Source organism: Alternaria hordeiaustralica (genome assembly GCF_023758085.1).
Source record: "Alternaria hordeiaustralica strain BMP 2776 chromosome Unknown scaffold_60, whole genome shotgun sequence".
Lineage (NCBI taxonomy): Eukaryota > Fungi > Ascomycota > Dothideomycetes > Pleosporales > Pleosporaceae > Alternaria > Alternaria hordeiaustralica.
In genome coordinates this window covers 1-57,299 of record NW_026056832.1, presented here as the reverse complement: position 1 = coordinate 57,299, position 57,299 = coordinate 1, and the positions used below count along the sequence as shown (strand labels likewise).

At 42.6% G+C, this 57,299-nt stretch overlaps 4 protein-coding genes across 4 annotated transcripts; 1 reads left to right on the top strand and 3 right to left on the bottom strand.

The window, feature by feature from the left end:
• Nucleotides 1-24,359: 24,359 nt before the first annotated feature.
• On the top strand, nt 24,360-24,657 carry J4E84_011114 (uncharacterized protein; the record flags this gene model as incomplete). The annotated part of the gene is made up of 1 exon (XM_049393668.1): nt 24,360-24,657. A coding segment is annotated over one exon (298 nt), but the record flags the coding sequence as incomplete, so codon positions are not given.
• Nucleotides 24,658-26,769: 2,112 nt separating this feature from the next.
• J4E84_011113 (uncharacterized protein) lies at nt 26,770-27,410 on the bottom strand (the record flags this gene model as incomplete). The annotated part of the gene is made up of 2 exons (XM_049393667.1): nt 26,770-26,835; nt 26,934-27,410. 2 exons carry the CDS (start codon nt 27,408-27,410, stop codon nt 26,770-26,772), a joined length of 543 nt encoding a protein of 180 aa, XP_049238618.1.
• Nucleotides 27,411-27,615: 205 nt separating this feature from the next.
• On the bottom strand, nt 27,616-28,353 carry J4E84_011112 (uncharacterized protein; the record flags this gene model as incomplete). Its single annotated transcript, XM_049393666.1, has 1 exon — nt 27,616-28,353. The coding sequence occupies one exon, from the start codon at nt 28,351-28,353 to the stop codon at nt 27,616-27,618; it is 738 nt and encodes a 245-aa protein (XP_049238617.1).
• A 20,258-nt stretch (nt 28,354-48,611) lies between these two features.
• Nucleotides 48,612-51,168, bottom strand: J4E84_011111 (uncharacterized protein; the record flags this gene model as incomplete). The annotated part of the gene is made up of 3 exons (XM_049393665.1): nt 48,612-48,841; nt 49,289-50,624; nt 50,707-51,168. The coding sequence occupies 3 exons, from the start codon at nt 51,166-51,168 to the stop codon at nt 48,612-48,614; spliced, it is 2,028 nt and encodes a 675-aa protein (XP_049238616.1).
• Nucleotides 51,169-57,299: the final 6,131 nt, after the last annotated feature.

The following is a 57,299-nucleotide window of genomic DNA, read 5'->3' as shown; positions in this document are numbered from 1 at the left end:
CCCTAACCCTAACCCTAACCCTAACCCTAACCCTAACCCTAACCCTAACCCTAACCCTAACCCCCTAAACCCTAACCCTACTTACGGGTTACGGGTCCACATAGGGTGGGGGCTACACGGGTCGACAGGTCACAAGAGGCATATACAAAGAGTAGTTTCAAAATTGCTAGGTTTTAGAGTTACTACTACGTTTAGGTAAGTAACACTAGTAGAAAACTAGAGTATATATACAAAGAGTAGTTCTAGAATTATAACCTTTTTATAACGCTATTAATATAGTAATTTATATATTAATAAACTACACGTAGAGAGTACTAAAGAGTAATTTTAAAATTATAATATTTCTATAGAGTAACTAGAATAAGCAAATTATATTATAGAGTAAAGGTGTATTATATATATTAATATAAAACAATACTATACATAGAGACTCTAAGAAAAGAACTAGAGTTTCTCTTTACTATAGAATAAGCAGCTAGAATAAGTAAAAGAAAGTAGTAGAACTATATTAAAGAAGCTTATAGAAGAAAGAGAAGCCTTACTATTAAACTATAACTATAGTGTAGAGATAGTAATAATAATTCTACACTTATAGTTGTTAACATAAATACTCTTGCGTAAAATATAACTCTAAGTAGCTATAGTTAGGTTAGTAGAGCTAATATAAATCTAAGTAAAGTATAACCTATCTACGTAATATCTATAGGCATATAGTAGCTTCTAGTGTAATAATATACTCTAATAAAGTAGCTCTAGTTAATAGATACATACTCGTAGATAAGCTGCTAACTACTAGTAACGTTCGCGAAGAAAGAAGTAGCTTCTAGTAGTAATACTAGCGTTACTAGTATAGATAGAGCGCCTACTAGAGTAGTATACATAGACGTAAGTGTTAACACACTACGCTAATAGCTAACTAGAGAGTAGATAACTACTAGTAGCTACGTAAAGTTACTATAATAAAGTTAAAGTTAAAGAGTTAATTAATAATCTAGTATAGTTAAGTTCTAAGTACACTAGATTAGTAAAGTCTAGACTTTAAATAGTATATATAAGACTAAACAGTCTATCTATAGTTATGCCTTTAATAGAATAAGAACTAGCTCTATTAGTAATTAGCTACGCGCTATAATTACCTCTTTATATAGTAGTTTAACTTATAGTAAGTATATAAAGCTAAGTTATTAAGTAGATATATCTAAATACGTAGCTAAACTAGCTATAACTTTATATAGTAGACTTTATTATTCTAGAAAGTGTTATAACGCGTGTAAGAATATAGTTAGTTATATACTTATAGTTAGAGCTAGTAAGCGTAGAAGATCTACCTATATAACAGCGTTTTCGAGTACGTATAGCTTTACTCTAAACTAGCGCTCTCTCTATTTCTAGAGCGTTAGATTAGTAGAGGTTACTATAATGCGTACTAAGTCTTTGCCTAAAAGAAGTATAAACTTAGTATAGTTACGTTAATAGCCTTGCATACGTATAACGTAGTGCTTAATATTTATAAAAGTTAAACTAATAGAAGGTTCTATAATATAGCACTACCTTGCGTTAATAGAAATAACACTAGACTAGAGCTACGTGTTATTCTACACTATTAAAGACAACACTACTATATATAGCTCTACTGCGCTTATAAGCTTACTAAGACGCACATAGCTTATATAGTAACTACTAGTATATATTAAAGATACATAATATATAGTAAAAGTATTAATAGAAGTATTATTCTATATAAGATTAATAATAACGCTATAATATAGATGCGCTAGTAACTTGTTATCTACTATAATAATAATATTATTACTCTTACTAGTAAGGTCTAGTACATTAATAACCTAAGTAGTTCTAGTAGGCATAATAGTGTTAAAAGGTAGTGCTCTAGAGACAAATGTAGTTATTAGAGCTAGTAAGTAGTAGTTAAGTTAAAATAGAGAATAGGTATAGCTATAACTATAGTAATGCCTTTACTCTAGACTAGGTAATTTTAAGCACTAGACTGCGCATACTCTATATTAGTACTACTAGTAGTTACGTTATTAATATTAAGCTACTGTAATATTATTTATAACGTTTGCTAAATAGTACTATAGTCTAAAGAGTATATATAGAATTATAAGGTTTACTAAAAGCTTATAATTTTATAATTAGTTATAGTGTAGTTTTAATATTACTATACTTATTAATATCTAGCTACTATAATATCTATAGAAAAAGGTAGTATATAGAATAGTAGCGCAAAGAGTATATAGAAAATTAATAGATTTCTTAAATACTTATAATTCTAGAATTAGATATAGCATAAAGTTAGAGAGTATACGTATTAAACTAGTTTATAGCTTACGTCTTATTCTACTATTATATTCTTGCGCTATATCTAATAATAACACTTACTATTAACATAGACTACTTACCTTGTACCTTCTTACTCTACTAGTTATCTAAGAGATAAAGGCGCACTTTCTCTAAAGCCTTTTCTAATAAATTCTTTCTAGTATACTTACTATCTCTCTCTACTATAGTTTTCGCACTATAGCTAATACTCTATACTCTATCTTTATAAGAAGCCTTATATAGTAGTCTCTTTCTAGTAGATAAGAGCTTATTAGTAAGCTCTAGAGCCTAAGTAGAATTATAGAACTTATAGAGGTTGCTCTTAACTATAATATTCTAAGTAACTATTACTATTAGTAGTACTTATCTATATTAGATTAGTATCTCTACTAAGCTTCTACTCTTTTACGTTAAAGCTCTAAACCTAGCTACTAATCTACTTTACTTTAAATAGATTAGAGTTATTAAGAATAGCCTTACATTTCTTATAGTTACTAAACTTCTTTACTTTCTTTACTTAAAAATAGTGCTTAGTTATAGAGTAATAATTATTATCTATAACAAAGCTACTAATATATATCTAGCTAAGATAACTATATAGTCTATTCTATCTATAGAAATATAGTAGAGCTTTAGAGTTAAAGTACTTTAGCGCTATAGTGTTATAAAAGTAATATAGAGTTTATAGTAAGTAGAGAAAGGCGTATATAAGTAAAAGAGAGAGAGAGTAAGTATACTCTTTATATAGTTACTATACAGTTTATAGTGCACTATCTCTTAGTAGTAAAATAGATTAGTGCTTTTGTTTTACTATATACTTATTTCTATAGCAATTGTTTTATTATATCTTGTACTATTATCTAAACTAAAATTTGTAATATTTACTATATTAATTATATTACGTATTATATCTATAGTAACGTAAGTAGACTCTACGCTTATTATATTTACTATTTTAGTCTAGTTTTATATTTAAAATCTCTATTTCTTTACAACTCTCTATTAATTATACAGTATATTACTATTACTATTACTATAGCTAACGCTAATTCTACTTTTAAAGTTATTAGTATTACTATTAACACTCTAATTAGACTACTATTAGGCCTTACTAGTACTCTAACTAGATAATAAGGTATTACTTACTATAAGTATACGTCTACTATATTACTAGTTTATATTCGCACTTTATATGTGTATACTATAACTAACACTAATAGAAGAAGGTAATTTCTACTATCTATATTAGTATTAACTCTATACTTAGCTTATTTACTAGTATTAAGGTTATAACTTGTCTAGCTATCTAGGCTATTATTACGTACTATAATAACTTTTAACGTTTTGTTACTAACTACTATAAACGTATTAGTTTATAGTAATCTAACTAGACAGCTATAGAGTTAACTAGTTAGAACGCTGTCTATCTATCTAAGTATAACCTTGCGCTTTCTAACAATCTACTACTATCTTAACTTATTATCTATACACTAATATTAAATACTACTACTATAATATATAACTACGTCTTAGCTAATAAAATTACGCATTTTACCTATACTACGCTGCTTAGAATCTACAAGACTAAACTATTTTATATTATAGTTTATACTAGAACTACTAATATTCTTAATAACTTCTAGTAACTTCTACTATAAGAGGCTATAAACACTATTATTAAATAGGCTAAGATCTACTCTATAGCTATTTACTTTAAGTTTGTCTTTAATAGTCTAAATATAACTAATACTACGCTATCTACACTTATCTATAGTATAGTTACTAATAGTCTAGCTCTATATCTATATTAGCGCGTAGAGTTAACTACGTAGTAGAATATACGTTTCGTTACTAGCAACTAGCTACTAGGTACTTCTAATAACACTTTTACGTATATAGATAGTTAATTTATAGTTAGAGTATAGTATTAAATAGGCTAGTTAACTACGCAATAGCGTTATAGTAATAGTACTAAATAGATAGAGTTTACTAATACTTAGTTATATCTCTAAATATATCTATATTATATATATACGCGTTAGTTTATATATTACTATATATAATATACTACCTTTAATATCTTAACTTATAAATATATAGTCTCTTATATTAACATACGTTAGTAATAATACTACTACATATATATATATTTAGCTAAATCTACTACATGTAAAATTATAGTCTCTTAGATATATATAGTACTATTTAAGCATAGTAGATATTGTATATAGTACTTAGTTATATTATTTCTATACGTGTATAGTATATAGAGATATCTACTTTATAAGTATAGAGCTACTTCTAAAATTATAAACTTTTTACTACTTTTATACACAAAACGTTATAATTCTATATATAGTCTATCTCTAGTATAAGTAGTAAAAAGTAGCTTAAGAAATTATAAACTTTAATAATAGATTAGTAGTAAAACCTTACAATCTTGCAAATAGTATATATAGATTTATAATAGGCATAATATAGGCAAATATTTTCTATAGTAGATAGATATCTAACTATTCTTTCTTATCTATAGAGTTAAAACCTATTACTAGTCTTACTACTATAGTATATATAATAATTTAAAGCTCTTACCTCTACAAAAATTACCTATTCTATACACTTCTATTATATCTGCGCTACCTATATAATAAAATTCTATTTACTCTATACCTACGCTACCTACGCTATCTTCTACTACTTTACTAGCTTCTTGTAATTCTTCTTCTTATAGTTCTTAAGCCTCTTAGCCTCTACTTTCTAAGCTATATAATTAACAAAGTTATTAGTAAGATTATTAACTAGGTCTAGCTTTAGCTTCTTAATAATACGCTTAGAGTTAGACTTATTAGCCTAGTTAGACTTATTAGGCTAGATATCTACAGCGCCTATAGCAACGTACTTACTAGTTAAATTCTTTTCTATATTCTTATCTTTATATATCTTAGTATCGCTATTAAATATAGTAAAGTTATTACTATCTACCTTCTTATTATCTACCTACTTATTGTTAATATCTATATTACTACTATTTTTATTTAATATATTATCTAGGTTATCTTTAGCATTAGCGGGTACAAAGCTAGTAGTAGTATTCTTAATACTCTAGAGTAGAGTTAGTAAAGATATAGAGGCGCCTTTATTAAAGTTATTACTAAGAAGTAGAGTTATTTTGCGCTAATAACCTAGAACTAGAATAGACGTATATTAGTAATTAGAATTAGCTAAGATCTTATTAAGCGTTGTCTTAGTAGTATAATATAGAAGACTTACGCCTAAAAGTAAGTAGTTACTATACTATAGCTTACTGTAGATATTATTCTAGTGCTAAAGATATACCTTCTAACTATAAGTAATTAAGAGCAGAATATAGATTAGCTTAGATTCTATTATAGTCTAGTTAGTAGGTATAAAGTACTTAATAGGCTAATAAGCGCTACGCTAAGTTTTCTAGAAGGCTAGGTAGATTATAGTTACTAGAGCACAGGTCGCTATAGTCTAAGATACTCTAATAGTTATATTACTACCTATAAGCTTACGCTTTTTACTTAGAGTACTAATAGAGGCTATAGTAGGCTCTATCTAACTATTACGCGCCTAGACCTCTTAGAAATAGGTTATATTAAATATAGTAATAAGAAAGTTATCTAGCGTTATCTCTAGTAAATTAAGGTATACTTCTAGAAAGTTGTAATTCTTCTTATTTCTTAACTTACTATTAACAAAGACCTACTTCTTTATACTACTTATACTTATAGTAATAAGTCTATCTTTATCTATTATATTCTCTTTAGTTTAATTAGTCTAGTTAAATGCCTTAGTAATATTTATAGTAGTAGCTAGCATAGACAGCGTATTATCTATAGTAGTCTATATAACGTTAACATTATATGTATTAGAGTTATATAGTTTAATAATAATATACTTATATTTCTAGCCTATATAAACTACGTAGCTAACTATCTAGATAAATATTAAATTAGAGCTAGGTAAATCTATAATAATTATATAATAGGCATAGTTCTGTATATTAAGTCTAGAGTTCTAATTCTTTAAAATACAGATTGCGTTATATAGCTAGTTATACTTAGTATCTATTAAGCTATTATACTACTTATATAGATTAGTATTAAACTTATAGAGAACTAAGGCTTTTATTACAGAATTAAGGTAAGTAAGTAGAGCTATAGATTATAAGCTAACAACATTAAGAAGAGCATTAAGAAACTTCTACTCTAATAGATTTATACAAAAAATAACTACTTTATAGCTATTCTTAATATACTATTTCTATAGTAACTTTAGAATAGTAATAATATAAGCTAAGTAAATAGTAAAGATAGTAGTAAGACTAGCTGTATTATTAATATCTAAGACCTTATTATAGAGTAGTATACTAGTAATACCTATATTCTTATAGCTAGTATCTACGTTACTAAGTAGTAAATAGAGATACTTATAGTATTGCCTAGTGTTGCTAGATTATTATAGCTGCGTAAGAAAAGAGTTACTATTTATAGCTTATATACTTAGAGTATATATAAAACCTAGATATAATAATACTAAATTTAGTATATATATAATATTACTATTTAAATTTATAACCTTTATCTTACCTATAACTATATTCTTAGAAGAGATATAAATATTCTTTAAAAGCTTAGTAGCGCGCGCGTTATAGAGGCTCTAGTTAATTGCGTTGTTTTTAATATAGAGTTAAATAGTAATATAGAGAGAAAGCTTATTTACTAAGATATTAATATACCTATCTAGATATATTATATATTTAGTATAGTATATGCGTATAAAGAGTATATTCTTAAAGATACTACGCAGAATAAAACTCTTAGTAGCTATAGTAATACTATTAACTATATATTTTTAGAAGGTAGTTATAGTTAGATAGTACTTAGCGAGGTTACTACTAGGTAGGTATAGATTACTATTAGTCTTAGTAAGAGCTATCTAAGCCTTCTTATCTAAGTTCTTATCTTAAATAAGCTTTAGTAGACCTAGATAACTATAGAAGCGCTAAGAAACTAGAGTAGCTATTATAAGAATATTAAAATAAGTATTAATTTACAAGAACACTTTTAACACTTATAAGTACTTATTACGTAGATAAGTAGCCTTATCTAATATAAGCACGCTTACTCTACTATCTAGATTACTAGTAAACTTAGAATAGACTCTATATTAATTATACTACTTCTCTACTTCTTTAAGACTTAAGCTACAATAGTTTATTATCTAGGTATTATAGGTAGAATAACTATGTTATATTAATAGAGTATTATAGATTATTAAGATTATAGTTTAGTAATTAGCGCGCTTAGAGAGATTAAGAAGTAGATTATTAATCTTTAAAAGGTTAGTAATATAGTAAATACTATATAGTAGCAAGATATTAGCGTCTGTTACGTTATAGTATATAAAGACGTAAACTATATCTATTACTCTAACTAAAGCTTTTGTAGTTTACGCAATAATAGCTAGATTAGTTTACTAGATAACTATCTATAACTATGCTAGCTCTTTTAAGCGTGCCTAGTCTTTAGCGTCTTATGTAGCTTATATCTCTATATTCTAGTTATTAAAAAACTAGAGATATTAGCATAAGTCTATATAAAGGTATATTTAAAATTATAATATTTCTATTTCTCTTACGCGTATAGTATATATTATATAAGACTATATCTAAAATTATAAGGTTTTTAAATTCTGTGCATTTAAGCTATAATCTTATATAGGTACTAGCTTTATTCTATATAAGAGTATTTCTAAAATTATAAAGTTTTAAAACCTTATAAATTCTATAGTAGCCTTATATAGTACGTAGCTAGTACCTACGTTATTAAAGCTTATTCTAAAATTATAAGGTTTTTAAACTATATAATTTTAAAATAGACCTTATTATATAATATTACGTTAGAGGTAAACTTACTTACATAATTATTATAGTAGCTCTATTAGTCTTATCTAACCTAGTAGAGTTAGCATACATATTACTCTTAGAGCTCTTTCTATACCTACGTTACTTAGTAGCTTTATTAACTATTCTTACTACTATTATTATCTATAGCTAAAGTAGAGTTTATAGTTTAGCGCTGCGTATAAGTAGATTTAACTACTACTTAATATTAAGTTAACTAAGCGCAGCCTAGTATTCTAATACTAGTATATACTTTAAGTTACGCATAGTAAGAATACACTACTACTACTACTTAAACACTTTATTCTTAGCGCTAATAGACTCTACACTATTAGTAGCGCTATCTTCTTTATTGCGTTCTTAGTCTATCTCTCTAGTAGTCTCTAACTTAGTAGCTTCTATAACGTTTAAAGTTACGTTTAGCTTAATAGCCTTACTAAAAACGTCTATATAACTAGAGCTACTAGTAAGTATATTAAGAAGTATATACTTTGCTATATAAGTCTTGTAACGCTTAGCTATATTAGATAATAAGTCTTTAACTAGACAGGCTAGCACCTAGTTCTATAGTAAGGTAGAGTTATTATTATTTTTAATTTCTATCTTCTTAGTAGGTTCTAACTATTTAGGTATTTCTTTACTAATAAGCTTATAGTACTTATAAGTCTTCTATAGAGAGGTATTATAAAGGTTTATATTTATATTATTCTTCTAATTAACTTTATAGTTAGAGAAGATACTAATAAGGTAATTAGCGCTAATAAGCTGTGCGCCTTCTTTACTCTCTACCTTATAGAACTAGTTCTTAATAGAGTTATTATTAATATTATTACTAATTAAGTTACTAAGTGCTATAGCGCCTATAAGTCTAGTAACTAGTAGTTTAGATTTATAGGTTAACTACTATAAACGCTTAGCGTTAGAGGTGCGCTTAGTTATAGCTATATTACGTGCGTAGGTAGCTATAGTAGTTAGCTTAGATTTAGCTACTGCTAGAGCCTTCTTTATTTAGATTTTACTAGGTAGAATAGTAGGTAGATCTTCTATCTCTACGCAAGATATTACCTACTTACTCTAGGTCTTTGCGCTTATAGTTAAAAGACTTACTACCTTACTAGTGCTATTATTCTCTACGTCTAGTATTAACTTATTATTACTATTATTAATTACCTTGTAGCTAAGCAGCTGCTAGCAGCCTTAAGATATCTTCTTCTTAGGTATAGACTATAAGCTGCTAGCTTACTTATTTAATCTAGGTGCTAGTATCTTAAGAATGTCTACTTTATAAAGAAGTAAGTATAGTATAAAATATTAGTCTACACGCTGTATATTAGTAAGGCCTAGATCTCTAAATAGTGTAGATATATTATTAAAAAGTGCTAAGTAAAACTAATAAATAAGCTAGACTACCTACTTAAGCTATAACTTGTTAGCTATTATTAACTCTATAATATAAATTATTATACCTTAGTCTAAGATATAGTAACTAAGTAGCTAGTAGTGCTATTAGTAATACTAGTAGAGAAACTAGAACGCTTAGCATTTAAGCAGCTCTAAACCTTAGCCTATATAATAGTCTCTATAGTATTACTAGTATTTAGAATAATATTAGATAGGCCTTAAATAAATAGAGAAATTAAGTAGTTAATAGTGCTATTAATAGTATCGCGAAATTAGGTATACTTAAAGATATTAAAGTAGAGGCCTAATGTAGTCTAAGACAACATAGTGTAACTACTAGTGTTCTTTCTATATTTATTATAGGTAGTATCTATTAATAAAAAATTAGATATATATAACTTTAGAATAAAGAGGTTAAGCGCTAGAGGCTTTGTATTTACTAACAAAGAGGTATTACTAGGCGTAGAGAGTATTATTATACTTAATAGCTCTATAACTATACTAGATAATAATAGCGCTAGAGTATATTCTATAGCTACTATCTATAATTTCTTCTATTTCTCTAGCTACGCTAAAGCTAACTAGAATAAAAGTAGCGCCTAGTTAAGAAGTAATATTAGAAGAGTTAATCTATAGTAAATAGGTAAATAGGTAATAAGACTCTAATTAGTTAAGTAATACAAAATAGTAAAACTATAACGTAAAATCTATTATTATATTAAATACTATATTAACGTTTAAGACTACAACGCTAAGTACTATAAGTTCTAACTAGACAATAGTAGGTACTATAAAGAGTATTAAGGTTAGTGCAGCAATCTCTATAGCCTAAAGTTTATTAGTAAATATACTTATTAGAGTCTATTACCTTATTATCTATAACTAAAGGTAGGTTTAAGAATTATAAGGTTTTAAAAATATAGCTAACACAGAAAGCCTTCTATTACTTATTATCTATAACTAAAGGTAGGTTTAAGAATTATAATATTTTAAAAATATAATTACTATAGAAGGTATTCTATTACTTATTAACTACACCTAAAGGCAGGTTTAAGAATTATAAGGTTTTGCTATTCTAACTATAATCTATATTTATTAATTCTCTAATATCTATATAAGGCTATGTTAAGAATTATAAGGTTTTTTTAGATTATTTTAGACTTATAAGAATTAGATTTAGATTACTTAATTAAGATAAGATAGTTAAGTAGATAGGCGCTTTAATTATAAAAAAAGAGAGAGAAGAAGTAATAGAGAAAAAGAAGAACAAGAAGTTTATATACTCTAATTATCTTAGCACACTAGCTAACTAATCTAATAACTAAGCTATTAAATCTTCTAGTTTTCTTAAAAGTACGTAATTAATATATTATTTTAACTAGTCTAGACTAAAGCTACGTACTCTATAACGTTATTAAATACTATTGCCTATACTAGCGCTTTTTCTATTATACGCCTACAAAAGATTACAATTTTAGAACTAGCCTTACTTATTATCTACACTAGTTTGTTATTAGTAGTAACTATATTATACTACTATAGAGTTATTATAGTATTAAGAAGTATTAGCGTATAAGTATAGTAAGAGCTATTTTAAAATTATAACCTTTTTAAATTATACTTATATATTATAAATAGTAAAAATATTATAATTTTAAAATTAGTCTTATATTATATAGAGCGAGATAATATAATTAAAAACGTATTTTAATTTTAGACTACATTATAAAGTAAAATACTACTTATCTAACTAAAGTTGCGCATTAGTATCTACTATAATAAGTACTTTAACTACGCTATACTCTAACTATTAGAAGAATATTTTAGTAATCTAATATATATCTAGATATATTTGCCTAGCCTTAAAATTGTTTTAGAAATTCTTTACCTAGTAGAAGTATTTACTAAACAACGTAGGTGTTTTAATCTACTTAACTCTTTAGCTTTTCTAAATATATTTAATCTAATAGTTACGTATACTTAGAAAGTTACTCTAGATATATATCTAAACGTCGCGAATAGTGTATGTATCTATATAAGACTACTTAGGCTGTATTACCTACGTAGTCTCTCTATTGCCTCTAGGCACTACCTACGTTAGATAATAGTTAAATAGTATAAGACACTACTAATAATAGCTACTACTCTATTTATTCTCTATTCTAGACTAACACTTATTAACTATATATCTAACTATATAGTTATATTACGCGTAGAAGTAGTTCTATAGCTCTATAGCTATAAGATATACTATATAGTTCTTAATCTAAAACTATTAAGTAGTAGAAAAGTTATCTAAGAATAACTATATTATCTTATTAGTTTAATAGCTCTACTACACGTAGTTAAAGATAAGTTATTATTTATTATACGCTACTTTAAAGGTAACATTAATAGAGAAGCTTAGTAGAGGTAAAAAGAAAATATTATAGTTTACTATATCTTATTAGTCTATTACTTATTATATTACTATTATATTACTTATAGAAACCTTACACTTACTTTAAAGAGAATAATAACACTATAGAAGATGTAAGTATTGTATTCTATATATAGCGTTTACAACTACTTTAGATAATAGTTATTAGCTATAGTATCTAAAACACTAGAGGTAGAACTTAGAATAACTTACTACTCTTTATAGTTAATAGTACGTAGGCTTTAGAGGTACTATCTTCTCTTATAGTTAGCCTACTCTAGCGTTAGTTAGAAGTAACTAAAGTAGTCTTAGGCTCTATAGAGAATAGAACAACGCATTTATTATATAAAGCCTCTTCTTCTTTATAATATAGGCGCTTTTTATCTCTATCTATAAACGTATTAATAATCTATTAATAACACTTTGTATTATAATAGAGTAGCTATAGAAACTTATTTACTTAGTTTTATTTAGCCTATTTTACTTTATTAAAGTACTAGTTTAGTATACTATTAGAGAGAAGAACGCAGGTAATACAAGGTAACCTATCTTATTCTTTTCTTTTGCTTGCCTATAGAAACATAATAAAGTTACTTAGCTTACTAATCTATAAGACTATATAGATATTAGAAATATAAATACCTATTATAAAAGTACTTATAGTAATTATTACTCTAAATATATTTAATATAAAAGTACTTTAGTTATATACCTAGTCTTCTACGCTTATCTAGCTATAGTAGCTATAATAATCTATCTATCTAGATAAGCTCTTTACTATAGTTGTATAGTTAATAAATATAAAAATCTTAAGTTCTATTCTTTATATGTATTAGATATAGTAGATTAGATTCTTCTTACAGCTATTATCTTGTACTTCTACTTCTTAAACCTTATATACTATATTTATACGCACTATAGGTTTCTAGTATATATAAGTATTACCTAGAACTCTAGCTAGTTATAGTACTTCTTATTAACGTACTATAGAGATAGTAGCTAATAGAAAGGTTAAGAGCGTTATATATTACGTTAGTAAGTAAAGAAATAGTAAATACAAATAGTATTTACTATTAGATAGTAATATAAAGTAGAACTTATCTACTATAATTTACTCTAGACAGCGCTAGCTTTAAAGTTAGTAGATAAATACTTAAAAGGTAAAGTTAGTAATATTCTTAGAGGTAGTAAGAATAATATATACATTCTTATTACACTAGCTCTACTTCTATACTATAGTTTTAATATCTATTACTATATATTACGCAGTAATATCTATACGTAGAGCTACTAGAAGTATAATAATAATAACCTTCTTATAGCTAGAAAAGTAAATTAGTAACTAAAAGAGTAGACTCTTACTAGCCTCTATACTAGTAATATATAGAATAATAGTAGTACCCTCTAGAATAGCTTTTAGTGCCTTTTATTAATAGCTATAGTACTTAGCCTTTAGCTCTAAGTTTTCTCTAATTAGAGCTTTATAGTTTACGTTACACCTTAATATAAGAGCCTTAGTTATTAGGTATATTACGCTATAGCTCTTCTTAATATTAGGTTTATAACTTATAAAACTAAGCGCCTTATACTACCTTACTAATATTTTATAATACGCAGTAGGTTAGTAAAACTACTAGATAAATATATTTTATAGATTAAGTACGTAGATACTATACGCTATTTTAGGTAAATACCTAGACTAGATTTTCTAAGCCTCTACATCTACTACTTTATACAGCTCTTCTACTTCTTTCTTTAATAACTCTATTAGTATTCTAGCTTTACTATTAAGTTTACGCTTAAAAGCAATAATAAGATATTATAGTATACTAATATTAATGTCTACGCCTATCTAGCGCTAGGTCGCGTAATAAATAATTCTAGTAAGATATACTTTATTACGCCTCTACTACCTATTCTTATTAGACTATAAAAGTTAGCTTATAGCTTATAGGTAATGCAAGTTAATAATATAAGAAGCAGCTTAATATAAGATTATACTATAGAATAGCTATATAAGCTAAATATACTATATAAGAAGACTACTTATATTGCGTAGAAGAAATTAGTAGATAGCTTTAATTAACTTATCTTAATTATAGCTCTTATAGTATCTTAGAACTAGTATTACTAGGCTATTATAAAGAAAGATATTACATAATCTACCTTTTGTTAAGTTCTTAAAGTAGAGGCTAGTAGCCTCTAGTCTATAAGCAGCGCCTTCTCTAGTATAATAGCTAAAAAGAAGAAGGTTCTTTAAAAAGTCTTATAGTATATTATACTATACTAGAATCTCTAGAGTATTTAAAAGTTATAAAAGAATAGATTACTAACTACGCTCTTACGCGTTAATAATATAGTTTATAATAAAGTTTTAACTATAAGTAAGTATAGAATTAGTAGGCAAGAATACGCTAAAGCTAATACTCTTATTACTAGGTTTATTATATAATTAATTCTATAGTATAGTTAGAAGCTCTACTCTAGAAGTAACGCCTATAAGTTTATAGAAGTGCTATAAGGCTTTTTTATACTTATTCTAGACTATACTTTAGTACTTAGTAAGTAATGTCTAAACGTTACGTACGCTTATAGTATTACTATTCTAGTAAATAAACGCGTTTAGATTCTCTCTATAGTAATACTAGCTAAGGTTCTGCGCTATATAGATAACCTAATTTATTAGTATTAACTCTTTAGTAGATAAGTAGTTAGAAATCTATACCTATAGTAACTTTACTATAGCGTAGTTATTAGATTCTTTTATACTTAAGCCTCTAAGATTAATCTTATAGATAAGTATCTCTACCTCTTATAAAGATATTAGGTAGTAGAGTTTATTACTACTTACTTAGTGTGTGTTAGATAATATATTCTAGAAGTATTAGAGTATAGCTATATAGATAAACTTCTTAATTACTAAGAGGTTAGTTGCAAATAGATACGCCTCTTAGAATCTATTACCTTTAGGTAATATAGTAATAAAGGCTAAAGAAATAAGTATAGATAGCTCTATATTAGTAGTACGTAACGTCTATATAATAAGAGATATCTAGAATATATAGTAATATCTCTCTAGCTTCTCTAATATAGTATAGGTATACCTAAAGTTAAATTTATACTTTTCTAATTTATTAAAGTTATAGAGATAGTTATAAATAGCTCTTTATATAGCGTACTAGTCTTCTCTTAAATATAATATTAATAGTACAAAGTAACGTTACTTAAATATATAATAGAAGAAGAGAAATATCTTTTATATTATAGTAGTATAGTAAAGGTTAAAGTTCTAGTAAGACATAAGTAGGTGTAGTAGAATATCTTAAGAATGTTCTTTTACTACGTAGATATAAGCATACTAGCTACTCTAAGCTATAATATTCTACTAGGTTTAGGCTATAGTCTTTACTACGTTATAGAGCAAGTATATCTTATAGTCTAATTTTTCTGCTAAAGGCGCAGTGTATAATACTATACGCTTCTATAATATACTCTCTAGTATAGTAAGAAATAATATATACGTAATCTATAGATTTATAGATATATTAGGTTAGATTAGAACTTATGCAAGAGATTTATTACACTTACTTATAGCCTATTACTTAGCTACCTATAGCTACTTATAAAGAGAAGATATAGTTTATAGTAGTATAGTAACCTGCGCATAGTATAATATAGTATTAGTAATTTTAAGTAGAGATTTAGGTTAAAGTAAGCTACTACTCTAGTTAATAAAAGTATTAGAAGAGAAGGTTATAATATCTACTTCTATATTACTATAGTTAGATATATTAAGTTTGTACACTTTAAAGTATTTTACAAGACTAGAGTTTTAGTAGGTAGCTAGAACGCCTATAAAGAAGCGTTAGCTAGTAACTTCTCTAATATAAGAGAAATACTAGTTAGCGCTACTAATATATTATAGTAAATTAGATCTAAACAAGGCGTATTAGTTTCGTAGATATAACTATATATTACTACTAGTGTTAGTGCCTTCTATAATAGCACTACATTAATTATATTAATAGAATTTTATATAGATAGTAAGACTATATATAATAGAAATAGCTATTAATAGAATATTAAAATTACTATACTTAGTCTTTAAATTAAGGTCTTCTTATATAGCTATAATAGCGCTAAGAATAAAGTAGCGTTTAGGCGTAGTAATATTAGTTTAATATTAGTCTTTAAAATAGAATAGAATAGTTTAAGAGAGAATAATAATACTATAGATAGAGTAAATTAGAGCTCTATGCTTATAGTTATAGATAAGTTATTTTAGAATTAATATATTAGGTAGTGTATTAGTAAAAGTAGAAAAGATAATTTAAATATAAATTTTAGATTAAAATAAGAACTGCGCTATAGTTCGCGTAGACGTAGTAGAAACTAGGCTAAGTAGTGTATCTAAAATAGAGCTATAGCTATACGCTAACTAAATAAGGCATAGACGTAGAGTTAGTAGATCTATCTTTTTAGTTTAACTATATAGAAATACTTTTCTACGTTTACTTAATACTACGCGCAATAATATAACTACTACTAGTAGATATAGTAGCTTATTCTATATTCTACGTTATTTCTAACGCTGTTATAGATAACGCGCTAGATCTACAGGTAATTAGATAAGCTATCTAGAATAGCCTTTCTAGCATAAAACTAGCTATATTTATTTATCTTCTAGATAACTTAGTTCTATACATAGCGTTTATATTACAAAATCTAATAAACGCTCTACGTTAGATATATTAAAATATTTCTAAACCTAAACTTCTTAAAGTTCTTAATTATAATTATAACTATCTACCTAGAAGCGTATAGAATAAAGATACCTATAATAAGCAACATAGTTAAAACGTAAATAATAAATATATATCTAATACGTAGCTAGAATTAAAGCGTAAGTAGAAAAAAATAACTAAATAAGTTAATAAAGATATAGTTAATTACCTTAACCTTTAACTTATGCAAATAATTGCAAGTACCTAGAATTAGAAAACTATTTAAAATCTAGAGGTAATATTAGTTAAAGAGTAATATTATTATTAATAGGCTTAATAAATACTAAACGTAGGCTTAAATATAATTACTTATATAATTAAAATAGTAAAAGCTATAGAGATAATAGAAGTATTTAAGAATTAGGCTACTATCTTTATTTTATAGAAGTAATAGAAAGTAAAGAGTTTATAGCTCTTTAATAAGCTAGAACTAGTTAAAGATAAGAGTTTTAGTTTTACTTCTTATATACTAGGTACGTAGCTTACTTAGTAGTTAGTATAGACTCTTAATATAGCATCTCTAGAAATATAGGTAGAACTAGGCACTAACAAGTTAAGAAAGAGGTACTTTAAGGTTTAATAAACTTACGCTAATATAATAGTAAGTTAAATATAGTAATGTTAGAAGATAGATACTTTTTACAAGAAATATAAGTAGATATATAAGAAAATAAAGAGGTAGAGTATAGAAATAGGTTAAAGAGAGTAAAGGTATAGTAGTATTATAAAAAAGATATTATTTGCTTTTATATATAAAGAGAAATTAGAGAGAATAGCTATAAAAAAGAAGAATAGAAAGCTTTAGGTTAAGTTTAGAGAGTACCTAGATTAGAGTAAGCGCTAGAACATTCTTAAGAAGTAATTTAGAATAATTAGTATCTTTGTATTACTACTATATAGTATAAATCTAAATAACTAGGTTAAGAGAAAGATTACGCAAGCGCGCGTTGTATAGTAGGTAGAAATAGTATTTAAATATAATAAACTAGTAGTTAAGTTAGTAATAAAAATTAAGTAGTTAGTAGTTAAGTATATATATAACTAGAATCTACTAATAGAATATGCTTTTTTTAAGAAGCTACATTATTTCTAAGGTACTAATCTATTAGCGCTGCTTAATAGTATATTAAGAATTATAGATAGTAGTATAAGAGAAAGTAGTATAGTAAGTAAGTTAGCTTAGAAAGCTATATTTAGAAATTATAAAGTTATAGTTCTTAAAATTACTAGAAAGTAAATAAAATAGCTATAGGTTAGTTATAATAAGAGCGCTTTTAGAATTATAAGATTTTTAGATATATATAATTCTAAGACTATACTTACTTACTACTTAATATTTAATAGGTTATAACTTAGGTTAACGTCTATAAGCAATATATTAAGAAGAGGTACTTCTAGAATTATAAGGTTTTTAGAATATATATAATTCTAAAACTATACTTATATATAGCTTAATATTTAATAGAACTTAACTTAGGTTAACGTCTATAAGCAACGTAGTAAGAAAGAGTACTTCTAGAATTATAAAGTTTCTAAAATACTTATAATTTAGAGAATAGTCTTATCTATATAGTTACGTTGTAGGCAAAATAATTTAAATTACGAATTTAGATTAAAATAGGCAATATTAGTTATCTAATATTACTTCTAGGCCTACTAATATTAAACTTACTACAGCTAATATTGCCTCTACGCCTACTAATATTATACTATATACTAGTAATATCGCACTATAAGATTACTACGCACGTACTACATTTTATATAATAATAGTCTATTATTATTAATTCTAATAAAGTTAGACTAACTATAAGTTAGAGCTATACCTTTAGTATTACTTACTTAATACGTTTAGTATACTTAATTTATAGTATTAAAGTATTTAATATATAATAGCTTTGTTATACTATTCTACTCTTTAGTGCGTAGTGTTATAGCACTATAAAGTTTACAGCCTATTTATAGCTAGAGTAGTTTTTACTTTCTATTACCTAGTAAGTAATACGTATATTATATAGTTTAATATATACTAATAGCTCTTTATAATAATAGATACTCTAATATTATCTATCTAGCCTAAACCTAAAGATATACCTACGTGCTATAAGAATACCTAACCTAGTAAAGTAAAGCAAATGTCTATAAGTATAGACTTGCGCTTAACTACGTACTCTTCTTATAACTAATAAAAGATACTATATTTATTTAGAGTAGAGTAGTAGTAGTTTTATATAGACTAATTAAGGTAAGCGTAGACTATAGCGTAGAAGGTTATTTTTAATAAGTGTTAAGTAATTAGACTAAGATTATTTACGTCTAGTATATAGCCTCTTCTTGCGTATAATACTTTTGCTAACGTCTTTCTCTATCGCGATAACACTAAAGCTATAGAGATAATAGTAGGCAGATATATAGCCTAGAATTGTTAAGACTAGAATAGTAGTATTAGGTAGATAGTTTTAGATAAGATAGCTAATACTTTCTTTACTAACTTTGCAAGGCATGTATACAGACATATAACGTAGAGCTAGTTAGGCTATTAGAGATAGTAATTAACGAAGAACAGCGTCTAAACAGCTCGATTTGCCTAGCTACAGAAGCTAGAATGTGCTTAGGTCTAGTTAAAGATGCAACGACAGCATCGCTCGATTATTAGCCTTAATGCTGCGTGCTAGATCTTGCCGCGCTTTCCTGGTTTGGTTGAAATGTGATTATTTTCTCACGATTTTGACGTCAATGGAAGGCGCACGGCAACTGGCGAAGTGTGACTGCAGCTGCGCCCGTCGGCGGTCCGTGCCGGGCCGCGTTGGAGGAACGCCGCGCCGTCAATGCGCATTCAATTGCCAGTTGTCGCTAGCCGCACGCATCGCTCACGATCCTGGCACCATGGTACCTACCAAGGCGGTTGACAGGACCAACCATAGCCCACTCGCTCCTCGCACGCGATAAGTTCAACACTTCTTCTCCAAACATGTGCGCGCAGCCTCGTCCATCCGGTCGCGTGACGTGAGACGATTGCGAAAGCCATAGAATCCTGAACTCACACGCCGCTCCGGCCAGGACCACCCACCCGACTGCGTACACCACCCATACGATACACCACCGCCCGCACACACGTGCGACTCAGCAATGCTGTCGCATATACCACGCATCATATCGTGCGCATCTGAGAGGCGTACATAGTTTAGTATCCAGCTATCCTAACGGAAACTCTGTCGCTAGCACCATCGCGATACCAGACCCATACCGACGGCACGCACAACCAATGACACGCCTCATCGTTGCCCATACGCCGATGCGCGAGTACGCATCCATACCCGTTCGCATCCTCGCAACCTTCACCTGCTCATTCCTCCCGCCATAGCCAGCTCTCGACTGCCGCCCTCGACTAAGATTACATCAGGGCTGCGCTTGTCCCCTCGGATCTCGCATTTCTATCTGGACTGGACAAGGTGCGCACTTAGGGGCTGGATACTGCAACAAATGCAGCGGCCACATGGCGGGCACGCTCTGCCACTGCAGTGTGTGCGGCCGTGCCGACTGCGGTTCTGGACCCATCCGCCGAACCATTCCGTCGTTCAACAATGGGCTATGCGCCTGGCCTTCGTACCGGACCGCCGCCTTACCGACGACTCGGCAGCCGACGCCCACATTACCGAGGGAGATCCAAGATGGGGCGATCGAGATACATTCGCATACGGGCATTGTGCCGAGCCGGCTGGCATCCGCGCAGCGTCAGCAAAGGCTGCCCTGCGGCAACTCCCACCGCAACCACTGCGACACAGTGTAGTCTCTTACTGAAATGAACAAAAGGCTTGGGCAATGGATCGTGGAGGCGGCTATGGACGAAGCGCCTGGGCCACGCAGTGTGAACAGGTACGTATTGCACAAGGGACTCAACTCCTGTTTTCATCGCTAACAACTCGCCAGGGAAACAGCCACGCCGCTAGATCGAGCCCTGTCGCCGAGCCCCCCCTTATCCACACGCATTTCGACTGATCCATCGCATGACCACAATACAACTGCGCAATCTACAGACCAGCACGACCGCGTCTAGCCCCGCCTTTATGCATACAATTCGAGCCCAGACATGATAGGCGCAGAGCCTGTAGGTGAAGCAGAGATTGGACAGCTCATCGGAGATCTGGGGGAGCATACCAGGTCTGGAGAGCGGTCTTTCGGCTTGACACATCTGGTGTCATTCTCACACAGTGCTCTTGGATGACGCCGAGACAGGCTGTCGTGGCGCGCAGTCATCTCTTCGTCGTCTCGCAACACTGTTCAAAGACAACCGCCACGATCCATTGCTTTTGGTAGACTGTGATTCTTTCTTGTCACGCTCTGAGTTTACGTACGCGGTCCACTACCAGGGTCGTCTCTGGACAGTGCGCACTCACACATACACCAAAGCCCGATGGCACCACTTCCATGAGTGACTTACGATGAATACAGGTGCCAAACAAAAGGCAACAAAGAGACATCGGGGCGGAACGCTTCCAATGAAACGTCTTAGCATTCGCATTTGGAACCCTTGCCTGATTAATAACGGGGCGTAGCCTGACAGCCGTTCAGGTATGCCTATGCAGCTGGGGAGAATGCAGACTTTCCATTGATGATGACCTGTTTCGAAGGCCTTTCAAGGACGGCATCGTCGCGATGAAAGGAGTCCTGGAAGTCTTTGTTGCCCCCGAGTCCGTACTGCCCGAGTGCGCAATCTCTTTGTGCCAGATCTCCGCCACTCAATCTAGCAGAGAAGTTACTTTGCTTCGGTATCGCTCCCTCGTGGCCATGCAAGTTGAATTGATCTTTTCATAACCAACCAGACGTTCTGAAAGAACCCCAGATCTTGCTACGATTCGCTTCAGTCAGAATCTAGCTCATTCTCTCTCTCTCTCCATGGCGATTCCTTTGTCAGATCTCCATGTCGCTTCGGAGTTCGTGTCTCCACCGATCCAGAACGCAAATCGCAGGCCCAGCATCCCAAGCGTATCGAGCATGCACGATGATCGAAACAATTCTCTTCAATTTCCCAGGTACAGAAAAGCATTTAGTATCCCGCTCGACGCACACCAGCTGGCCTACCTTGACAGAAACCCTTTGCCAACACTGCCTGTACTAGCAAAAGTTCGTCAATGTTGCACACGGTTCACCGATAAGCTCCCCAATCACATACCACCGCAACTTCTTAGTAGTGTCTGGCACGTCGGAACAGAGAGTTTTCGCATTCCCGGTGTAGTTGTAGCATTTGTTGGTGGTGTGGCAATGAAGGGAGCTCGATTGCTTATCTGGAGTAAGCTCATCACTACCCAGATTTCTCGCCCTGAAAACTAAGTCCCAGAATTACTAACTATTTTCTAGACCGATCATTCGCTAAGACGATTGTATCTTGGACTATTCTGTTATTGCTGGGCTCCTTTTCCTCTTCCCTCGATGCCGGCAACCTCACTACACCGACTAGAAATGACGCTACTGGCCCTTTGTCCGGCTGGACGTCAGCTTGCCCCCCGACCTTTCTTCATTCTGATCCAGACCTCATACTCGGCGGCTATTCACGCGTCTATCCTGACCTTCAACAGCCCTGGAAAGACGCATATGAGGGGTGGAAACATTTCAGGAAGTGTTGGGCTGGTCCAAGTCCCCACCCCCACAACCGCCCAAACTGGAGCAGTCTGTTAGCCCCAGGTAGCCAGCAGCTAAGCGTACATTCCTCATCCTGTATGATTCTGCGCATGCATTGCTGACTGGATCAGGAATTCCAGATTAGATCCCAGATCTTCGAGCGTGGGCGATACGCGTGGGAGATACTCAGTCAATGCCACGATTTTCCCTGCTCTGCCCAGTACGGGAGAACAATTGATTCACGACCACTTGCCTCCGCCCCTTGGGAGCCGCTTCGATATGAACCTCCGGACGACGACCTCGCTATGATCAATAGGAACCGTACATGTCCTCCGTGCCGATTGCAGGACCATCTTTCCAATGCCTTCTCAACTTCCGGCTTCCAATTCACATCGCTACCTACTACATCAGAGGAACTTGAGACTTGGTGCCCCTGTACCTTTGCTCTCGCTTTCAGAACGACGCTTCATTTCCTCGCCAATCTACCTTTCCCTTATATTCACCCGTTTTACACATCGCATCACTCAACCCTCAACAAGCGCAGTGACATTCTGTCGATGTTGATCCGGTCCTGGAACCGGCTGAACAAGATGTTGAACAGAGGACGCATGCCAAGCCAACAGGAATTTGTGAAAGCTTATGCGGAGGGTTGGTGGAGTTACGAACTGAGCAAGACGCATTGCAGCGGGAAGGATTGTCCCCTTCTTGATATTCACGAAGTATATGCTGCGAGAGGCTTACGTTTTCGCAGAGAACGCCATGTTCCGTTTTGGGCTCAACCTCTTGATTGATGATTTCCCACGAGCCTCCAGGGCAACACGATACATGCCATTGCGAAAGCGAAGGTGTCGCAAGGCGCTAAGATAGAGCGTGTTGCCGTCTTGCTGCACCTTGACAACGTGATATCACATTTGTATCAACTTCAGTCTCGCCAGCTCCACGCCAGCCGGCTGTCTGACTGCCCCGACGAGCTGTTGTACACAGATATGAGGTATAACGAACACTAATCCAAGACGAAGAGAGCTACGCAAGCGCATGCGAGGTCGTATGCAGTGCGCATTGAACGCATTCGCATCAGAGACTACGAACCCAAGCGGCGTAATCAGGCTCATTACGTGGAGGCATACCTAGGTATGTCCGAACAATCAACTTTGAGAGAGTTTGCACCCGGATAGAATTCATGAATAGCAAAGATGACACTATCTCACCTGTGGCCACGCGTACTTTGAACCTCGTACAACCGTACAAACCTATATGCCATACGATAAGTCGCAGAACAGAGTTGTGCCTGTGCGCGGATGCTCGGCAGAATTGCACGCACTACGTCGACGCACAACCCAACATTAGCCGCAACAGTCCCGGAATTCTCGGGTCATTTCGTATTCGGCAATACCCCGGTGGTAAGACGTCAGACGAAGCTTCCCCATCAAGCTCGACAAATGCTATTAATACAGCGATCGTCATTTCAATCCCCAGGAACGACGTCACATGCTCGCAATCGGGTCACCAAGGCAGCTAGTCGCGCCATGTAGCGGTCGACAAGCGTGGCGTAGCCGGTAATGTAAAGAGCTCGAGGTGCCTGCGATGTATTCGTTGCGACAAGTCACCCCTTCTGATCCATCGACGTTCAACAACATCCGGACTCTTCCACCTCACGTTCGTTCACGAATCTCTCTCCTGCCAACCGTCACCATGAAGCTCTCTGCTATCGCATCCGTCTTTGCTGTCGCCGTAGCCGGTGCCCCAACTGATGTGACACCCCGATACGACGTCACCGATTTCATTGCATACTGTTCTACAGACGGTGGCTCATGCTAGTACGTCCTCTCCCCTCTTCCCCGTAATTACCCAACTAACAAATGCGTAGCTACGACTTCGCTGTCGTTCAACATGCCAACGGCGAGACAATCCCTACCCAGTGCAACACCGCGGCCGACAGCGACGATGGCGCCCTTCCCGGCGTCACTGACGGCAAATGCAACTCTTCGCGCACTTTTGCCGTCATCAGGAACGAGGACGGCAGCCTCAACTTCTCCGTCACTCAGCAAATTACGCCCATTTCTTACACGACTGGCAACCACACTATCCCCGCTAATCAGATCGAGAAGAAGGATGGCGCGGAGACTTACGTTGGGCCCAAGAGCTTCGGCCTTTACAGCTCTTAGAGATGTCACGACAAATTAAAGAAGGAACGCTTATATAAATGAATAGTCTTGTATTATTATCCTTTCTCTAAGCTATGATACTCTCTGAGTCTGCTTGCTCGAAAGGGAAGATGTCGTGATGTCGCAATAGCCTTGTTCGACCAGATACCGAATCCACAACCTCAAGTAGAAGGTCCAGCCTTTCGCACTTACAGCATGCTCACCTTTCTGATCTCCACGTTCACAACACCGGGTGCATTTCAGTGTGTAGTCGCTGTTGATTGTAATGTAGTTCATTCGGCTGAATACGTGGACCAATGGATCACGAAGCAGGTTCTATAGCTAGCGGCGCATCATGCGCATTTGAATATCAGACATCTACAGCAACGTCCGTCGGGTAGGAACTGCAGCAAATCTAGTGAAGAGAGTATTGTAATGTCGGGATCATGGGGACTAACTTGTGCGACGAGCTGCGCAACATGTAAACAAACGCCTTGAATTATTGCGCGAAGGCAGACTTCAGAATTGATGACGAGAAGGAGGTAACGCGCGCCGGCGCGCAGAGTCGGTGTAGGTAGACTAGCGTGCTTCACCAGCACCTCTATAGTGCCTTTAGGAAACAGAGAGCCAAGCGCAGCAATAGCGACGGGTTGTCGGTGTTCACCATGAAACATTCTCGTTATCCAACGACGCACGAGACGTATAGGTAGAGAAGAGAGAAAGGATAGATGCGCGATTCGAGACGAGAGCTTTAGTGTAAGCTGTAGTTGTATACCCACTTGCGCGAAGAACGATGCACCTTCTGCTTTCAAATTCTCCGATGGCGTTAAGTCAACGTATTGGCCGAGCGATGTGTAGTCCCGGATATTTAGAGCAGCATATGCGGCCACTGGAAGCACGTCAAGAGATAGTGGTGGAAGGAATGCACGCCGCAAACTGTAATGAGTGTCTATGCTAAAAGGCGACACTGTATTTATGCCGGAAAGCAACACTACCTAAACAAGACCTGACACTAAGCGCTCTCTCCATTTCACCACTGGGAGCCAATTGCGACCTTCGCCACAGTCAGGGCGTCTAAGACGTGGTTCTCAACCTAATCTGATGAAGGTCTAAAGTGGTTGCCTGAGCTAGAGCGAGGTTTCGGAGCGCGATATCATGATCGAGAGCTACATCTGGATACGAAGACTCACCGAGCTCCGCGGATATAGGAAGCACATGATCTTGGCGGCTGAGATATCGTATTCGGGTCATCGCGCATGCCGGGATGGGTGAGACAAGCGTTACTTCAGCCGTTCATTCGATCACTATTCGGATCTATTGGTAGATGAGGCATTTGATTCTTCCGCGATGTCGCTTTCCCAGAGCTCATTTCCTCTTTCCAGCTATATCGTAACAGCTGCGGGCGTGATTATGTGTGGTTGTTGGGTGAAGACCTCCCGCGTTGACTCCGGCAGCTGACAGTTTCTAGAGCGGGCTTTGGGGCTCGATCGGCTTTCGTGTGCAGCGTGCAATGAGGCAGACTGAACGATGGGACACAAGTCGTCTAGGTCGGCCGCGCAAGCTGGAACGATCTGATGAGGTTCGTTGTGGTCTCTTGCTCCAGCCGATGCGGAGGGCTAACCAGATACGTCGCGCCTGCGACAGAGCCAACGTCGCGCTGCTCCTTCGGTCTGAACAGTTGTTCCAACACTCATTCTGCTTTCCGTTTCTGGCGGCATGAAATGGCGATGCTGACGGATGTGCCCTGATCGCACGAGTATTCACGCTATCGCAATCATACCGTGTGCTAAAGCCTAACGTTGATGACCAGCTCGAGCTAGGACTAGACAGCAGTCCGAGTTGAACGCGCACTCTATCTCATCATTCCCGATCGCATGACTGCCATGCTATGAAGGCGTCAACATCATTTCAAGAGTCCGCTAATCACTGCCATGATGTGAAACCAGTGAAGTCTTTGAGAATATTGGTGCGCAAAGCAATCTACCATTCCAGCGTTCGGGAATTGGTCCCTGCGAACCTATCAAGTAGCAGGGTAAAAGGGTGAAGTCTGAGTCCGAAGAAAGCTGACGAAGATGCTTTTGATTTGGAGAGCACGGGGCTGCACAGGAGTCAAAAAGCCCCAGTCACCTACGACTATGCAACCTTGCCAGGCTTGTGTTGTATGATGAGACAGGAAACAATGTCGGGGGCTGCATAGCACTGACATCACAAGCAACAGATGGCGATCCATCGTGTAATGATATACTTCGTTATGTTTAGTCTTGACTCGTCGATATACGATTGCGGTGGCTTTTCACTTCTCTCAACTTCTTGAGTGAAGCAGAAGCTATCTTCACGAACTCTTCAAGCCCGTCGCAGAAGTCGTCGCGAACTTCACCGCTTTTGGTCCCCACTTCTTCCACGGCAGTTTCGACAATCTCCTCAGTCTGCTCCTTGAACTTGCACAGCTTGTCGTCAACCACTTCACCAAGCTCTCGTATGCAGTCTTCCTTGATTGTATCGACATCGAGCTTGTGGTCGGCAACCACGTCCTCAAACTCTCCCTCAGCTTGAACACGGAGGCTGTACGCTTGGTCATTGGCATCGGCGAAGATCGAAGTCAAGTGATCCTTGGCTAGAACTTCCAGGCGGTCGGCTATGAGTGTGCCAAGGGAAGGCGAGGGTTGGGGCGTACAGCTGGCTCTAGGGGGAGGCGACGAAGACGGTGATCGTCTGGGAGCAAGGGATCTTTGGAGGACATCCGGCAATATGCTCCTGAGAATGTTGGGCAACATGCTTTCGACAATGGCTGGAAGCTGAGCCGCGACGGCCTTGTTGACGACGTCTTGGAAGGCGAGCTGGGCACTGGCGTGTGGAGATGGGTGTGCACTCGTAAGTTCTCCTTCCTCCTTCTCGAATGGCGAATGATGGGATGTGCCCGGTGGACAAGGTGAGGATGTCGCGACTTCTGTGGGCGACCCTCGATCGTAGTGCGGACGTTTATGAGGAGGCGATGCGGGCTGCGAGGGTGGTGTAACTATCTTGCGTATGAGTAATTGTCGAGGATGTGATTGTGGTACGAGGTAACCTACCACGCCTGGGTCGCTTTTGTGATGCACCTGCTTCTACCGCGTTCGTGTACGAAGGTGGTGGTTGGTGGTCTTCTTCTACGGTATAGAAGATTGCCCAGTCCGCGTATCTACATGCATCGGCACTCTCAGAGACCCCCGAGAACGCTCCCATTTCTTTGAACAGGCGTTCCAGAGGAAGACGGTTGTTGGCGTGCACCCAATTGTAGTCGAAGGAGATATCGATCGCTGTAGCTTTCGCGAGGGCGGCCAGGCGGTGGAAGGGGGCCTCGTATCCGCTCTTCGATGTGAAGGTAGCGGTTGAAGAAGGGCACCTGATCTTGCATGGCTTCGCGAGCGTTAAAGCCAATGCTCTTATTTGGGGATTTCCGGCGCGTGCGATGGAAGTCAACTGGTCGTGGGAAAGGGACTTGGTAGCATCGCTGAGCGTAGTTGCGTCGCGCATCAGGTTGTCAGCATCATAGATCAAAGTAAACGTTTGCTCAACATCGAAGCCATGAATGAAAGTCGTGTATTGTAAATGGAAGCTAAGCTGCAATGGCTCCTCGTTGTACTTCACGACCAAGACACATGGTGACTGTGCAGCAGGGTCCGATCTCACGCTTGCCAACACGGGCACACCCTTCTTGGAGACAAGCCAGCGGGCCATGGTGCAGAAGTATCACTCACAAGTGATATCCCCCTTGCGATGGAGCAAGCGCAAGGGAAACCCACCCGCCCGGGCTTTTGACGCGTTGTGCGCGGAGAGCAGCCCTGACTCGTTGTGTCCAGCTCGGCGAATGGTGCTGGGTGGAATGGAAGCGCGATGTCGGCTCGTGAACTGCTGTCCCCGTCGTGTCCGCACAACCTGTGACTGCTTGAGAACCGCCCCTTTGACGCGTGAGTCGCCGACGCGTGGGCTGTAGGCCGACAACGCCGCGCGCACGTCAAAGGTCCCGGGGGATGGCGGACTGAGGCAAGGCGACAGGCAGGCGAAGAGGACCGGGGGCCAGGAGCTGACGAGAGACGGTGGCTGCAGTTGACGGCGGATAGCAGGTGAAGTCGAGATGGTTACGGACGATGGCGGTGATGGTGGTCGGAGTCGAGGTCGCGCTCTAGGCGTGTCGGTGGCGAGCGCTGCAGGTTTCGGGATCGGAGTTTCATTTCCCCGTGCCAGCGCTAAGCATCTTTGACTAGCGCGATAGCACCGCCCCGCCCCGCCGTTTCTTGATGCAGGTCTCGCCTTCCCTACCAACGTCAAGGGCAATGATGCTTTTTACACGCTCAGCGCCCTTTAACATCACTTGGTAACACGACGCGATATCTATCGTACCAATACGATGCACGTCAATAATGTGCGGCCACGCGCCGCTCGTAGTGCGCGAGAGGCAGCTCTGATTCCAAGTGCAGTTCCCAGCACGTAGGCGCACATGACAGCACGCTCGCGCGAAGAAGAATGGGCTACTTTTCGCTCGATGACGGCTGGCGCGGTATGGTGGGCAAAGTCACAACATTTGGACGCGCAGTAACGACAGGTGAATTCTATGTGTGACCCTTATCGGGTATGCGTTCTGCATCTACTGGACGAAGAGCCACAGAGCCAGCTTGAAGCTATGCTTGGAAGCGTTCCTGTCGCAACACGGTCATGAGTTATATGTCCACCCACCAGCTCCTTGGTTGCGAAGCGTCGTCATGGATGTGATCTGAATCTTCGGCTCGACCTGATGATGCGACGGGAATGAGACTCGCGTCCTTCCAGCGCTTCCGAGACTTAGCATCGGTCTGACTCCAAGGCACATCCCTTCTCCACTGTGTGTGCCATTGGTTCAAGCGCGAACGACAGTGGGAAGAGGACGCACATAATCATGGGCTAAGATGCAAGACGGCATGGCATTACAGCTGACACCTCGGCACCGTTCTCGGGTCTCCGCAGGGTTGACAATGGTCGTGTGCTCCTCAAACATTCTTCTTAAAGAATAATTGGATACGCACATGTATCTGCTGCGTCGCAACAACACTTCCAACCTCGTCCAGAACATAGTGCGTCATCTCCATCGCGTTCACGCTAGTTAGATCTTGCCGCAGTATCTAGACAGCGAAATCAAGATCATGACATACATATCCCGGTTCCATAACAAGCGCTTAGATTGGATCTCTAAATAGTACGCTTCTCCAAGATCACAGCCATCGCCTTCGAGATTACACAGAGAGCATCGAGTTATCTCATTTCACCAATGTAAAGTTAGTTAAGAAGATCGCCATCAATAAACTGCGGTCTCATAATGCTGCAGCACCGGTGGGCTCTATTAATTTTAATATCTCTTGTTCGAGTTGAGCAGTAGTTTTGCGAACGTGATGGTGATAGTTTCCTGCTGCTCCAAGTCCAACTGTTTGCGTTCTTTTAACGCGGTTGAGAGCCGTATAAGCTTGCTTCGACTGGGAAATACCTGAGATACATCAAGATGTTCAAGAATGATCGTGCCTGTCACAATAGCGTAAGATTACAAGTCAGTAAGACGTCTTGTCCCTCGAAAAAAAGAGAAGTATCGTCAACACAAGAGCTTGCACCCGTAAACCTTCAGATCTGCGATCGTGATGCATCGACTGCAGCAGCAACATTTCGGTTGAATGCAGCCTTTGAAGGTGCCTCAGGGAGGCGATTGAATGCATGTTTTGACGCACTCAGCCTCAAGATACAATCATCTGCTGTGCCAGCATAAAGCTGACTCTTTTGCATCTAGCCTTGAGTGCGAACAGACCAGCTTAAGTCCGCAGTTCAAATCGCCGGTAAATAGTCGCTTCAGAACACAAGAAGAGAGAAATTGTAGATATGCATGTTGACCACAGTGTGGTCTTGATGGGTGCTCCGATCGAAGGGTGAAGTTAGCTTCAGAATAGCTGGACCAGTGTAATGCAGATCGACGATGAATGTTGTAGAGTGTGGAGACAAGAGCGAGGCAATATCATAACTTTACAGTTATCGGTTGATCTGCTGTATCGAGAACTGAATTGCGGTGCAATAGAGGCTACTATAGGAAAAGCGACACCTCTTGGCTGGACAGGTGCGTTAAACTTACTTCATCCACAGTTGAAGATTACGAAGATGTAATTGTAACACTAATGTGCGACGAAGAAGAAGGAGCAGGCAGTAAGAGAATCGTACAAAAATTGGCAAAGTGATAGTATAAGAGTTCAGAGAAGCGTGACAGGGCAACACGCGCACGATGTCTCGTAAATCAGCGACGTGTTCAAGAGTCCCACAAGTATCGAGTGCGGCAAAACTCAGATTCAAACGGTCACAGGAATCTCTGCACGTTTTACTGTCGCCGATTCACCACCAGAGAAGACGAAAAGCACTGGTCTTTGCCTGTACCTTGCACTTCTTTTTGGGGTGAGCTTTCTTCGTCAGCTCGTCTATCATAACGCATGCTAAAATTTTCTCCTTCGTGGAACTGCGATTTGCTTCTACCGTCAAACTTTCGCACCCTTGCATCAGCAAAACAAACGACATATCCTGAAGTCTCAGACCTGTCTTACACCGCCCGCACCGTTATCCGAACTGTCAGTGAGCTAGGCTTTTACACAAAGAGCTTCTCGAGTCCAGAATGTCTTGCACTGTCGTGATGATCCAGGAGCACAGATCTTGTCGGAGAACCTGAGACGCTGAGGTACGAGAAGTGTCCCGCGCTTCGTCTCGTGAGCAAAGGCCACGCCATGGAAGCTAACAAGGACGAGTGTAGTTGACACTCTTGGACAGCATGGCTTCATACGGCAATACCTGCGGCACGGTCGCTATGTCGGACGGAGATGCGATTGCTGAGCAGCGATGCATACATGGAGCAGCAACAGCATCGTTTTCGGGTGAGTTACAGACTGCACAGGTACTAATGGTCTATTGTCTTTGGGTGTATTCTTTGTTGTCCCGACACATCTGCATATCTGCGGGCTGTTTCTTCCTCCCGGATTTTGTCGCTTGTCGCCTCATGGCCGTGAAACACTCAGCCAGACCAGACATTCGCTTTGGTGTCTCGAGCGTCGCCTTCACCGCTCCCTTTTCTTGGTGTCTTCCTTGCTGAGACCCCGTGACGAAGAGACGCCTGCCTGACCAGTACAGGGATGCTGATGTTGAATTAGTCCCTTCGGGGCGTGGTGGTGTAGCACGAGCATGATGTATGGATCTTCGCGTGGGCAGATTTATCGCTTCGCGCGAAAAAGGAAGGCTTTTCTGGCGTCACTGGTAAGTCTGCCTGCTTGATAATCAATGTAGGCTATCACAACTCGAACAGTGTGACTTTTATTGATGCCTACAGCCGTTACGCAAGCCAGCCCTAATTGTTTCTAATAGTGTGTCTCATCATCCAGCAGCGACTATGCTGAGCTGGACGGTGACAGCTTGTTCAAGTGATGTCTTCACCATCACTCACACTACCAGCAATACTGCATCTTTGACCGCGAAGCGCTGCCGCGCTACCACTACATGATATGCTGCGAACACGCGAAACTTTCCACATTCACGTTTTCACCGACCCAAGTTAACCGCTTGCAGCGTTCAAGATATGCATATTCTGAACCTTTCTGTAGTCACTCCAGAGCCGGAGGAGGTATCAAGACTCCCTTCCACCCCAATGCGGCGGCTCATGGTCCCCTTTGTCCACTCGCGGCGCATCAAGGTGCAGGTCCTTGATAGCCAGCATCAAACATCTTGCGACCATGATAGGCGCGCGTCATCATGACAGCACCTCTTCCCGCACCCTGAAAACTCCCGGTGGGGAAAACCTCTTCACTCTACCTCTTCAATTGCACTTCTCGGTTACCATGTAATCCAAGGTGGAAGTAATCGAGCGCAAAGGGTTTTATAGCGGTGCTGTGTAAGCACAAGCTCCTCTACGTAGCTGGAAACAAGGCTAATCGCTTCCAGAATCTGGTCAAGATTATACCCAGGTATCTTCTATAGAAGCCCTTGACTTCTTTTTTAGCTGTAAACATCGGCGTTTTGTGTAAGCGGTGCGCGCACATTTGGCCTGCTGCACAAAGCGAATGTTATGTGATATTATGAAAGAAGAAGGCGACTCTAAAAATTAGAGCTAGGAAAAGGTTTAGATACTATGATGCTATAGAAGTCTCCAAAAATTCGATACCATTTGCACGGCTCAAATGGAAGAAAGCTGATGGGTCAAGATATCATGCGGACGTGCCGTCTCTGGCCTTGAGATTAAGATGTTATATGTGGTGGGCCTCCCGTCGAAGCCAATCTCATTTCCAGACCCTCGATTGACTATACGGGGTCTTTACAGACCGGTCGTTCGCAAATTCCCCACAGCAAGGTACAAGCAACGCAAAGATGATTTTGTTGGGGCCACTGCTATCTATCAGCATTTGCATCGCGGGATTTGAAGACACTCACTAGATTGCACTCATGCACACGTCGCCAATGGTCCCGACGTGGAAGCCAAATGCCGTTGGCTGCCCATGCTACGTCAATGAAACTCGTCCCAATGACAGTCCTCCTGTCCATTCGCCGCACTCCCTCGGGTCATATCCTTAGCAATGAGAGGTATGTCGATGGCGTCGTTTGGTTATGCCGTCGGCCATTCCGCTACCAGCCTTCCTTCCATGGCTTCTCACCATTATCCTGATCAAGGTCTGGTGCCTAGCCCATGGCCCGAACATTCCCATACGTCTCACCGGTCGGGCTACGATGCAGCAAAATCTGCGTCTCGGATGCTTGGTCGTCCGTCGTCGGCCTCGACCTCGGCGGTTCGCGCCAAAAGGAGGGACATGCCAGACCCAGGGCAATGGTGCACTTGCAGAGAATGTAATGTGAAAGCTGTACAGTGATGTCGCCTGTGAATAAGAGTACAGTATTTCTCAAGTGAGTCAACTGCTCCAAGTTTTTCTGCACTATAGAAGCGTCGTGCTCTTGCTGGTCAGCTGTGTTCATCTTCGAGGATTGCAAATCAATTACCTGCGCCATAAGGCTAGCGTGCATTCCACGACCGTACGGTGCGACATTCTGCGCTCCACTAGCCATGAGAACGACCCGGAAGTTGTCGTTCTGGCTCAGCAGACGCATGCGTCGGAAAAACACTTGACTGTGGACTGCGGGCCCGTTGACAGAGAAGACTACCGTGGGCCGGCCTTTCTTCGCATTCACTTTGGCGATAGCATCAACTGCAGCCTTGGCCAGATGATGGCGCGATCGGTACTTGTTTCCAAAACTAGCAAAGGCAGGGGCGGAAAAGGTGTGGACAAGACCCGGTTTACCACGTCGTTCACCTCGAGCATTTTTGCTTGGTCCTCGATTGTGTCCTCGGCCCATTGCGCATTAGGGAGAGTATCTTCGGTGAAGAAGATAGAAGTGTCAGTGCCCATGCTGACGATAGCCCTGTTGTTACGTCTAATGGCTCGGTTGTTCACCACGCGTCGTTGAGTTGAGTTGGGTAGACGTCTTTTGTAGTAGCTTGTTTGGATCAAGGCATTGCGGTCAAATGTCGCTTGTCTACGCGCTGTAGCGGTGTGGCCTCTCACCATACCAATACATCAGGCTGATTACCGAACGCTATGCTGAGAGTCAGAGGGGTCAGAAAGCGGACACAGGATGATACAGCTCGTATCAGATTTTGGCTTCTCCGCGTGCGTGTGCGGGGCGTGAGATCGTAAGTCTCGGAGATGATTGGCATCCAGTCGTTGTCAGGTAGCCGTGACACTGATTCAGGGACGATCGAATGCTTTCCTTGCTATTGCTGAATTTGTCCTAGTGCAGTGGTGATGTAAACGCGAGTACCAACAGGCCATAACGGCGGTGAAGAGGTCCGCCAGACAACGAGTGAATAGACGTGTTGCCTCCACGCGGGCCAGCGTTCGATAGAAAGGTTCCGTGGTCCAGCCACGACGCTGGTAATACGTCTCCACTGAGCTTCAAAAAAGAGTGACTAGGTGTCTGATCACGCCAATCTCTTTGGGGGCAGGCGACACTAACCTTGCAAAAGATGGCTATAAAGATCCAAGTAGCCGGGTGTCCTCCGACACAGTTGTGCGTTGTGCGCTTGTACTCACTACATCCATCGCCTACCCGTGTTCCCGCCTTTCAAGGGAGCCCGATCAACCGCGAGACAGGTATAGAGAAAAGACTTGTGTTGAAGAGTGTAACATCAGCCTTGAAAGTAAAGCAAAGTCACACGACATTATGCCGAAAACTTCGCGTCGTACGAATGACGAGCTAGGCTATACCTCAGATCGCATTAGTATGCCCTGCCGCTCAAGGTATTTCTCGATGAGTGGACGAGCTCACCGCGCACTACCCCCACAATCTAGCGATGTCATTGGAGAGTTGATGCCGCGATGAAAACACAGACTAAAGTACCACTTGGCCTACTGGCAATACTGTCAGGCGAGATGCAGACAATAGTCTTTTTTACGCGAGCGCGAGGTAGAGTAGGATAATCACGTAGTTACATCCTGTGAATCGGAAGGCTCGCATTCTACCTATCCCAAATACTTCGTCCCGCTTGACCGCTGGTTTCAATTTGTTTTCCGTCAGCCTGATCTCGTCTTGGATTACTGTCACGGGAAAATTCTCTGCCTTTGGACAGTGACAATAGGCCGGAAGAACGCCAGTAATAGATCGTAGAATGCACCCCTTTCTCCTGCATTCTACGCAACGCAGATCTTATTTTTGAAAAGCTAGATCTCCGCTATCATATGTTAGCGACTACGCAAAGCTGTCAAAAGATAAGGAATTCTCACCTTTTCGCAAGACGTCAGCTTTCCCAAGCCGCCTCCCGACGCTAATACCCCGATATCCGTACGCAAAATGTCCATCCACGTTCTTGTTGTCTTCTAATCGCAGCTCCAATAAGAGCGGCAGTCTCAAACAGCTTCGCGATCATCAATGACGGTGCAGCGACTAAGGAGATAGGGGGACAAGCAAGCATCGTGGCGGCTTGGAAGGAGAAGTGTAGCGCCCGCAACACCAAGCAGTCTCTCGAAGCTCCTCTGGGTCATCGCTTCATTCGACTCTCGAGTAAGGTGGTGGTACATGGCGCTTGAGAATGGAGCCACGTCTTCCAGGTCTGTCGCAATGACGATGACACAAATATTGTGGTTGCAACCTAGTAGCTTCACCCTCTTATGCAATTCGCAACTGTGAATCTGAGAGCCCTGTACGGATAAGCACACGGTTTGCGTACCCTCCCTCATATTCTGCATAGCCATCGCGTCGGCAATTTGCCTCAGAACCACCAGAGCGTTGTGTTCCGTCGAGTCCCGAAATAGCATGGTCTTGATTGGAGTCTTGACTGCCTGCAATTGTGCCCGAAACTTTTCCAGACCGTGTTCTTGAATGTTGGAAGCCGAGTCCCCGTCCACGGCGCGATCGGGAGAGCTGTCTCATGGAAGTAAATTGATCCTTGTGCTTCCAAACGCGACATGCGTGGGATCTGCTGTTTGAGTGGCGCGAATGGCATCTTCCGTCCGTGAGGTGCTTGCGTGAACATGCCAGCTCGTCGTGCTGATTGCTTTTATTGTGGGGAGACACGCCTGGAATACCCCGCTGAGCCACTCTTACGTGGCTACCGATTCGAGAGTACTCCGACGCCAAGAGATGGCTGCCCAAATCTCACTGATGTTGCCTTGCCGGAAGAAGTGGTAGTTGCCGTGTCCGGAAGAAATGAAGCGGTAGCTGAAGGTCGAGACGTTTAATCCTGATGCAGTGGGAGATGCCAGACAATGGTTTGAGCAAGTTACAAGACTATGTATCCGTGCCCCGTGTGGTGAGACAGCGTCTGATGAAGTAGCGGTCTGTTGTCTAGCAGATAGTGCCAATTACCTGGGACACATGGATGTGGGGTCGAAAGACTGGTAAGAGGGACCGGGCGTCTCTTTGTACTAAGAGAAAGGCATCAACTGATCATCACTGACATGTCATGGCGCGCTTGGTGGGACGTATTATGAATAACACCTGGCATTTGCTGCGCATACCTTACCATGGACGCGTGGCTTACCATGATGCTGAGCTTACTGAGTACAAACGATTGGCGGATAGAGCGCATGTTCTTCGGAGCACCTTGCGATCATTGCACAATAGTAAAGACCGTGACATAATTCATCTGACTTTGATCGATTCACTGCCTGAAGAATGCTTGAATTGGCTCAGAGCACATCAGTCGCTTTTGGAAGCTAAGTCCGCGTAGGTGTGAGGAAGAAGAATGATCTTGCATTGAAGATGATTCGATAGCGAGCGGTAGAGAGTTTTATGAACTTAACGCGTTCTTTGCACGTCGCAGTCAGACGAATTGATCGTCTGCGCTCGCTGTATGATACCTAGGTATAGTCCAGCTCCGAAGCTTCGCTAAATGCTTCCACCAATTAGCTCATAATAAATTTGCAGACCGCACAAGTGTAAGTTGAACTTCGAAGCACCTCTTCTAATTCAACACCCTTCGCTACATACAAAACGAGGATTCCAGTACAAATACTAGAGCTGGATTCGAGGAAGACATTGCGTCCCTGAACAGCATTATATAATGCAGTAAAGTGGCTCATATGGCTTTGTGCAGGGTGCGGATTGACATGTTGAGACCTTTACAGGCTGGAATCCGCGTGGATACTCACGTTGAGTCCAACGTACGCCGAGCGTGATACGATAAGGAGCGGGGATCTCGCTAGTAAGACGTGAGATAATGCGAGATGCCAGCGATATCACCTGTTAAATAGTGGGATAGTGACGCGTCCAAACAAGAAGCGACTTCATAGTGTGGAAGTACGAATTGAGCTTCAGCGATGCTGGCGGCTCGTCGCGACGCGGGCGAGGCTGCGACGGACTTAGGCTTTTTCGAGATTAGTACGTCGATCTCCCGCAGAGCCTCAAAGCCCGGGCCTGTCGTCATACCCGCAGACAGTATCGATAGTATCGCAGATAGAAATTGTCATTCCTGTATCGACTTGTGAGTTCGACAGCGATCTTGCCGTGCGAAGTGTAAGAAAATTTCCTGCATGCCTGAGACTGGCGAGCATTGCGCTCGTTACGCGCGGAGGACGCCGAATGTGGCAGCCATGTGGCTAGTGCAGCCGAGCCACAGCAGTGATGACTCAGCGCGGGCACCCAAGCATTCATTCCGCGTATGTGTGGGCAGCGACTTGCGCCCACTCCAACACTCCTACAGTTCCGTTCCCATTCTTACCAGACCTCCAGGTCACTCTTCGCTTGCGTCATCCCCCCCGGCTTCATATATCTTCCCGACCAGGGGGGCACGCGGAAAGCTGCCCCCACCAGTTGCCCAGCCGACACCTGCAGCGCCCGCGCATCGCCTTCAGTAACGCCGAAACTCCCAGCCGACACTCCCTGGCAGCTTCAACCAACGCGACAGCTATGCGCGCCATGTCATGTTTCGCTCGTCATCTCGAAGCAGGCTCCATGCTGCCTGCACTGTCATGAGCCGCGGGCTCTACATGTACGTTCGTTGGGTGCTCGCTCAAGCGCCTGACTGATGCGTTGCAGTTATCCCCGGTCGCCAGCGCAGCCAGCACTTCCAAGCAAGTCACCGCCTCACCATCCACCGCACGCACGCATTCGATGTCGACGAGCGAACGCCATTGACACCCAAAGCCGCGCTGGGGTATCGCATACGCTGGGGCTGTAAAGGACCACAGGCGCCCGACGGCTCGCGCGCGTATTGCTCACAATGCCACGTCAATGCGACGACGGGGAGCTATCTATGCCACCCATGGGCGCAAGGAAACAACACCTCGCAGGCGTCTCATGCGGTCGCTTGCACCAGCGCGCACCTTGTCCATTCCTTCCAGAACAAGCGCATGACCCCGAGACATTCAGACATTGATGCTGCGTGAGGGAGGCAAGGTGAGCGGATACAAAAAAAGGTGGAAACCCACAATCGATGCGGCGAACGCGGAGAAGTTGGTCTGATCAGCATCAGTGAGGCATCAGCCATTGCTGCGGAACTGCCGGTCCTCGCGATACACCCGCGGTCACAGCACATATGCCTCCCCAGTAGCCGCCTCTCGCACTTTCTACCACAACCGCCCACCCCCACCCAACAGTCTGCTTCCTCAACCCATCGATACGAAGTCCGCGCCTCCCGAACCTGTCGAGCCGAACACTTAGAACGTACAAGAGGGTCACGTCGGCGCGGAGCTTCCTACGTGGGGCCACGAGGATGATCAGTAGCGTGTTCGCTGTTCGCCGCGAATTGGATGAATGGCCTGGAATGACAATTAACTCATAGAGCCCTTGCTGGACGATACACCGCTTATTCAGGAGATGCGATAGTTCCTTCAGCTACAACGCGACTGCCAGCACCGCGACGAGTCTATAAGGCGCACCCCTTCCGCCCATTTAACATGAATGGACATTAGGCAGCCCTGTCTAAACCAGGTCCCTTAGCCCTACTACCCTCTCTAGCGCGAACACATTCCTCTTGTTCAAGCCCAACTGCTATTGCATACCCTGCGCGGGCTGCTAGAGCCGCCATTCTAGGTTAAGTATCATGTCATTCCTCGATAACTACCTGAAGCAAGACAGCCACTATACGTCTGACCGATGAACCTTTCGAAGAGCGGCAGTCGTCGTTCGCGCTTGTCGCACACACCCGTCGCACAGCGATCTCGTCAAATTGTGAAGGGCCAGCCGCGGTGCCGCGTGAGACGCACGGCATCTCGCATTATTCCCTATTGCTTTGTCGGATCAATACCCTCAGTGAAGCCGAGCAGTAGCGGTGGTGCATTACCGCGTTACGAGGTAGGTGGGAAGAACATCCGTGCGATAACGTAGCAATGACGCGACGAGTTCCTAGTAAGTCACGGAGCTGGTAAGACACCTGATCTTATCTTGCTTAGTTTTAGTGAATTCTGATGTGCAAACCCACGGATGTTCGATTGAAGAAGCAGCAACCAAGGTTGACTCGGACCCAGGGTCTCTGATGTCAGATCATTTGAAGAATGCGCGATGACTTCGAGCCGGCGATGCCTGAACCCATGTATTATACAATATCCCCCTTGTGCTCATACGAAACATCACCACTTTGCTGACCGCCAACCCATTGCAACGAGCGACTCACAACTTCTGAAATCCATATGTACCCATACAATCAGGTCCTCTCGCAAAAGAGAAGTATCGTCATCACAAGGGCTTGCTGACCGCCATCTGTTCCAGCACAGCATGTCTGTTTCTGTTCCTGAATACAAGTCCACCTTCTGCATTTCTTGGTGTCTCATTCGAGGCAGGGTCAACTTGGCCGCTCAAGGTACAAGACACTACTCTTCTCAGGCTCTACCGCCGTTGGCGCCATGGTCAATCTACTTAATCAATCCACGTGCTGGGCGATCAGTGCTGTCAATGCATTGCGCCCCGACCGATACGCAAGACCGGGAAACTCCCAGATTGATTGGGATGTTTCTATCTACATATCGGGTGTTGAGTGATAGGAACTCGAGCTTACTTTGCGAAAGCCGCAGCTGAAAGTAGACTATGCCACCCAGAATACACTGCCAATCCTCCCGTTCAATACTCAAGCTCCGATGAAAGGTGATGTGATGTCCGTTCATCCACCGAGCCGCAAGCGCGAGACGAAGGGGCTTATGAAGACACGACATAAGCACGACGGCTATCACCACACCGTGCGGTTCGATGAGAGAGATGGGGCTCTGGGGCTGCAGGTACAAGCCCAATCGACGACGAAAGGAATACTAGGCGAAGCGCTGCAGCCGTATCGCCGCATCCTCTACCGCTAATAGGCCATTCCAACCACCTAGTGCAATGCACGCTCGAAGATGACCGATCTTGTCATTGCTTCGTAAGAACACATCCAGCAACATGATTCATTCTAACCGGACGGTATTCTAGACCATGTCCAAGTACCCAACTTTCTTCCCGTCGAATGCTACTTTTCCCATTCCTACAAAATCCTTCGAACGTCGTTACTAAATGATGGGACAACTCCAGCAAGCATATTGCACGTGCTACTGCGACGTCAAAGGTCACGACAAGTCGTTGACATCATCAGCATCGATGAAACTTCCGAGGACTACCGAAGCTTAGTTGATCATTTCGTATACGCCCACCCGCCTTAATCTGAACCACGTTCAACGTCCATGTTCTAACCGCCCAGCAAGCATTCTCAATATAGGAAGCTACTGTAGCCCTCTACCTGAATGTTCCTCTCACACGTAGGATTGGGTTGTTGTGTTCTCGATCGCGCGGCACTCAAAATATTGGCGCATACACTAACAGGAAGAAACGTTGCGCACCAAGCAGTATCAGGCTTCGCATCGCAACGCATCCTGTCCCCTACTAAGATATCGGAAGATTGCAGACCCCGAATGCCTCAGCACTAACATGTGAGATCTGTCGGTCTCTTGTCCGACCCCACAGACGAGTTCAGACAGAAACCTTCTCGACTTCTTTCTACAACGAGGTGACACTTGCTCTTGTACTCTGAGCACACAATGTGGATATCTACACCCTCCATATAGCCTCTAACTTGCATCAGTCACGACCCCGATTCGTATGTTGCAGCCAAAGAAGCTCGCAAAGGACTTATCGCGTCGGTCTCTTCACCCGGGACATGTATCCGGGCGTAATTACAGCAACGAAGAACTTCAGCCCCATGGCAAGCGTACAGCCGTTACCACAAGCATTGCTATCTATTTATCGTGTGTAGCTTGTTCAGGCACGTATAATTCGCAGCTATTCCATTGCTTGAAAGACGTGAGGGGAGACTTATCTCACGTCCATCCACTTACACGGCGACAATAAGCGTCCGCATAATGTCAGAGCTCCGCATTAGCTAGTAAGTCTTGTTGTCCGTTGGACTGACCAATTTAGATGGCGTTTGCGCAGGCTTCCGCTTCATCTCGTTCATCACCATTTCCTCATCAACCGAATCGAAGATCTGTGCGTATGATTCTACAAAGACATACCGTGTACGAAGCGTAGATGGGCGGCCATATCGTTCCATCGGCTCACCCTTGGCAGCGTTCTCTCTTCCAAAGCTACCACTAAAGCGCGATACCGGTGACCTTAGCCTTGAGGCTGAAAGAGGGAACATCATCATCGCTAGACACCTGCATCAGGGTCTTCATGCACTATGCATGTATCATTAGCGCGCTCCCGATAAGAACAGCGACGTTCAACAAGAAGCCAGTCGTCGGTCGTGAGCGCGCTGCACAGCTAGCCTCAGACAGCCATCATCATCGATGTCAGACAACGGGGCCTCAGAGCGGGGCGCGACTGCTTGCTCGAGAACTTGCGATACTGCGATGTCTTTTTGGGACGTGGAGTATGGCACGAGAAGGGCGCTGCATTGCGAGCAATCCCCGACTACTCAAGACTTCTGGTGATCTCGAATGGACTAACCATTGACTTCACGTCATCGTATCTCCCAAAACGCTATTTTTTAGCCGGACTTCGCGAGCGCTGCTAGTTCTTACACAGCGCCGTATTCAGGACCGTCGCTTTCTACCAGTACACCACCGTAACGCTGGGTCGAGGGCGATAAGATAGCTTTACTTATCGAAGCCGAAGTCGTGAAGCGCAGCAATTGGCGCAACAGTGCTAACACGAAGCACCGAACCGAAGCATACCTCTTCGCGCATGAAAGTAACCATACTGAATAGTAATCAGATTGTATCCCTAACTCTGCCTGAACTATCGTTTCGCAGCTGCAAGGTTGTCTTCTTTCTCCTGCTGCACCTTTGGGAGAGACAGTGACAGAAAGCAACTTCTGCGACATCGCTGTTAATGTACATGCTTTCACGTCCAAGTCATAGCTCGAGTAATGCAATGTCCCTTATATATTCTCACAGCGTAAGTACGTAAATACTATCACCGCGGATCGAATATAGATCGTTGTGAAGTATAGCACTGCGCGATGTTCGAGAACAGTGGGCTAACAGTACGAGAGTTGAAACACTATGGGGGACGAGCTATATGAAGGTGTCGACGTCGTTAAGTGAGCAGGCAGTGTCTGGGTCTGGAAGCACGCAGCGGCCACGATACCAATCGCCACTCGCGGAGCCGTGTACTTACTTTCGTAGAAATCCTATATCGCTTTGTTAAGTTCTAACTGTGCATAGCGTCGCAGAACCGGGTACAAAGCTCGTGGCGTACTCATTCGCGAAGACATACGTCAATAGGTCTCTGGTTTGATCGATGCCTCCCTTCATGTTGTGTTCATTCCATCCTGTCAACAGAATCCTCTCGCGTTATCTCGCGATCGAAACAGCAACTCGTAAGGAGACCAAGCTAAAGAGAGCATAAAAGCGACTCAGCAGTTTTCGAGAAAAGACATATCTTCAACAGGACGCGTGTCGCACGAGTGACAACACGTTCCGGCAAAAGTCACTATCGCAGCTGGGCGACAAGAGCAGCAGATAAAGACCAAGTAGGCGATAAGCTTGCAGAAGGTCGTGCCAATCGATTAGAAGCTGTTTGAAGAGAGATCGTGGGTTGAATGTGGACTGCAGTACCTTGGTGGCGCAAGCTCAAGGAGGAAAAGTAGTTGGAAGTCTTCGTCGCTGGATTTGCAAAGAGAGCGCAGCTGAGCGCGCGAGAATCAGACAGCTTGCGGGGAGTGGCTAAGTAGGAAAGAGAGAACGAACAGAACATACAAGATACGGAATCGCACGCAGGAAAACGACGAGATAGTCGCAAGCGTTGCACGATAAGGAGGACAGTCGGATGATTGCATAACAGTAGTTATCGAGCAAGTAAGATTAGTGCCGTAGTCATGCATGATGAATAGGAGAGCTGTCACGATGTTTGGCTTAGATGAGAGACGTATGGCAGCACGATCACCAATGAACTTGTTTTCCGTTGAGGGAGGCTGTGTGGCATAGTCAAATCCTTGATTGAAGCGGTGATAGACAGAGAAGCGAGTCCTCGCTGTTGCGAAAGTATTGCGACCGCCCGGGGAACGACCGACACAAAACGGGCAACTCTTGACTCACACGTTTCCGACGGCAAACATGAAGCTGCGTGCATCAAATCAGATGGCATGGATAAGTGTAGTGAGCGAAGTGAAGTACGATGAGGTCTGCGCTGTTGCAACCCCCACGACGCATGACGGATGGCTAAGGAGCAGAGGTTATATTTTTATCCATTCTCACGAAGCACCATTGCATATGTCCTTCAGAACGGGTCCGACCGCATGTTTGCCAACACCCCTTAGCACTTGAGATATGACCATACGCACCTGGGCGGTGTTGCGACATCCATCCATTCAATGGCGACAACACCTTGCCTGTGTTCATCTACGGACTTACGCGTTGGCTGATCGCAATGGCACTGGTGATGACAAAGCGGATGCGACAGCCCACCCGGTTCGTGAAGCCGTGAATTCGCCGACGATGATTGCGAGACGGCCTGTAGCGACGCTCTCGTGGGCTCGTTGGCATTACGCAGTATAGTCTTCAGAGGTGCTTCGATGGCCCACCCTTGCGTTGAGCGGTTGCGGAGCGGATGAAGTGTCGCCACAGAGTCGCACGATGGTGGGCGATGATGGCGCGAGAGCGAGGAGTAACGAAGCAGTGATGAAGGGAGCGTATCCGGTGGCTCAAACAGGCGATACGACACTGCTCAGCGAGATATTTGTCGTCGTGGCGACGTTTCAATATGACATGTAGGACTGGCGATCGGCCCTGGTGCACCCGTTAATTCTGCCTTCCCAGGCCACCTGCAGCAATGACGGGGTGGTGGGACGCGACTCACATCCCCAGCTTGTCTATGGCGATGCCCTGTATGCGCCAACAGATTCTGCTGTTCAAGTGACGATGCGCAAGCACTGACTGTGCCCGAGATAAATACCGAGCAAGCGTCTAGCCAGTATTAGTCTTTTGGTGTGCGTGAGGCTGTAAATGAAGCGTATAGCTCGTGTTCCGAGCGAACATCGCCGAATTAAACGAATCGTAGCACATGTATGCAGGGTGTTGCATGGCGAAAATCTTGAACCGGGTGAGCGTGAGTGGAAGAAGGATGAAGTCATCACAACGCGCGGGTAGGGGCGTTCGCGTTGTGTTCCTGAGACCAATGGCGATAGTCTGCCTGCGCGTGTGGCGCCTGTCGCGAGCCTGAGAACACACGCGCGATCTCATCGATCATCGCCACCAGCTAGGAAGCAAATGTCGCTCCACCAGCGTCGCCTCCTCTTGACCCCTGCCCAGGGCGAGCACTGTGAGGATCCATATGGTTTGGAGCTGGCCTCATTGCGCGTTCAAGAATCAATGCGACTGCTTCGACTTCAAGGCGGGTCCCAAGAGCATCCCCATCTTGGGTCATTGTCTCCGCTTCCTTCTCGGCTCTGGGGCGGTGAGAGGTTGCCTTCGATGGCCGTGCTACGACGATGCCTAATGATCAAGTTGTCGTGCTCAGTGCGAGATGCTTTGCGTCCTTGATGGGCGTCACGGTATGAGCCATGCTGCCGTCTGAGAGGAAGTATGTGGGCGGTTCAGGACGCTGAACCGCGGGGAAGCAGGCGGTCGCGGGGAGGGACGAGATCTACGAAGGAGGCGAGCAATGAAGGGTGGCAGCATTGCAGGATATGGACTTGTGAGTGGCGCGTACTGTCCGAGTCTACCACATCGACATCAGTAAGGTGTAGGAAGACTGCTCGATGGGTAAACTCACTGCGACACACGCACGACCAGAGACCGTGCTAGGCTTGTCAGTCCCCATAGTCCAGTGTACAACGGCTACGCGCGCCTGAACAAGCTCATCCCATTGCCCCTCAGCTGTGTCCTCGCCGCCCGGTCCTCTACTGCTCGGGCCACCGAAGCCGGAAACGGTGCCGGTTTGTCGGGCTCGAGCAGCCTGCAATGGGTTCGCAGGGAACGATGCACGACTAGACACTTGGTGACAAGCGGCCGTAGACAGTCGACCTAGGCAGGCAGCCGGGTGCCATGCTGCTTCCGCCAATTCGTATGTGGAAGCCAAGCGCGCACGTGTGTAATCGACAGGATGGTGGGGGGCAGGTGGATCGAAGCGCTTAGTCGTGTGGCATATGCTGTCAAGGCTGGTGAATGCGTTTCGTTGTCGTTCATCAGGCGGCGATTACACGCGCATTGCTGACGTCGTCTGCGGCAAGGGATTCGACACGGAATAAAGCGGTGGCAAAGCGTAGCTTCTCGTCTTCGATCAATTGAAGCTTGTGACGACGCGCTGGTGGCAGGACGGCACGGAGGAGGATGGTAAGGGCGCCTCACGTCGTGGTGGCTGCATGTGTGTCCCATGAGGGCTGCAGACCAGTCAAGAGTAGCGAGTGCATTGCCGGAGCACATCGTGGCCCGCCCAGAGTAGCTCTAAGTCGTCTCTCCCAGAAGAGGACAACACAGTGGTATAGTTCTCGAGTCCGCCAGGGAAGGCAGCCGCGCTAGAGTGCCTGCCATGCATCTGGATATTGTTGCCGCCCATGACGATCTGAAAGGGCGTTTTACCCCGGAAACACTGACTTTCCCGCGAGACATTAGCGAATGTGTTGTGCCACAGTCGGATATTCGCCCGTCGCTTCGCGAACCAGTGGTGTGGTCTTCGATGTTTGCTCTGTACGTCGAGGTGGAGGCTTAGGACCCGCCATGCGCGCCGGCGAAACGCGACATACGAAGGCTCGGCATATTGAGTATGCTATGACGCCTGGGTATCGCGAAGATATGGGTGCGGCCGGAGGGCTCTATCGTCGTCGACCGTACGAGGATGGGTAAGTGCGATTTGGCAGGGTGCCGCGGATGGAGCTCAACCCAGAATGACGATGATCACATTGGGCGCCTGGGCATTGGTTAGTGATCCAAAGTTGATGGAGCTTGTATCGACATATGCCTACCATGTCCCACAGCAATGATTGCCCGGGTAAGGTGGTTGTGCGCAAGTTCAACACTCTTCGTACGCCTCAGCGTGTCCTTGGGTGCGCAAGCGCGCGAAGTCGCTGTTCGTCATGTTGAGCGCAACGGTCTACCGCTGGATCGAACGCATGTGACTTGGCGATGTTTGCGATGGATAGGATGTGGTGCGCGCGGTAATGCGCGTCGCGTCGTTGTGATGGTGTTGTCGTGAAGGGGTCGCTGCGATGGGGTCGAGTGCGTCTTGTTGAGCGGGGCGGCCACTGACCAATCGGAGCACCCGGAAGTCCCTAGCGCGTCGCCCGCCCGCGTGCCCTCGGAGCACACAACATGCGCAGATGCCTGGCCGTCGCGCAGCAGACACCCCCCTAACCATGCAGCCACACTCGATCCTGCAATCCGCGACCCATCTATCAAGGTCATCTCAGGCTTTCAACAACTGCGCTGTGTGTACCAAAGAGTTCTTCAGTCTCGTGAGACTTGTGGGTGGACCGGCGAGCCATTTCAGGCGCAGCTTGTCATTGAAGGAAGGACCTGAGCTTATCTGCGACGCTTGAACTTTCCTATATCAGCTTGAGAAGCCCTCTTTCAGAGAGTTAGGCCTGTGGAATGTTTGGTCTTTGGGCCGCGATGCCTCGGCAGCCGTGGGCCCAAGTTTGCGCAATCCATCACCGAGAACCGGAAGGTTTTGCAGGAAAGTCGAAGTCAACGTCTTAAAAGATGATCGAATGTACCTCGCTGATGACTCGCTCACCGCCATGCCTCGCGAGCCCTGAGGGAACGCGCCAAACACTCGGTATCGCCCTCCTTGTCTCCGCTTGTCGATGTTACTGATGCCGCATTTGAAGGCGCTGCCGAAAACAAGATATGGATGTTATCGACCAGGCGGAGGCTTTGTTCATCGCATCGATCGGCCTCGGCGCATTGTGATGGCACCGCATGGATATTTTCGTGTATGAACGTTCCAGGATGAGCCAGATGTTGGTCCACGATAGTCCCTGTTGGCGAAGCAAGCTCTCAATATTTGCGTCGCAGCGAGGACAATGTGAGACAGTGACTTATCAGCATAAAGCGCGCGACGATCGGCGAAGGTGTCATCCTGTTGTAGCGACGTCAAGAGGTGCGTCACGCGCAGCAGCAGAATGACGCACTCTACACTGCCATGCCGTCCATCGCGACTCTTGCGGTGATGGTGAAAGATGAGCCCGGCCGCGATTGGCAGACGGAAGACTAAGACGTGACGCGCTGTTTCGAAAGCCTGTGATGCAAGGATGGATTGCGCGGCGACGTGGTCAAGACGTCTACTCAGGTAGTTACAATCACCCTTCCTCTTTCATGTTGTGGAACCAACTACAGCTCTTCGGTAGAACCCTCGTTGATACGTCGTAATCAAGAGAAGTTGTTTCGGGAAATTCGAATGACGAAACAGCGGTGGTGCGGGGCGTGTTGCTGGGATGGGTACGAACGCGGACATGCTGTGAGCGTATTGTGGGGTGGGACAGGCGTCAACCAATGGGAGTAGCTGGAAGTCTCAACATGTCACTCTCGAGGTCCCGTGGCGCGCGACAACAGCGGCGCAGCAGACACAGCCTCCATGCAGCAACACTTGCAACCGTGGCTGTCATACTGCCTCCATTCTTGTCGAACGCATATCACTGACCACGTACGATTCGAAGTTCCCCCAGCTGCGCATTCTTGTGGCCCTGCCAGCGAGGGGACTGCGCCTTCGACTGCCTGGGTAGTGAGCCCGCGCATGGGACTTATCGGGGGACCTGAACGAAGGCATCACAAGCCGATTCGACGCTACATGATATTACAATCGCTTTACGTGCGCCGCCGCTACGTGCATCCCTTCAAGATCTCCGAGTTGGCAGAGGCCGTTGAAAGGATGTTGGGCACTTCAATCGCCAACGACTCTGATAGCAGGCGCTCGACGCTGATGGATCTGCTCCGGCCCTCGTGGTAACGACCGCTGCATCGTCGCAAGATTGGACGCCCCAGCGATAGCAGCTTCCAAGCATTCAATGCGAACTCTTGGTGTAGCCTCGAATTGACGCAGCCAAGACGGATATCCGTCTTAGTCCGTCAATCAGCTGTTCGCTGTCGAAGACGCTTTATTCCCCTCCGCATCTTATAATACCCTGTCAATCGGAAGAAGCTCTGACTCCCATGATGCCGTACAACGTGGTGCCGTCCGTTGGCCTTGTCGATGCTGGTGTGTCCGGAATGTTTGTTGAGTGTTTCTCGTTCTTCCGGACTTGCCCTTGCGGTAAGCTCGGCGAGGTATAGCTCACGGTAACACTGATCCAGGCCGTCTACTCGTTTGATTAGCCCCAGTGTTTCTTTCAAGGACTCTTCAAATGATGTTAACTTCAAGTAAGGGTCGGCAAGCAGCATCTCGTCCAGATAAGCTTTGCGAAGCTGACTCTCTGTTTCCGGAAACGACATTATAGCAGAAGCGCAATCAAGCTTGGATCTCTGGAGGCTGTAATGCCAACCGCCACTGATGGGTGAAACGAGCGGATGGACTTTGTACAGCCATAGATTGGCGTTCGCCCAGCGTTGTTCTGCCCTAAAGTCTCCATGGCTAGCCGTTCTTACAACTTTCGGCCAGTAATTACGAGATTCGATGTAGTCTCGCGCAGTGCGATGGAGGTAAATGATCTCATGGTCGAACGCAGGACGATTGGATTCAGGATTGGATGTTTCCAAGAGACCTCGGCATCGAGAGACGAGGCGCCTTCTCATGTGTTCAGACTTACGGCAAGCTTCATGCTCCTCAAGAACTTCCCAAGGTGCCATGATACTCGAAGTCAGGTTTTCGTCACTTGCGAAATGCATCCCCAGCAGGGAAGGCGTGTTGTAATTGCGTTTCTGGCCAGCATTGCTCTCCCGATGGAGTCGTAACATGTAAAAGATTTGGCAAGCTTGTGTGTAGTACCGATCGTCTACACTATGTAGTAGATTTTCGAAGAGTGCCTCCAAGTCGGAGGGAAGCGCGTCATGGCGCGCTTGAAGATCACGCAGGTTGTCTGAGTTCGAAAGACCCTCGAGCAGCGACTCCACGACAAGATGAACCCACAGGAACACACCCAAAGCCTTTTCAACGATGCTTTGACATAGGAACTCTGCCTCGGCGGGAGCGTCAAGCTGTAAGCGGATGTAATGCTCGTTTTCGCGAAAGGTCTCGGCCACATATGTGGATATATCATGCTGCGTCAATTCCTGGAGAAGCAAGTTTGGACGGCCTTTGAACGCATCCTCGAAGGGGAGCCATGGTCGACTCGCAACACACATCTTGACGTTCGGGCGTACAGCGCCCAAGACAAGCTTGATAATATCCTTCAGCTCTCCGTCAAACTCGTCCAGACCGTCGATAAGAATGAAGAACGACCGAGACTGATCTGATATAATGTTCTCGAAAGATCGCTTGAGCTCAAACCAATCCCAGGACGTCTCTAGGCCACCGCCAAATGCAGCAAACTGCTTCCAACGCTCGGGAAACGCTCTAAGACATAGTTCAGTGTCTCCTGAGAGACAGTGGTGAAGCAAGGTCTGGAGGAGGCCTAGACGCGACATCTGCATGTCGCTTCCCGAATTCCAGCAGTAGAACCCGGTCTTCGTGATCTTGTTTGGGCCACCCCGAGAATCCGCCCAGGCACTTAATTGTGCATCAAGAGTTTTGTGGTTGTACAGAAACTTCATCAAGGTTGATTTGCCGGAGCCAGGCTTGCCAGTAATCCAGTAGAGACCTTCATCTTTTTCCTGGAGCCATGTAGAGAAGCTGTACCGAGGGTCAAACAACCACTCAAATGTTTGTTTGTGCGCTTCAGATATGCTTTCGGACCGATTGACCATATGTTGAAAATACAGTCGAGGCAGCAAGAGGTCGCAAAACTGCTCTTTTTGCGATTTAGATGTGTTGGAACGTAAATGTCTCGAAAACTCCTCGACATCCTGCGCGTTGGTATCCGTCCAGTTGTTGGCGTAGACTGCCTCGAGCAGTTTCTTGTCTCTTTGATCCCTCTCAATTTGGAACCCACGCAAGTTACTGGGGAACTTAGCTGATGCTGGCTTCTCTACTACAGCATCCACTCGCTGTCTTGCAAATGTTAGTAGAGTACAACTAAATTCAGGAAGTAATCATATACCGAATTGAGACCAGCACAGTACTATCCACCTGCTTCCGGATGCTTTCAAGCTGACTAGCAAGCTTTGTAATCTCCTGATCGCTGTGTATACTCTTTAAGGCTTGATAAACACTTTTCCACGCGTTGTTACGGCTGCTTCCGCTTGCTTTGTTTAGAGCGGCGCGAAGCTTGTTCGCGGCAGCTTCGCAGTCTTTCATAAGCTGAACAAGTCGGGCATCGGCAGCAGAGAGCTTGGGAGGTTCTTTAGGTGTGGTAACCGCGTACATGAAGTCGAGGGCACCAACAGGCTCGGGTTCGCGTTGCGGATCGAGAAGGCGCAACTCGTCGCACAACCCCAGAAGGTTTTGCGCAGCACTATGCAGCACTGTATGATCGGCGAGCTTGCCATCAGCTGACTGATACAGCTCGTGGCTACGCGACACAAGGCTAGAGGCGAAGTCCACTATCTGTATGATGTTCCCAGCAATTCCCAGGGCAGCGAGCGGCTCCATCGTGGTTGATGCAAGGAAGCACGAGGATGAAAGCGGGGACCAGCGCTTTATGTATTAATACGATCAGGCTGAGGCTTCGGTCTACCTAGGCGCTTAGGCTTCATGTATGCAGGCAGTGCAGCATGCAGAATCCAGCTCCAATTACCTACATCGCATTTCATTGGAGGAGCCCACGGGATCAGCCTGCGATACGCATTCTCTTGGAAATCACGCTGCATCGCATCTTTTCGTATGCCTTTATTCTTGGATGGGATACAATGGATTGTGTCGCACAAGGCTGAACCGAGTTCTGACCTAGACAGCGACGCAGGCAAAAGACAATTCTACGCAACAATGTGGGGTCGCAGGTTAGATAGGATGGCTCGGGAAAACCGGTGAAGACGATCGGCGGTGCCCCGCGGAGATATTGCCGACTGCAGTCCTGTACAAAAACGGCTCACATCAATGTTCACCCAGCCCAAAAGGGGTCAGCAGTTTGTAGAAGCGCTGTCAATGTAGCTGGCCCACCTATCAAAGATGTCGCGATCATACTGTATGCCAGAGTAACATCTTCATGTTCAGCCCGAATCAAGGCCCGGCCACAATCGGTACAATCTATCGTTGGAACCGGCACGTCACACACGATCATCGCAAAGCCCCGGTCGTACTAGACAACAGCCTCAAGCGCAGAGCCTTGCGGGTTTCAGCTGCATACATTGGCGTGTGAGTTGCGAGATTGTTCGATATCAGCTTCAACTGCCTCGTTCGATGGTAGATCAGGCCCTTCATCAGGGCAAGGGATCCAAAGTTGCAGGGACGTTGTTCGCACCGTCAGTCGGCTTAAATAGTCGTGGAACTGGTCTTGCGATGGAGCTGCCGTAATACAGGACGAGACTGTGCTCTGCTACCGTGATCCGGAGTCATTCTTCGAAAGGAAGCCATGATTTTGCTCACCCGTCTTTGAGTTGACGGCACCCGACACGCAATGCATCTTGCTCGTGGTGGCCCTTACGGTTCTTGTGGTCCAAATCTCGACCGGCGGCAGTAGCCGCAGCGGGCGCATTGACTAGGCCTGGTTCGGCATGCTCGCAGTGTACTTGGATGGAGAATTGGCATGCGTATGGCGCACTATGTGAGGGTACTGCTACTGTCGCAATGAGCTTGAGCTGTCGCTATGCAAAAACACGAAGCGATGAGCGCTCCCACTAAGTACTGAACTGCCGGGTAGCCCCAAGGAAACGACCGTCAGCGGAACAGCTCCGTCAGTGATCAGCCAGCGAGTCAGCTTTGTCGCGAACGGTGCCATAACGCCTGGTCGCAGAAGCCCCGCGAAGGCCCTGCACTGCATCATCGCGTGTACCGTATTTCCGTATTGCGCCGTCGCGCGTACGATGGCGATGTGATGTGTCCAGCTCCCGCCGGACCGGGGGCGATCTGAAACACCAGCCTTGCTATCACCCTACTGGTATACGTCGGACCAGGCTCATTTGCTTGTTCCGTGGATCTGTGGCATCGGGTGGTATCGGTGGAGGCGCGCGGGCGTAGGCATAGGTGGAGGAAGGAGGACGAATACCGGCTTCTGCTCGATCACATTTGTGAGTACAGAGCCGAAATCTGCGCGTGCGCAACCACTCACCATGAGTCGGCAAGCCCCAATATCTACCTACCCATCCGTAAGTATGCCCAAAGCTCTGGTTTCATCCATGGCCTATCGGTTGATGACGGTCTCCCACTGGGGAAAGCTGAGGAGCGGGAACCGTCAACAATCCACCCACGCTAATAACGCAGTCATTTGAGCCGATTCTCTTATCGCACAAGAAGCAGAGCGCTTTCAGAGCGATGATTTCATGCCAGAGCTGGCACCAGGACTGGTGGTGAAGTCCCTGCTGTTGTGCGGTTCGTCCCACCGTCGACGGACTCTCGGAGAGGACCGGCTGCCGCTGATGCTAGTGGAAGACATGATCGGATCTTGTTCGCAGCGCACAGTGCGCGGAGATGCGGGCTGTCCCATCATTGGCGTGTGATTTGTGTGAATATGCGACGCGAGGGGTCAACGTGACGGGACGGAGACTGCGAACGGTAGTCGCTAAAGAAGGTTTGGAGGTTCACACTAGATACATATTAGCATCGCATTCGAGGACACTCGTGGTAGGACGTACGGTTGGCTCTGTGGAAACTGTGAAGATGCTCTGCGCAACTACTCATCGGCGACCTCTAAGACTGCCGTATTGCTGCGGCGCATCGTGACTGTGTCGCTTCCTTCCACGGCTTAGGCATAGGGCTCTCGAGTCATCTGGAATACGTCGTGTGATGTTGGAGTAAGTAGTCAGGGCACTAGGCATGCGTCCGGTGTATGCGGTACGGGCCGGTATTTTGTTGCGGGATGTTGCAGGCGAGGCGTATCGACGGCGCCGCCATGTGGTAGCGTAGACCGTGCAGCTGTCTCCGATGACCCGAGGAGCGTGCATCTCCCCGTTGCAATTCAAATTGTCGATTGACACAGGGGATGATCCACCGGGCCCATGAACAACAAGAAGTCGAGCGTTCGCATCATTGGCACCGTCATCATAGCGTTGCAAGGATAGGTGTCGACGAGCCATGCGGCGCACTCCATAACCGCGCGTGGCCACTGCGCACCTCCGCGGCGAAGTTCTGTCCCACGCCAAGACGCTAGATGTGACGGAGAGTAGCGCACCGTCATCGCGAACACCAAACCTTCTTACCCGGGCAGAAGCATTGAGGAACCCATCGCATGGCGAGAGCGCATGCTGCAATGGCCCGGACGGCGGCCTCACCCGAGCAGCGTCGTGAAGGAAACCGAACATGTTACGAAGAGGCTCATTGACCACCGACGATTGCCCGCACGCGGCAAGCCGCACACCATTCGCTTGCCGAAGGCTCATCCGCCATGGACAGCTTTGAGACCAAAGCCAAGCGATGCTACAGTATTTCCTAGTGTCATGGTGAGAGTTCGAGCGCACTCGCTGTGGAACGTAGGTCTGAGGAGCCGACAGGACGCACCTTTCCAAGATCTGGGGAAGCGTGTACCGAGACTTGCAGCGCGAGTGATGGCTGCTCGCGTTACCAACACCGAGCGCGTCGCAATACCGTTCAACGCTTCAGTCCCGCCATACGAACCTGGCGATCCTCGCTGCTAAAGCTGAGCCTCTCACTAGTCGCTCACTTGACATCTCGCTATGGCCGTCGTTACGCATCACAGCGCGCGACTTGTTTAGCTCGCGCGGCTACAACTTTGCGACATACCAATGCGACCGTGCTACGATGAAGCGCTGCCACCAGCGCGTCCTTGGCCTTCGCCAACTGTTGTTCAATCCTTTCCCGCCCTGACCAACTGTTTCCCGACCGCCCTCTGCCATCATCACCTATTCCTCGACCTTCTTACGGCATCCCCAACTATTCCACCGCCATCCTCGCCGTCGGCAACTCTTCCTCCAAACTCCCTTCACGATCCTCGAGCAAGGCGCGCGCCCTCCGCCATATCCCACACACGCGTCTGCACAATCCGAACGATACCCGATACGCACAATCCCGACCCGAACAGAGCAGCCTTCCCAGCCATCCGCGAGGCTGTGAATTTGACACAAGATTGGCGGGCTAGTGGGTGGGCGGGGCTCTGCCGAACAGCGAAGGAGACAATGCTAGTGAGCGGGCTGGGCATGGCGGACAGCGGGAGTGAGAGCGCACGTCTGTTGGGGCTTGGGAGGCTATGTCGCAACCAGCAACACCTGTGACGAAGTGACAAGCGACACAGGAGAGGCTGGGAGGCTAAGAGGGGTCGAGGCAGAGGAAAGGGACGCCGGATGATCGTGATGCCGGGTAAGCCTTACCCACGTTGCTTCGCATAGGATACGGAGAACGACCCGTAGAGAGAGACTAGAAGCATAGCATCCCGACGCTTCCTTAAGGCCAAGTCGAGGAAGCTGCGCGACGCACACCTCGACTGTCAATGTGGAAGCGGAGCGATGTCGAAAGAGCCCAAGAACAGAGACGCTTAGCCCGCCTACCCTAGAGAACGTCTTAGAGCTGCTAGGCCTAAGCAATTTTTAGTAGAGGTAATAAGTACTAACAAAAAATAGAGAGTAGCTCTAAAGTAGTAGCTCTAAAGCTTTTAAACTTTACTACTAAAAAGCTTAAATAAAATCTAAGTAAACTATCTTATATAGAATAACTATATAAATTTAATACTTTACTTAGCTTATTAATAGCTACTTATATTATAAAGTTATAGTATAAAGAAGTTTTAAGCTAAATTTTAAAGTTCTTTATATAATTACTATACTTACTACTAGTATAGTTTATATATAGCTAGAATTTAGCGCTTATAGCTAAATTTTAATACTTATAGCTAAATTTTAAACTTAAAGTAAAGCTAAAATTAAATTTCTATAGTTAGAATTAGTTACTAAATTTAGTACTTAAAATAAATACTTCTATAGTTAGAGATTAGTATCTCTATAGCTAGAATTTAGTACTTTTATAGCTAAAAAAAAGTATTTTTATAGCTAATTTTAATATCTATAGCTAAATTTTAATATCTATAGCTAATATTTTAAACTTAAACTAAAGCTAAAATTAGCTATCTATAGTTAGAATTAGTTACTAAATTAAGTACTTAAAATAGATACTTCTATAGCTAAAAAAGAGTACTTTTATAGCTAATTTTAATATTTATAGCTAAATTTTAATAACTATAGCTAATATTTTAAACTTAAAGTAAAACTAAAATTAGCTATTTATAGTTAGAATTAGTTACTAAATTAAGTACTTAAAATAGATACTTTTATAGCTAGAGATTAGCGCTTCTATAGCTAAAAAAGAGTACTTTTATAGCTAATTTTATTATCTATAACTAAATTTTAATATTTATAGCTAAATTTTAAACTTAAAGTAAAGCTAAAATTAAATATCTATAGTTAGAATTAGTTACTAAATTAAGTACTTAAAATAAGCGCTTTTAGAATTAAATTTAGTACTTCTATAGCTATATATATTTTATTATACTTAGTATTAGTAGCTAGCTAGTTTAGAATATTATTTTTCTAGCTCTAAAGCACGCTAGCTCTACTTTCTCTTATTATATCTTACTACTTATTATCTTTATCTTTTTATCTATTTTTTTACAAAATTATATCTTAGATACTTTATTTTATCTTACTATAGTATACTATCTCTATATCTACTTACTTATACTTTCTTTTTTACTAGAATTATATTAACTAAATATACTTACTTTAAAATTAATATATCTCTACTATAGATATAAGCTCTATTACTACTTTAATCTACTTTTCTACTACTTTTATAATTTTATAAGAAGCTAAAAGTAGCTAATTTCTTTAAGCCTAGTAGTAGTATAATAACTACTAGCTTTTTTAAATACTAGAGTACTACTAGCTTTTTTAAATAATAGAGTATTACTAGCTTTTCTAAATAATAAAGTACTACTAGCTTTTATAAATACTAGAGTACTTTACTTTTTACTATATTTTTTTATACTAGTACTATTACTATATACTATAGTAATCTTATATAAATAGCTAAGTAGCTATTTTATAAATTTAAAAAAAGTACTACTTATATTAGATTTTTTATATAGCTTATTTACTACTATACTAAAAAGATTATAGCTAACTATATTAGAATTCTAACTTCTATACCTAAAGGCTATAAAAACTAGTTAAAGTGTTTATTCTACACTAAACCTAAAATAGTATAGTGTATAGTAAAAGGCTCTACTCTACTAGTAAAAAGCTTCTAAATTATAGCATTAGGCTATATAATAATATTATAATAAGCTATAAAAAGGCTCTAAATAATACTATATAGTATAAAACTCTAGTAAAAGGCTTCTACGTTCTAGTAAAAGATAGGTAGAATATACTAAAAGGCTATACTAAAAGTGTAAAGAATAGATAGGTAACAAGAACTATTCTCTAATAATAGAATATAGCTTTGTTAGAACAAAGTAGTTAAATACTATAATAAATAGTATAACTAATAAAGATTGCAATAAAGTAATTGCAGAGTAAATAGTAGGTAAAAGGTAATAATATTGTTACTAGGTAAAGAATAACTATAGAGAATTGCTATTTCTTTTATAGAAAATAGCTACTAGAATAATTGCGTAAATA